At 30.2% G+C, this 71399-nt stretch overlaps 1 protein-coding gene across 2 annotated transcripts; it reads right to left on the bottom strand.

Moving 5' to 3' along the window:
- Window positions 1-34322: 34322 nt before the first annotated feature.
- On the bottom strand, window positions 34323-39327 carry LOC132714026 (uncharacterized). 2 transcript variants are annotated; one of them, XM_060696757.1, is made up of 4 exons: window positions 39189-39327; window positions 36622-36678; window positions 35954-36130; window positions 34323-35405 (listed from the first exon to the last, which is right to left on the bottom strand). In XM_060696757.1, exons 1-4 carry the CDS (start codon window positions 39241-39243, stop codon window positions 35236-35238), a joined length of 459 nt encoding a protein of 152 aa, XP_060552740.1. In that variant the 5' UTR covers window positions 39244-39327; the 3' UTR covers window positions 34323-35235. The 2 variants fall into 2 exon arrangements, with proteins under 2 accessions (XP_060552740.1, XP_060552741.1); XM_060696758.1 differs by lacking the exon at window positions 36622-36678.
- Between the last annotated feature and the right edge of the window lie 32072 nt (window positions 39328-71399).

Here is a 71399-nt window from a genome sequence, read left to right as displayed (position 1 = left end):
CTTAATAAAATTACTTTTGCATCGATATTTACTTTTTTATAATTGTATACGTTTATCTATTTAGCATGTAAACATGTATTGTTAACACATCCTATATTTCGCTCGTGCCTGAAATAATGCACGGAAGGTAGCCAAAGTTCTTCATTGTAAACCACATGGCCTATACAGTGTTGGTGCGACCCAACAAAACATGTGAAAAGTATATTGCAACATAGTTCAGTAACTAGATTCATAAGATTTTTATAAAAAAATTACTGCAATGCATACACACTCATGTTCCTAGAAAATATCTTTTGTCATCATACGTATAATGGTTATATTTATTCAAATTGAGAATTACGATCCACTTTAATAGTGAAGTGTGTGCCAACTATTTAGTAATACTACAATTTTTGTTTAAGTGGTATGAAGTTAATCAATGTCACAATATCCCAAATGTCCCATTCAGTAATTTATCCGTTACTGTAATGTATTGTTCAGTACATAAGTATTTTAACCTTCAACCTAACACGTGAAAATTATTACAATTATGTGCTCGGAAACATCTCTGAGTTTCCTTTATTATCTTTAATTGTTTAAGTATACAGTTGTATAAGTATTCTGACCTCGAACTTAATACATGTAATAAGCAAAATCATGATTATATGCTCGTGAACATTTCTTAGTTTCTTTTGCTTTCTTTAATTCTTTAAGTATAATACATTCATATAAATACATATATTGACCTCGAATTTAACAAAAGATAATTATCATGGAATCATGATTCTGTACACGTGCACATATCTTAATTTTTTTTGTTCTCTTAAGTTATAGTATACAGCTGTATGTTTAGTTTGTTAATTACATGACATTATAAATTTCATCGTTATTTAAAAAAAAAACGGATCTTTAAAGAAAACCATGTGTTCAAATTGACAAAGAAAGTCGGAATGATGTAATGAAGTCCAATACTACAGATACAGCTACGAATTGAGCAATTATTCCTGACAGATCAACAACAAAAACAGGAAATGATTTAATCAAGAACTGTTGAATTATAACATTAAACATGTTATCTCCTGCTATGTAGTTTCTTTATGCACAAACAAAACTGATTTGTAATAAATGTTGCGGTAAACCGGCAATTAACAAGTAATTATGTTCAAAGAAGTGGTACACTTATCTTGTTTTTTATCACTGTTTAGTTACAAACGTTATACGTTTGTAGATTACATGTGCAATTTGCAATTTTGACATGTTGATAAGATTTCTTACGTAAGTCATGTCCTTTGTTCAGGTATTTCTTGATAAACTGAAGGCAACCGACAAGCTACAAATTTGATATAGACGTAATTATATAGAGATAATGTAACAACATCTAGAGCTTTGAATGATCTTAGAACAAGGAAACAAATTAATTTTATTAAAAAACTTAACAGATTTAGAGTTGTTGATCCCGATTCATAATTATCTGCCCTTGGAATCTATAAAAATATATAACATCTATACATATTGTCATTATGCATAAAAAGTGTAGGAAAAGTTTTTAAAAAGGACTGTTATCTACATTTTTTACCGAAAAAGAGGTAGGAATATTTTCTTGTTGAACAGTTCCAATTCAAATTTTAATATATTTTCTATCTTACTTAACCACCCAACGTCAAATAAACCATACCTAATTTATTTTCTAGGAAAATATTTAATAAAAAGTAAAAATTCAAATTAGATTACATTAAGCACTTTATCAATCTGGAATCACAGATACATCAGCATCAGATCCGGTTTAATTAATTGGCTGCACAATATATGTTCGTTTAATTAAATATTTCAAACACGCGATGCTGCAGCCATCTTTCATTATTGATTGGTAAAGCTTTACAATTAAGAACTATCGGAATAGAAATGTGAAAGGATTTATGAATAGATTAAATAATCTATTTTTACAAAGAGATAGGTTTTGTTGTTGAGGTTTATATAATATCATGGTAACATGTATGATATTTTGCTCGCCAATATTGTCTCTTTCCGATAAATAGTAGTTGTTTGCATTGAAATATATAAAGATTACCATTTTGTATTCGGAAAGTTGCAGAACTGCAAGAAACTAAGAACATTAAAAAATATGGTAGTCATAAATAATATGTCAGTTAATTAAAAAAAAAATTGGAAACGTTTACGCGTTAACCTAGAAGCATGTTGAATTTATTTGACTATTAATGGAGAAAAAGTATTTTAAAACTAAAATTCCTTTTTCAAAAATTGCATTAATGTATTATTTTTTGAAAATACGTTTTGTTTCATTTCAATTTAAGTTGATATTATACCAATACAATCTGAATCATTTCTAAAACCAACATTCTTAGAGCCGAAAAAAGGCTATCACAATAAAATGCTTCCGTTATTGTCTAGAATAGTCGAACTTTTGGGAAATAATTCATCAACTGAACACATTTGTAGCCTTTGTAATCAATGTATTTCCTTGGTAAATTGTGCAAATAAAGTTTTATTGTTATAAGTGATGTCATAAACATATATGACGTATACCATATAAATATATGATGTACGGTCGCTATATATATTTAACATAAGAATTTTATTTTATTACTCACGATTATAGATATTTCGCCTTACATTCTGACATTTATTTATTATCATTAAAATTATGTATTAAGTAAGGTCTTAATCAAACATAAACATGTCGATTTACAAATTAAAATGAATTACAACGTCAAACATGCAAACAAACGAACAAAATTCTATCAGAATTTGCATTATAAATTCTGTGTTCTTGTGGTTACTGTAGCTACAAACACAAACACTTTAAATTTGTAAAACACTTCACAATATTTGTATTACAGAAAAACCGTTCAATTTTCTTTCTATGGGAATAATTCGCTATACAAATAAGCTTATAATGTGAATCAATTTAGATCCATCCCCGTCGCATTTACACAATGTATATTGAAAGTCTTTGAAAAAGGAAGACTGTTTCATGTTCGTTAGCATTGTCGAAAAGCAGCGAAAACGAACGTTAAAGTGACATTTTGCTCATTATTTGTTTCATGTTTAGCTGAGTTAGTAATAAATTTCGAAAAGATGGACTTTTAACATAATTTATGAAGTAAACATTTCTAGGATAAAGTATTAAAAATAATTAAATTATAAAAAGACTGTTCCACTCTTTTAAAATAAATGAACACTACAGATACATTACGACTGGTTTCTTTTAAGAAATGTACTGTGGTCACGTGTATAATTGATTATTGTTTCATAGTAAATTATGAAATTGAACACCATTACGGCAAACTGTAAAGTTATTTTGAGTTTTACCAGTGTACTCACCGGTTACTCTTTGATGGACATAATGCCACTAATGTGATTTTATAGCCTTTTATGGCATTTCTTTAAAGCACTTACCCTTTACAAAATACACATCTCATAGTACATCTGTTAGCCAGAATATGTTATATTTCATACAGTCACTAAAATAGTAGATTGTCCAAATGTTTTTATAAATGTCCAGTGAGTCAGGTGTCCGATTACTGAAAAGAAGAAAGCTTAAGGTTCATTACACCAATGAGCCTGTCAGTGGATTCTCTTGACATCTTGTTGGTTTACCGTCATAATTATGTGATAATTCAGAGAAGGTAGTTCTACAATGGAGCATTTCATGAACTGTTATTATTAGATATCATCAATAGGGCTTGCGCTTAGATATCTCTAATTAAAGCATGCAAACTTGTTATTTAATATATTTTAGTCAGCATAGGTGATATTCAATAACAAAAACGCTGCGGCAGTTACAATTGAAATATGTCTGACTTTCTTTTTCAAAATATAATTATAGTGCATGTTTACTTACAACAAACGGATTGTAACAGTATCATGGATTTATAATTATAGTATTATAATTTAAATATTTAAGAAGGATTGAGAAATATTATAAATAACAAGGGTATATGAGGGTTAATTCGGATATGTTAGAATCTAAATGCTCTATAACGAATCAAAAACTTTAATGCTGAAAAACTTGGCAATGACATTGAAACAATTACATAAAGCATCCGCACAAACTGTGTCATTATTCTTTTATTATTACCAAACTAAGGAAATGATAACTATTTATTTTTAGTTTTTGGTTTCTACGAAAACATTTTCATGGTATATTAAACAAGATTAGGTTTTTACTTGTACATTCAAATTTCATGTTAATATCTATGTTCAAAATTTGACCACAAACGCTAAAATGTATTTTGTTTATACCGGTATGCCGATGATGGGGATACTGTCCAGTTTAGGAAAGTATTTGAAATGAGTTTTTATTATACTGAGACAGAAACTATGCGTAGACTTTTGTTCTGAAGTTTGCGTTTGTTTTTATATTTTGTACCTCTGTTTGGTCGATAATTATTATATTGTTGCTTATGAATTTGTAAAAACTTAAATATTGTTTTGAAATTTTAGTGGTGCATTTAAGAAAAAAGGAGATCACATTATTATTAACTGCACTGCACTTTTGCTAAGAGACATGCTTGGAAACAATCTCATTAGAAGCAAATGTTGATGACAGTAAATTTAACAACTTTGAAAATGCTTAAATGTTACATGACTTTAAAACGTAAGATTAATATTTCTTAATTATTGATGGAGTTGTATTTTCCGTTTCTTTTACTGACTCAGTTAAAACAACATCGTTCTAAAAATATACTTGAATTATCCCCTCCTTTTGCAGTTATTTCAAATTGTGTTCATATAATATTATGATGAAAGTCTGATGGTTCTACTCGGTGTCCGCCTGTCTCTGCAATAATGCACAAAATGGCACTTGAGGTCTTCCTCCACCTTAAAACTGAAACAACGACGTATGACTGTCACAGTGTCATCGATACTTAATTCCAGCAGAACTAAATTCACTTAATTCCCAATAAAAGAAATCTGCATATATACCGCTTATCACAAAATAATTAAATACATGTACTATGTATTTTCACTGCTTAATATTTCTACAGGTACAGCTTTAAATTTTACTCAAAAACAGATAAAGAATGTAACAGGAACTCACGTGCGATGAATTGAAAAGTAATAATATAAACATTCAACGTTTGCTAAGGATCATATGTTTGAGTATTAACATAATTAATATTTTTGGGGATAATTTTATTAACGCCGTGTGAAAGGTTTTAAATGTTGACTTACTTTTTATCAATTCAGTTGAAGGACGAATTTAAACCTATCACTGAGTTTGACACTGATTTTGTGTTAGAAAAGAGGATGACCCCCTCTTTTAAGATTTCAAAACATGCAGCGTGTTAAAGTTCAAAATTGTTTAAATTGGATATTTTGTTTACAGTCGTGTTTGTGACCCATGATTATCAATGACAGCTTGGCCGCGCCTTCTCATACTCCATATTATGTTATCGTTCTAACGGGTATGGCTGATCATTCTTAAACCAACATGGCTCCAAGCTCCTTGATGGTTCTGGGTTGCAGCTGACGAGCTAAAATTCTTCCTGCAGCTCATTCCTCGTGTGTTCTATTGGGTTTATTCAGGTGAGCGAGCTGGTCAGTCTATAGCTAAATAGACTCCCTCTCGAATTAGCCCTGGACCACCCTGCCTCTATTTAGCACAACCAGGCGGCCTGGGAGAGATACCGGCTACAAAGGGACAGATGTAAGAAATTTAAGCCACTGCATGACAATATGTCGGTAATGTCGCCGTATAACAAAAGTCACAAGATCTCATCAACAGTAGCTCACGCATTTGTTCATGTATCTTCAATAAGAAATTATTCGTGTTTAACATTTTGAGTAGACTCTGCATTTTCATAAATATTGTAGCAAAATGACTCATAGGAAACTTAGCATTTAACAAACTAACCATTTTCGATCATAATAACAACTTTAAGCACAGAAGAAAAAATCAGTTTCTACGATTAAAAAAAGGAAATGTTCTTGCTTTATAATGCTATTATTCTTTGGCATTTTGGCCTTCACAATTACATTTGTTTAAGGTGACAACGGAGTCAATTATCACTGAAAATAAGATGAGATTTTTTGCTAAGTTGATTTATCAACCTTTTCTGAACACATTCGTGATTTAATTTTGGAAGCAGTTAGTCCAAAAATGTGTTTTTAAACGATTTAAAACGGTACCTATACTATTTGTATCTGCTATTCGCGTAACCTGTCGATTATCGATAACGCTCCGCCCCCTGTTGAGGCATCAATGAGGGAAATCGGTAGTTCCATATATCCGTGAATTATAGGTCCATACTGGTCCATACTTCTCGTAATACATGTATCGTTCATCTACCGTACATCTTTTATGAATATCTCAACATTTAGCATTTTTATAAATTAAGAAATTGTCGGCCAATGTACGTAACATAATGTATGAAACATAAATAATTAAGCATAGCGGCAAATCGCACGACCACGGGGTTGATTAAAAATGTAGTTGCTAAAATATCCATAATGTGTGAAAATAATTTGTCTGTCCCGTTAATCTGATATATATTACATTGAGTTGATAGACTTTTGTACGGATTCAATGGCTTACTTTACATTCAACCTCGTTTTCTAACAATGTCAAGTAAAACAACAACAGACGATATTTTTTATGTGAACGCTTATATGACTTGTGGTAAAGTGTCCCTGACAAATTTCTAAACCATTTTAGATTGTCTAAGGATGATTATTTCTCTATGAATAAAAAAAAGATATTAAAATATCTTCTCAGTGAAAATAAATTGTTCGCCAGTAAATCCGACACAGTACTAATAAATCTGGGACAAAGTATGGAATTTATTGTCTTATCCCGGTAGAAACTGGATCTCTATGCCGTGCATAGATGATATTCATGATAATAGAAGTCAAGAAGGCCAGATCATAATGATCGAGTAATACCTTTTATTTCTATTAAAATATGTGAAGCATTATCAATTTGGTGGAAAAAATATATACTATCCCGTTCTTATTTGTACATCTATCATTGACTTTAAAAGACTGTCAGAAGCTCAGTTTTTTGTTATTTTATTTTATATTTTAACGGAATTTCATACACGAATACACAGCCAGAGTGACACTGGTATAATACAATAATAATGCTGATGATAATAATAATAAACTTCAAAAAGGAAACAATTAAATACCCCGCTAGCGGTGCGCAAATGCGTTCCATTTGCCCCCACTGAGTGCCTCAAATTTTACCGATAGTCACGTGACATGTGCGACAGATACGAGACGGACAGTAGATCACGTTAAGAATTGAAGAAATTTCGGCTATAAACTGATATTAATCAGCAGCTTTTTAATTGGTCAGATGTCACTGGGTCATAAAATGTTGTTAGAGTATGTTACCGCAACTTGTGACCCTCTCTGGTGCGATATTTGTGTATTATGCAATTATTTAGCGTGAAACGTAGGGGTCCGAGAGAGAATAGCCGATTTATGACACTTCGTTTGATGCGGGTCGGACTAACTTTGAATCGGCATAACTTTTTTAATAATCAAGCAATTAACATGCGGTTTAAAGCACATGAACTGAAATTCATTTACGGAGGGAACCGTGTCAGGGATTTTTGTTTGCTCAATCAGCGACTTAATTATCTTAAATTACGTAATATGTATGGTGAAAAAAGTCGCATAAAATGTTTGACGTTACGTAATATTTTTTTGAGAAAAGATATAAAAAATTTGAGACACAGTTCCCCAGATAATATAAGTATGGTTATTTTCCAAAAGTTTGATGACAAAAAAAAATGACTTTGATATGACGATTTAAAATTTTAGGATCTTTATTCAAAATTATCATTTACAAAGGCATTTTTTTCAAATATGTTATTTTTTATGATGATCAACGACATTTAATGCACAAAGATTAAATGAATAACAATTATTACTAAAATAACTTTGTTTAAATGACATTTATGTGAGTACCACGGAAAGTGTCTGTTGTCACCTTAAGTTATCGCCATGCAAAAAAGGTCTCATATAACACATCATATGAAATTAGAAACAGCATTCTGCAATATGCATGTGAAATAAATATCAATCTTGAATGTCAGTAAAGGATAATTCACTTAATCACAGGGAAGTAATTTCAAAAGGTTACCTGTTTATTATAAGTAAAAGACGTATAAGTTAAATTTGTCTCACTTATCAGATTGGATAGAGAAGAGAATCCCTAATTTGTTCAAGAATCAAAACATGTATTATTTTAGAATTTAAATAAAATGAAGCAGAGGTTTTGGAGTTGTTATTTATGCGCTCTAATTTGTAAACACATTTTTGTGAAACTCATAATCACAAAATAACGTTTTCCTTCTGTATTACCTTAATGTTACTTTCAAACAAAACCCTTGGATTTCTAAGAATATTTAAACATACAAATAAAAGAGTTAAATACTATATTAGAGAGGAAGTGAAAGAATGCAACATCTAAATTCCAATTCAGAATTTAACAACAGTTTGATCAAGAAAATAATGAACTATTATTGTTTGATAGAATTCTAGAGAACATAGACAATTATCTATTGGTTTGGTCCAGCATTATTCTTTATTACAAAATACATTTGAAAAGGTTTTTTCAAACAAAAATATAAATAAACAAAACTAATTCTGCAAAATAATAAATTTGTATTGTAAGTTTGGATTATACTAATGACGTTGTAAATGTATGATCTATAAACACTCTTATTGACAATCTTCTGTGTAATTATATTGACAAGGAAATCGCTGATTTCATTTCCATTCGGTTTAACGGCTTGTTAAATTAAAAGAAACTTAATTAAAATCTGTCTTAATTTGCTATTTTAGTTGTGCTTAAAAGCAAGTTCGAGACACAGTCTTGCCCTAAAGCACACAAACTTTACCAACTATTTTTAATGAAAACAGACACGTTTATAAAACAACCAAAATACTTTGATTGTGTGTAGTTTACAATGTGTTTACATTTTTTTTGAATTTTTGTTTTATAAATACCTATTATTAATAATAATAATAATAATAATAATAATAATAATCATAATAGTAATAAAACATCAACATATAAAATTTTCGAGTAGGTAATGATAACAAATGGCACATTGCTGTCAGATTTAAAAACTGAATAGATAGTTTTTATCTTCTTTTTGTAACATACTTGAAACAAATAATAATTAAAAGATATTATAAGAAAGATAAACTTATCGTCCTATTTCTTTAACACTTAGTTAAGGAGAAAAATTAAATTACATTTTAATCGTTCAAACAAATTATAACAGCAGAACTTCAATGAATAAAAGGTAAATTAATCACACGTAATGTCTGAAGGCATCAAAGCTTCATTTCAGTAATGAAATGTTATATGATATTTGAGAATAATACTTTCTCTTCAGGGCCGTTTATATTGTGATTTTAATGTTTAGTCGGTAAGCAATTAACTCTCAATTAACTCTCAAACACATAATAAGAAAGCAAAGTTTTAACGATTTTTAAACTTTTAATACCACAATAACATTTCTCGGATGGATATTGCAATATCTTACACACTGCGTTCATGCAAATGAACTCAATTATTCCTGTTTATTTATTACAAAGATAAACTTTAAAATGTTTACACATATGTTTTTTATTGCTAACATATCAATCTTATCTATTAAATAATTATATCATTGTCAATTTGTTCAAATACTCCTATATTCGTTATAGTGTATATAAACGATCCCATTGTGCGTGCAATTGTCACTGGAATGGGTTGAATATTTCTTTGCATGGCTATGCTCAGAAAGGAAATAATTCTTATCCTATACATAGTATTAATAAATAATCTTACTATCTTCAAAATCTCTATTTCGATTTTATATATCCTCGTGCAGATAGCTTTTAACACCCAGGGTAGCCAAAATCATATTTCCTGTTTATGCGCCATATGACCTTAATTGTGTTGGTGCACCATAAAAACAAACAAAACAAAGAAATTTAGACAGTCCAGCTATGAGTTTACTGGTTTTGTAATGTGACACTATAGTTTCAAACAAAATGATGATTTGATCACACAGGGGTGTACAAATGACATTGTTAATATAAAATTACAAGAAGTTCTTTCCTAATTTCTGGGAAATTATTTTCTTTGAATTATTTTCTTCTACTTTTACAGGAACTCGTTCATTGATCCTGTCTGTGAAATAACAATACTGGTATAGAAACAAGCAAATTAAGAAAAGGTATAGGAAAGAGCAAGTTAAGAAAAAAGCCACAGAGTGTGCCTCATTTCTGATGTTGTTTACTCTCTGTATAATCTCTGTTTAAAAGTCTCCATATCTTGCCTTTTGTTATTCCGTCAAACATTTTAATAAACTCATTTTATGTAAAAGCACATAGTGTAATAAAATTAAGTCAAAATATAGAGTTTGCTTGTCTTGTCAAACTATGAATATATGTTATCAAGATCTAAGTGTAGATATATATATGGCTTTATTTCAGTATTATGCATTAACATCTGTTATACATGATAAAACAATAACTCAGTAAAACATATATTTTAATCAGAAATGAAACACATCAATAATATCAAACTAAGGATAACAAATAAAAGACACAATGGCACTAAAAAGTATCGGCCTTAAGTACTGCTGGTATTAACATGAAATAGAATATCACTGTCCGAAAACAAGAAAGACAACATAAGTGATATATATCAATTTAAATAAAATTGTACTGAAATTATGAGGGCATGAATCAAAGAAATAGTTATATTTTTAGAAAATGACGTTTAATTTACACAACTTAAATGATATAGTATTGTGAAACAATGTTCCTGTTTTATTTTTATTTTCCTGTTTTATTTTTATCTTCCTGTTTTATTTGTACTTTTTTGTGTCTTGGATTCTTTCTGTTTGTTCGTGTTTTTTTCTCTAATTTTTTTGGCGTCATTAGGAAATCTTCTTGTCATGTTGAATTGACACTTTATTTATTTATTATTGTATTCACAGACAGCCTGTAATATTGTCATGTCATCTTCAATGGCGCACTATAGCTAGTCAATAATGGTATAATATGTTCTCTTGTTGATATTTAAAAGAAATATAATTTCCAATGGCTTATTATTTGGCTTCAATAACAGTAATATCACTAATATCGAGAAGATAGTATTTAATGTAATCATAAAAAAATAATATATTCACACAGTTACACTTATATTACTATATCAAAGTTGAAAGCAACGTATACAAGCCAATAAAATTCTCATATTATTTATCAACTCATCATGTATTTTTAAAATGTAAAAACATTTGAACAAAGTTATGCATACAAATCTGAGAAATTGCAAACATGAATAATGTATAAATATAATATCAATCCGACTAGCTTGAATGAAGTCATTTATAACATTCCCCCAAATGCATCTAGATCATGATATGCATTGGAACGAACAATTTAATCCTGTTGATACCACACATATAGATTAAATCAGACCTGAAGCTGCTTGAACAAGATAGCATGAAAACAAATTCATCTCCCTAAATACAATGTTTTATCCAAATCTTATTGATTTGCAATACCAGTTGTAATCAAACCGGAAATTAACATGCAATTTTTACGAAACAAATCCACAGCTTGTCCGTTTTGATCATTTTATCTTGTTTCAAAACAAATGTCAAAGTTTGAGTGTTTCCTGCGTTGATAATTGTGTTGTTATGCTGCTACGGTTTTGCTGATGAATCATCAAGCTTTGATACTAATTGCAGTGGAAATTTATAAAAAATATATTATTTTAGGTTTTTCTAAATTAGAATATCACCACTATAATGATCAATTATCCTTAAAGCGGCGCTAGAGGTGGTGGAGGGTATCACCATTTTGATGTTTAAATGTATGAGCTCTGCTCAAGTCTGCGCTAGGGTACGTGGACGGCAGCTTGTAATTTCCAGTGGCTTAATCCAATCGAGCTTGCAACATTTACATTTTGGCGGTTTGACCTTTAATACGAATTTTATTGTTTATTTTTCATTTATTTATTTCTTTTATTTATTTATTATTTTAGTATTTCAAAAACCTTGATTATAAATTTAATAGATAGTGTGTTCAGTCTTTGTGTTGGACTAAAATGTAAATGTTTTGAAACAGAAATAGAATGTGTTTTTTGTCATTTCATACTCAATTTTAAAGAATCTTCTTGTGTGTTATTTATAAACATCCCATGATTTATTTTTGAAAAACAGTTTGCATTTGATACTGAATCGATTTTGCAAACTTTCTGCCGCATATCAACATGGTAATGAAATATGTCTAATCTATGTTTGTAGTTAAGGTTTAAATTTGCATCAATCAATCAATTCATCATTGGATTTCATTTTCATTTTGGAATATATTTGAATTAAATCGTTGTAAGCATGTGAGAAAACAATTAAATGGTGCTAACATGTCACCCTGAATTGTTACATTTATTTATAACAAGTTCTTGTAAAGATTAATTATCTTAATATCTAGACGAATTGACGGACATATAAATGTCAAAAATGATATGCGTTGATTATACATAAAAGAGATTCGTTTTTGATTTATAGACATAATAATAAATTATGGCAAGATTTGTGTCAGCTTGGCCTAAACCTATTCAAGAAACTAAATTCATATTATCATGTTGGAGTACATTGGATATACGATTCAAATATTGTACGGAATCTATTTATTATTGAATTTTTTGTGTGCAAATGGATGAGCTAATTATCTTGCTTACAGATAATTCGAACGCCTTTGCTAAGATCAATTACAGTGTAGTTAAAAGAAGTTTAAATCAAAAAGATATTCGCGCATACACTTTTCTTTATGAGTGATCAAAGAAAGAGCAAATGTGATATAAAAGAGATATATTGTTTTCGAATTGGAAATTAAGAGAGGGATTTGTATTTAATAGGTTTAAGCCCATTACTACTGCAGGCTTTTCTCGTCAGATGATATTTTGTGCCAAAGCAATTGTTTAGAACAAAGGAATTTCACAGTTTGCTGAAATCTATGAACGTTAAAAAAAGATCGTGTTCAATTTTTTACACAAGCCAGAAGAGTGGAGGTGATAAAATAAATACACGATACTATTACAAGCTTCACTTGATTATTTGCATAATGACGTATCAATGTGTATTTTAAGATTTGAACAACACACTAGGTATCATTCGGTATTTACTAAATATGCAACGGTGGCAACAAAACCTGAGTAAAACATTACAATAAATGATGGTTTTATTAGTTAGAAAGAAACTCGTCGCAATATGTTTTAAACCATCAAGTGGAAATAAATAATTTTAATCAAAATTGAAAATACTGCAACCTCTTTTTCAAAGATGTTAAGTTTCGTTCAATGTTCCTTTTTACTATAAAATTGTAATGTATTTATACAAAATATAAAATATGATCAAGTCACAATCAAGTCAATATGATACTTTCACTGATAATATTAGTATTATTTCAAATTTATACATTATGCTCGTTCACATATACTGGTATTTTATTGTGTATTGTTAATTTTTTGGCATCTTACAACATTGAGAATATATATAGCAGATTATATATAAAAACTAATTTAAGTGTATTTTGTGAACAGTTAAAAAATACTATTAATATATGTACTATAATTAAGTTTTGTAAATTACCTTTTTTAAATTTCGTGTTAACGTGATCAATCCTTAACCTTCTCGAAAAAAGTGATAAGAATTTGTCCCTGCAGTTGTACAAGGTGAAATTCTGTGCGTAGCCTTTTTTATTCTTGTATTTTGAAAATAAAATATAAAAAAACAAGATCAACAAGGAAGGGCTATATTCAATGAACGCAACTCTCAAAACAGGACCATCAGCAGGGAGCCCAGCAGGACACCAAACAAAACAGGGCACAGGGGCATAACCTAAAATATTAAAATTGATTGTTCCAAATGTATTGATCAGCAAGTTCATTTCACATATCAGCAGGTTAAGGTGCCATTTTCTGTCTAAATACATGTTATAGGTACATTATATGTACAAGCGTACGAATGTTCGCAAGGTTTGACTGACATTGAAATAGATAGTTCTGTCAGTCAAAAGGTAATGAAATCATAAAAATACAAGTCATGTTAAAGTAAAGATAATTGTTTCCTCGATAATGTACATAAGGTAATCGCATCAACATTCCAACATGTCTCAGCTGATACAAGATAAGAGAATATTTTGACAACATACATGTAAAAACAATGATTAAAAACTGTACATACGGCTTACTAAAATGATTTTAATATAATATCCTAATATGAAATATGATAACTATTCAATTTTATAAAATGTTGAATGTGATAAGAATGTTGTTAATTTGTAGTATATTTGTAGTATATTTCTTAATAAAAGTTTTAGTGCAAAATCAGAACATATTTTCTTTTTTGCAAAATTTATTTAGATGAATGGATAGTTTGTTACTTCGTGTCTAAAAAGATTTATTAATAAAAAAGTATTTTCCCCTCATCTGAATTCGAGTAGAAGACAATAAAATTTGAAAAAGTATTATACAATTTTATTGATAAGTGAAACTACTTTGAATTTGTGTTTGATGATAAAATGGTGAAACAGTTAACTAAAAATTATTTACATTAAAAACTCGACACTGTTTAAAATTTGAATCTGATAATCTTTTAAAAGATCTTTAGGAGAAACAGAAAATCAGACAACGCATTCAAATATGATTTTAATTTCCAGCCGGCTTATTTATTATCATTTCTTTGCCTTTTAAGGAAATCTTGAAAAAGGAAAACGACTTATATATTAAGAAGGAAACAAAAAAAAAAAAAACCCTAAAAATTGTAATCTCGGTTTGATTAAGTCTGTTTATGACAAATAAAACAAACAAACAAACAAAAAAAACAAAACATTTCAAGACCTTTAGCCAAGACTTCTGCACGAACATTTCCTAACACAAGATGAAAAGTTCATCATTTTTTCCCTCCCTCTAACATCGGCTTACGTAGTATTTATACGTATCTTTCGCACTACTTGCATTGTAATCAATGATCTAAGGACTTACAAAACAGAAGATTGCTTAGTCGTTGGCCTATATAAATTGTATTGCTGTAAACATTATGGTTGGTATTTGTCACAGTGGATTATCATTTCAGTTGCCGGACCCTTGACCTTTAATGGAATGGGCTCATTATTATATTTTTTTAATTGGTAAAACATTATGCATATTTATTTTTCCGAAACTATTTTGCAATAAACAAAACTTTATTGGGGACATGCAGGACCTGGACATTTTTTAATTGTGCATCAACACAATTTGCATCGTATGCAGCCGAAACAGGAAAGATGATTTTGGCTTACCTTGCAATTTACAGATTATTCAAACAATTAAAAATGTAAAGAAAAAAGTCTGTTTTGTGTTTTTATTCATAGTCGACGGTTTTTTTTTCATTTTTTTTTTGTCGTAATTACTACGTATTCTAAAAAAGACTTAAAGTGTTTTTTTAAATCAATTAATATATCAGCACTTAAAAATTCCTCTAATTTGATTGTTTTACTATAAACCCAAATATGTTAGATATTGGTTTTTACCTGCATAGAATAGTGCTGGATATTTCGTTTGCATGTATGATGAAGGGAAAAACATTTCATGATTTATAATTGGTAGGTTCTTCCTGAAAATTATTACCATTCTAGTAAGTGTAGCCAGATGCTTCACATTAAGAACAGCCTTCCTCATTTCGGTTTTATATTATTGCGGAATAAATCGTCTTTTAAGAGGTACTAGATAAATAATATTATAAATAATTCACGAGTGGGCAAAGAAAAACCGTATTTCACAGTCAATTAAATTGTGAACGCTTAAACAAACCACGAGCAAAGTTTAAATTGTAAATAAAACTGCATGTACATAAAAAGAAAGGCATTATGTACACATTCAAGGAAACTTACTATTGACAATTAACATGATATAGTTGTCATTATTGAAGTCTTGTGTTTTCTCCAAATTTTCAAATAAGGATATACGAGCTGTATTGCGTTTTCCAAATGGAAATTTTAATGAACTGAAAGCATGCAACGGAATATATAAAAACTTCAGTGACGTCTGTCAATACGTACTGTAAAATATTGATTGTATTACATGAACGACGGGGTTTAATGTAAACAGACAAAGTTAATAGCAAAAAAATAAATCAAATATATAAAGTTTCACAAAAGGTCAATGTCACCAGTCTCCATCAGTTTTTTTTTCAAAATCTCATTTACTTGAATCCACAATTTCGCATATTTCTCATAAATCAAGTTATATCTACAAATGTCTGCGTTTTATGCAAATTTTAATACTTATTTTGATAATACTGCAAAATTTCAATGATGATTTTAAATAAATGACTTGTCTGAATAACAAAGATACATTCGTACTGTTTAGAATATACATAATGTCAAAAACTAATGTAAAAAATAGCTAATGCTTGTTTGTTTTTGTCTAAAACCGACTTAAGATAAGTTAAGTACTACATGGTATATGACACTTATCATTTACATGTAAAATTACCTACGGTCGTTCTTGGCCGGGTGGAACATGCCGTCATCGTTGTGGGTTCGAATGCCGACAGATACTTTGGATTCTTTTATGTGAGGAAGTTTTTTAGTGTGATTATACTCTGGTGCCCGTGCGTGTCAAACAAAATGCACGAAAGGGCATCTACGGTCTAACCGCACCAGTAAAGCTGTAAAGTTTCCATATGACATACACTGTGCTGGTTTAACGTAAACCCCAACCGAAAAATGCATAATTACCCTTTTAAATGTGAATGACTGACTGGAGAACAAATGTTTGTATTTATTGCATATAAAGAATATCTTTAGCAAATTTTATGGCGCTTAAGGAATAACAAATGCTAGTTATACATATATATGTTTATTATTAACGGTTACATATATGATATCCTTAGTGAATGTAACTGCTGTTTTATGACACGCTTTTATGATGTTAACAAACGATCGCGCCGGTGGTAAAATTATTCAAATGAAAAACTGTTGATAGAACTTAGAACAATGCTAATGCACAATTCAACGTAATTATATTTTACATAGAAACCATGAAGAGAATATACTGAAAATAATTAGCTTCTGCGTGAACAAATAAATTCGGGCGACCCCTAATGTTGTAAAACTTGCCCAACCGTTACTTTTGCTTTTTAAAATACATATGAAATTTGTATCTGTATTGTATATACATGTATATAGCAATAAAATATGATTAAACTAACAAATTAAATCAAACAATGTGTAAAGTTTGCTAGATTATTACACAAAATACAAATTAATGTGTCTTTTATAATTATACATTATTTTAACTTAATTCTTAACTGGGTAAGAAAATATTGTATTGAACTGTATATGTTACAAATACCTGTGTTATGTGATGCAATAACTCGGCTACGTGAAGTATACCTACTTGAAATGCTAAACGAAATAATGAGCGCGATATGACATATTTTCGAATAAATTCACAGATTTTAGCACTAATTAACTTAAAAGATGATTATTTTTCATGCAACATAAACATCCTTAACGGTCATATGAGAAGGCGTGATGCAATCAGAATGAGCATCACGCTTATATCAGTATATCCAAACAGGTACACGTAATTAGTGTTTAGTCAACTGTAGTATTCTAATTTTTGAAACTGTTATTGGTATGAGTTATTTATCACGTGAGTTGATCAAAGTTGTATTATTAAGAATAGAAGACAGACTAATTTTATTAGAAAACGGAAAGAACTGGTATGCAAGATACAAAATGATAATGCAAATCTTTTTTTTCTCAGAATCAATAAGGACCTGGTTTGTTGAAACGGGTATTGTACATGTATGATTCTATGCCATTTCTTATTATATGACCGAAAGAATTTAGGGCATATTATGTGTTACCCCGTGGCGTACGTCCGTCTGTCCGGGCGAACATCCAATGGTCTATAAGCTTCATTCTGTCCATAATTTTTGTTAAAAAAAGAAGGAAATCCAAAAAACCGACTGGTTTATGTGGTAATTTTACTGGTTAATGGGGGAAAATGCCACACAAAGATTACAGAAAAAGCACATTAACCCCAATTGTTGGCACGTCCGTCCGTCCGTTAGCAATTTGGTTTCCGGAGCATAACTTAAGTTCCATTTGGTTCGCAATATTCAAACTTCATAGGATAATTGTCCTTATTGGATAGAAGACCCCTATTGATTTTGGGGTCACAAGGTCAAAGGTCAATGTCACTATAACCTTAAAACTGAAAACAGTTTCCGGAGCATAACTTAAGTTACATTTGGCCCACAATATTCAAACCTCATAGGATGATTGTCCATATTTGGTAAAATACCCCTATTGATTTTGGGGTCACACGGTCAAGGTAACTATTACTTTAAAACTGAAAACAGTTTACGGAGCATAACTTAAGGTCTATTAGGCCAACAATAATCAAACTTCACAGGATGATTGTCCATATTGGGTAGAAGACCCAAGGTCAAGATCACTATTACTTTAAAACTGAAAACAGTTTCCAGAACATAACTTAAGTTCCATTTGGCCCACAGTGTTCAAACTTCATAGGATAATTTTCCATTTTAAGTAGAACACCCCTATTGATTTTGGGGTCACAAGGTCAAAGTTCAAGGTCGCTATTACCTCAAAACTGAAAACAGTTTCCAGAGCATAACTTAAGTTCCATTTGGCCCACAATATTCAAACTTCATAGGAGGATTGCTATTTGAAGGAGGTAATAATTATTATATTCCCATGTCTTACAAATGCTTCATCCTTACAAAAAAACACGGGCATATAATGCTCCGCCTAGCGGTCCTCTTGTTTGTACGGTTGTTGACAAAACCGATAGTTGCAATACTTTGTTGTCGTAATAAATGTATACATATTTATTAAATTGTTCAATTCTTATGTTGATTAACCCTTCTTCTATTTTTTATTCTTTTGGATGTATTCAATTTGTTGTATTTTATTGTTTTCTTTTGTTTTGTTTCTTTTTCTTTATAATTATTTTTTTTCCAACTGGAAATGTCCAGTCTATTTAAAGCATATTTTGATAATTTGAAGTTAACACTTTGTTAATGACATGTTGCATCTGTAATCTTAAATGTTCTTGTCAGATTTCAACTGATTGAATTCTACCCAAAAACATTATGCAATTAGCGACATACATTGTGACCTAGCAGGAAATCGGAAGCTGTAAATATTTCCTTATTTGAAATTAAAAGAGTAAGGAAGTCACAAGACAATAAAGAATCCTAGCTTTGTTACGTAGAAATTTAATTTGTCACCTGATTCCGTCACCAGCATGTGAATGTTAACTTCTGCGACAACGAAGCTATATATTTGTAACATGTCTAGAGCTAATTGGCCAACTGTCAGAATAATTTTCCCTGAGATCAATTTATAATGCCCGGATACAAAAATAACACAGAAAATAATTGCAATGAGGGGTAATCTAAATATATTCCAACAACTGATTATTGTACATTATAAAATATGGACATTTCAGTAGCACGTGGTGTTTAAATCTACTGCATGAGTGAAATACTGCTATACATATATAGATTCTAAATAATTTTATTGATATTGTTAATATATTATTTTTTTATATTTTAGTACCATTGTTGTCATAACACATACAAACAAGTTACGCATCACCGTTTCGTATAATTTTCAATCGTTAAACAAAATTATTGCTAAAGTGAGTGTTTGAACAAGTAACTGATTGTGGAAATGCGATAGAAATAGTGTTATGGCTAGTGACATTTCGGCGTAATGTGATAATAGCTTGCATTTGATAGAGTAGTACAATCCTTTTCAGCACAAACAGCTTAGCAGTACGCTGATTCAATTGACAAATAACTACTTAACTTGCGAATCCATTTAGATCCCTGAGGAATTTGCATGGACACCAATTATGTATATTGAATGTCTTTACAGAACGACACTGGTCAATTGTACTATATTGATTTACTGTTTTAGTGATCCTACAGCGATTACATGGGATGTCTGCCAAAACAATTACTTATTGTAATCAATACTTATCGAATGATAATTATGCACTTATTTATTGTGAAGGAGAAGTTACGTGAAAATAAAGAAAAAATAAGAAATGTATCAAATTTCATATTTCAAAGCCAGAGTATTAAATGGTTTTAGCTTTATTAATTATAAAACAAAAATCCGATAAACCAACATACCCGACACACACCACACACACAAACACGCATTCGCACACACAAACTAAATATGTTTGTAGGATTTCTTAGTAATGAACAATGTGATATACTGATGTGTCATAGGCTAACAATGAATGAAATAATTTTAAAAAAATAAGATAAGAAGAAAACCTATGAAAAATGTAATAATTGAACCCTTGATTGAAAATGTCAATTCACAATAATTTTCTTTGATATTTTTTCAACGAAGTCCGAGTTAATTTCTGTGTAAGGAAAATAGATATTTCCCAAGACGATAGAAATATATCTCAGTAATTCATTTATGTTATTATGTGACGGTAAAATTTCTCTGCGGAACTTTTATGGTGTTGAAAATTGTTGCAAATGACAACACCTTATCTATAATCATTTAAATCGGGCTGTACTGGAAAATCTTTTTTTTTCATTTTCTGTAAAGTTTAATGGATTGAATATTTAAAAAATACCAGGACAAATATGAAAGAGCTGTTATCACAAAATACTTACCTTTGGGCTTGGTAAAATGATGTCATGTTTCTTTTCCATTTTTACCTAAACATAAAATAATTCAGTATTCTAAATTTGATACGTTGTTCATCTGTTTCTATCAAATGATGGTTAAAACACTTCTAGACCTACACAATTTTAAGTTTCATGACTTGTTAAGTTCAAACAGTGTTTGCAGTTATTCTTTTTCAAATTTGTTTGTAGTCGTTTAAAATCTCACAATTGTCAGAGGTTTTAGTAATAGGGTCATTACCAAAACACCTATTGTAGTATAAATATAATATATTCTTGACGGTTACTTTATGTGCACTTAGATGAACCACCTGTCATTAAAGTTTGTTTATTTCTTTCTTTTTTTTTGAAACATGAAATATGTATAAAGCATTATATTGGTACCTGTCTGAACTTATTGTGTTAAATCAAGAATAAAAGTATTCATTTTTACGCATGTTCTTGTTCCATATCTCAATTGTGATGTTGTTGTGTTTTTAAACCAGTCCAACAAATACCAACAAGCGCCGTCCACGTAACGCCGAGTCACTTAAGACCGTGAATAGACAAAAGGGACAAAGGGGCGGCGAATGGAATCCTTAATCACATAATGCTTTTGGCCTAGTACGGATTTTGTAGCATTATGGTTTTGCACAATTTCCCTCTTTATAAATGTAAGTGGTTCACTATAACAACAGACGAAAAATAATTTATTCCGGTTTTCCTGCAAATGAAATGACATATGCAATTTAAATTTTATCGTAAATATATAATACCTTACAGTGATTAAAACATATATACTAGCTTGTCTGAATTGTAAAACATTACGAATGATATAGTAGTTTGCACCGTCTCTGTACAACTTAATGGAATGAATGCTTAGAAAATGTCAGAGCAGATAAGATATGAAGTTCTGTAAATCATCACCGCCTTCTTGTAAACCGTTATTCACATAAAATAAATTGTTAACCTTGTCAAACTTTTATCATTTTTTATCAAATATATGAATATATGACAGATGTAAAATTTTACTATTGAAAATGGTAAATTTAATGTTCGGAAAAAATAAGCATCAATATCATGGCAGTTCGTAGTATAATGATTTGCCAATGTTTACCAATAAGAAAATAAACATATTAAGAACAATTATTGAAAGCAATGAGAACTCGTGAATATCAATTAGATACATAGCCAAACAGTTTGTTTTAACACATCACTGTAGTTTTCAAAACGAGTGTGTAATGAGTTATTGACAATTGTTTATTTCCAAAGATCAAAAGAAGCTAAAGATACTTAATCTATATTGCAAACGAGCATCTTTTTTAAACTGTAACAATAAACAAAAAATAAAAATGTTTTGAGAAATAAAAATTATAGCATTTCGGGGTCTTAATGGGCCTTTATCTGTCAAAATACGAGCATATAATATTGACAGAATGAAAACTGATACACACTTGTAATTTCGTGTCCCTATAGCTTTTGTCATATCTTCAAGTATTATAATAATGCAAACATTTTAAGAGTATGATTAATATGGGAATATGGCATTATATGAGAGTTGTCTTATTCTCCTGTATATATAATGGCAACCGTGTATGTAATTTATTTTATTTTTCTCTAATATAGTGTAACCAATAAACTTTCTGAGTTTAAATCACGTGATGCTCGATTAAAAACAAAAGATAATTGACAATAATAATCTTACTCCAGTTCAAAAATCATATCAAAACCTGTTTGTTCTTGAAGTACACTATACTTGAAGTAAAATCGGTCAAATTATCAAAACAAATGGTGGTGTGAAATGAAAGGGCATTATATTTTGTTGAGAACATTACTTATAGGATGTGCTACATGCACAATTGCAAAACCTATATCAGATTAAGCTAGCGCGTCGTCCATTATAGGTTTGACAGCTGTATATTGTGCAATATAATTCAGTATTGAACCTCGAACACTTTATAATAACCTCATAATATCGAAAATAAACAATACTGTACATTTTTTTCAACTAATATTGTTTCGTGTCAAGAATTTAATTCACACAACTATTCAACAAGAAATTGTATTGGTCTGAATGCTTAGAAAATGTAAGACAAGTAAGGGAACAATCAATTGTTTCCGTGAGCAAAAAAACAACTTACAATCATTGCTTAGTACTTGTTGGTTTCCAGAAACTGATTCGCGAGTGTTTAAAAAAGATAATAGCTTCCAACACAACTGAATTAAAATAAATAAGTATATAAAGACAATCTGTAATTTAACTGCGTAGTCTTATATAGGGAACGTAAACCTTGTCATATATTTTAAATGAAATCAGTTCTAATCATCTGAAATAAAATCTTTACCAGGTAGTGAAGGGTTAAGTTTTGTAGTATTTAAGAAACAATGCAATTCAATATGGCTTAAGGCGGGGGAATTTGTGAGAACTCGGGGGCGTCAGAGATCTGTCAACTTTTGTTTTATTTCAAGAACAGATTTAATCAAATCGTTTTTTTAATTTTCTTTTTTTTACGTTCTATGTTTCATTTGTCTCCGGGGATCTCCCCTTTGCAGATTTGTCGTATTACAAGTAGTGTGGGCATCATTGATTTCAATATTTAAACAGTTTATCGCTTATTTAATCGAAACAAGTTGAAGAGTCTCCCCAGCTTCCTTTTTATACATTTAATTCAACATAAATTTGAATCAGTCGATGGTAAACTAATACAACACACATATTGATATAGGTTTACTCGATTTATGTGAAAATTTAAATTCGCCAAAGGCTTTTCTTCCAAGTATATTCAGGGAAAAACTTATAGTTATTGCCAATTAAAAACGTAAGTATTTCTATTAAGTAGAAAAGCAGTTATCGTGAATATAAAAGATAAGGTTGTCGGAAAAGGAAGCACATAATTTAAAATTGATTGAGTAAGGCGACTGTTGCTTTTGTTGACTGTCAACGTTTATCCGAAACCGCGTTATAATATGTGCCGTTGCTTTTCATGCAGTTCAGACTATTTTTGTAATATTTAACAAACAATTTGTCAGCGTTAAGTAGGTGATTTTAGTAAAACAGCAGACACTTTTCTTTTTTTTAAATAATTATTTATCATTAGCTCGTAAGCAAAATGATTATTTACATGAACCGGTTCTCTCTCAAATGATCAATCAAATACATTACATGCATTATACTGCTACATTCAATTCCTTTAAGTTAACAATACTCGTGTTGCATAAATAGGAAAGCACTGCTTGCATATCGATTTTTAAAATTGTGTTTATTATAATACTATAAATAAAAAGCTTGTATTACTAAGTAAATGATTCACATTTTGCCACATTTATGCTCTTTTGAAAGTGAAATATATTTCGGTAATGAGCAGATATCATACAAAATAAGTAAATGCTAGTCACGTGATATACATACCAAAATAAATGTACAAATCAAAATACTTCAGAAATGTTTCTATAAACAACCACTTTTTTGTGAGGTATAGTTATATAAATATTTTTAAAGTGAACATGATATACAATTATATCTTATAGTACATTATTATGATTCGACATAATAGAAGCATATTATATTATTCATTTAATATATGATTCGATACGCTAATGGACCTTTTTATAGTATTTTTATATGATTCGACATAATGGAAGCATATTTTATAGTACATTTAATAATTGATTTTACATAATGGACGCATATCTTTTTATAGTATATTTATATAATGGACGCATATCTTGTTATAGTATATTTATATGATTCGACAAAATAGAGTATATTATATTGTTCATTTATATGATTCGATATGCTAATGAACTTTTTTATAGTACATTTATATCATTCAACACAATGAAAGCATATTTTATAGTACATTTAATATATGATTTGACATAATGGACGAATATCTTTCTATAGTATATTTATATGATTCGACATAATAGAAGCATTACAACTGCATGCATGCAATACGTGTTAAACTATAGAGCCTGTATTATCAAATAAATGAACACAATTTGATAAATTACAAAGAAATTGATTTCACATGAGCGCTCAAGTTATTCAATTTTAATGCAAGAGATGTTAAATTTCACCCAGATAATTGACGAAATTAATTAGATAAATTTAGATATAAATTACTTAAAATTCAAGATCGTATGGTAATTTTATTCACATTTGTGAATTAATTATTGTTTGAACACCGCTTTGTGGTCATAATAAGAAATTTCATAATGATAAATTGCGAAATAATTATGAATTATTAATAGTATAAGAATAATTGCAATTTGTCTTTGGATATGTATCATTATATTGCACGAAACTTCAATACTTTGCTCCAGAAGCGTTGCTAACATAACGTGACATTTCTTACTGACACTTATGCAGACGTTAGTTTATCGTTGCAGGCGTTCTTTTCACGTGTGAAAGTAAATCGACAGTTTCATTAATACTATTGTTGATAAAATGACGTCAATTTGATAAATTTAATTTAAATTTATTTATCAAGAATGATATAACATTACAATTCTTATAATTTACTATAAACGGCAAATCCACACGGCAATTGTACCAATCTATGAATCGCAAATATTTTATTAGATAAAATGTTTAATAGAAAACAAAAGAGAAACAAACAAAAATGATGACATAGCAGTATGAACATAATAAACATTTTTAATTATGTTACATTTGTTGTGTTTTGGCTGATCAACGTTTTGCAACGGTGAAATCAGTTGCACTGAGGCAGAAATAAACATGCTCCATTCAAATGCAAACCATGCTGTGATTTGGATTTTAAACAAGATTGCGTTTATAACGATTCCTACAAAGAAATGTCCAAAGACATACAAAATCACAATTATCCATAACATTCCATATTAATACGAACAAAAATGCATGTGATCATACATTGTGAACGTCACGAAAACTACACCATTTTATTGAAATATTGATTTTCTTGTACAAAAACTAAGACAATTGTTTTTCTTTGGCAGCTGTATTTGTATTTGTGTTAAATAACAGTTGTAGCATTGCCAATAACCCCCGGCAATGTTATATATGAAACAATAATTGATTGATTATAAATATTATACGTTGTTTTATTAAAGGCTTAAGTTAGTGATATAGCTGTTAATTTGTTCATGTTCTGTGAAGGTCCATGAAAAAGCTATTTATTAACATGAAATAAGATATACCCCGGTATGTGTGTAGTACGAACAGTTATAAAATATACAACCTTGTTATGTAGTATTTATTACTTATCAAGTATTTGTTAGTTTTCTTTATAAAACAAATACATAATCAAAAACCAGAATCATATTAACTATAAGATTCTACATGTATGTTAAATGTACCAAAGCATTCTGTATCAGGTAACATATCTATTGTTCAAGCAGACACGTGACAAATATGTTATATAACATAAAAACAACTTATGATCAAATGACTTCACTTGCTGTCAATAAATCATGGTGCAGTTGAATTGTGAATCAAATATTAATTTTTCCAAATTATTGCTAAAGTGTTTGCTTGGCTAGCACCATTCCTTTCATCGTAAATGTTCAATTTCAAGAATTCTTTACGAGTCATACAATATGAAAAAAATATCAACAAGGAAGTGCGGCATTTGGTGAACGCATCCAATAACACAAGACCACCCGTAAGGATAAATCTAAGATTATTGAGACTATGTTCTTTATGCCTATATACAACGGATATAAAATCAGTTTTCTTTTAACATGGCTGTAATATAACTAAATGTAGTACTTAACATTTATTTTGCATTAATAAATGATAACGTTTAACACTTCCGAAGCATATCATCTCATATCTGGTCTTTAAAACTTAAAACTTAAAAGTCATTTAACATATAAAAAGCACTTAAATAATGTAGCATTGTATGATTTAACGGATTAAAAATGCCAAGATAGGGCTATAAATCACAAGCGTGTTCTCATCTTTTACTTATAATTCTGTTGTCATTTTCCTTTTTAATGTTACTTAAAAACATTCAATATTTTATCAAATAATGGTGTACTCGTTTCTGAATGAATAGCATGTTACGTTTCTAAAATCAATACACTTTTGTTGCAGTTGCTCCTCCATTGAAATCAACTGAAATTTAACGCCTTTAAAAAAGTTGAAGGGACACGTAAAAGTAGCATTATGCCCATTCAAGGGTATTTAGTCAATGAAAAAGTGAAAGTCAGAATAAGTTAACATTTTGCTATGATTCCTTTCAATTTTATAAATTACTTCGCATCAACAATAATTAACTCATGTAGCCAAAGGCAATTTCTGTAAATATCCATCAGAATGTACCTGTAGCATTCAGTTTATAAGAGTGGGACAGTATTTTTATATTTCAGGCAGATATATGTTGTATTCTTAACATTATAGCAATTTCAACTTTTGGTCAATCACCATTATTACAGTCAATATTTTGAAATACATTGTATACATATTATGCTCAACATGACAATGAAAAAAATGAACATAATGTCACTTGATTTGCCGACGATTAATGTGCATGTACAGAGATTAATCGGAAATAATAAATTACGTAAAAAGATAATAAACAATAAAGGTATTATATTAAAACAGATTGCAAATGACAATCGTGATGTCGTTGGATTTTTAAAAAGCCTGTCCTGCAAATACTAACAGATCAAATGAATAATAATTTCAAAAAGCGGTAAAAGTGCAAACAGAATCACACAAATTAGAACAGTTAGAAAATATAAGGTTTGTGGGAAAGACTGAATCATTGAATATATATATATATTTTGCGAGCTTAGTGTTGTCATATTAATAAAGCACAAAAACTGTAATGTAAGTACGGCGAGTATTGATCTGCCATCTATCTATAGGGCAGATTTTCGCCTTTGCCAATTTGTCATAAATAACGCGTTGGCGGTATTTTATGGCCAAATATTTGCGGTTACCATTCATGCACTAAGAATGTCATTTAAAATCTAAACATTGAACACTAAGGTTGGAACTTAACGCCCGAAAGAAAATTTATTTCAGAAATCAAAAATAATCTTTCATTTAGGGAAGAGACCCATTAACAAATTTCGAACGAAAAAAGTTGTCTAAATTGTCCTAAAGATACCAGGATTGGCGAAAACTTCTCTCTCTCTTATACGATTCATGAAACATTTGTAGTTGTTTACTAGGCAATGCCACATGTCTAATATATACACTCTTGGCATTGTATATTTTCAAAAATAAATATGTTTTTTCTATACACAAGTCTACATAGACTGCTATGGGGAATGGCTAAATTTTACCTCAGTGGCATGGTTAATATAACTGTTATAGAAAACTACAAATTGATGCGACATGCCAAATATCTAAGCTATGACTTTCTTACACAATTCAAGATATGTTTATAATATAAATCTATATAAACTTAATGACTCAACGGTGGGCTTATTATTACCCAATGGTCATGATTTATGTAACTTTTGAAAAGACCAGCTAAGTAATGCTTCATGCCAAAAAAGTTAAGCACTGGACATTGTAGTTTCACTCATTACGACTTAGATTTATGCTTCCTTTCAAAGTCAATATTAACCAAGTGACTCAAGGGGTTGGGCCAATATTGTTAGGGCATTTTTGGAGGTGCATAGGGCAATGATACATACCAACTATCTTACATCTTTGCAGTGTCGTCTCACACAATAAGTGTTAAATGTATTTTTCCTACATAAGTATATATAAATCAAGTGACCCCGTGTGTCGAGGGGAGTTTTGGAATCATGCTAATTATCTTAGTTCTCGACATTTTATTACTTTCAATTTTCCAAAAATATTGTGTCTTAAGATTTTGTTGCTCAACAACATCAAATGGTTAAAATAATCACGGCAATTACAGTAAAACCTGCTATATTTTAATAAAGGATTAACTCTTTTTAAATAAAACATTTCCATTTTTATGAAAGGAAATTTAATGTACATGTATCTCTTAACTATTTTTTTGTTTGTTTAGGTTTTCTTAAGGATGTCTGGTTGAATAGCATATATTTGATGAAAATTGTCCAACCTATATCCAAACAGTTCTGTATAAGTTAATGTATCTCAACTCGTATTGTTGTCTGGACATATTCCAAACGTTGCACAGACAACTTGGAATTACTTTGTTTCTTTTTCGCTCTTTCTAGACGAAGTGAAAACAATATATGTCTGAAGTTTATTTGACATTGATACGGTAGAAGAATACCGGCGTGAAATTAAACAAGTCTTATCCAAAAAGAACAGCAACAATAATATTTTGCATTCAAGTATTACAAAATACTTGGCATGTGAGGAAAGGGGTGAATATGTTGGCGACACAATTATGTTAAAGGAATTTCTTAAAAAAAAAAGAAATTACAGTTTCAAAAATAAAACCAGCTTAAACAGATTTTTAAGGTATCCAGTACAGGACAATCGTACGTCAGAATCATTGCACTTTCATCATCTTTCACCAGTAATGTATAGCAATTGAATCTTTTTCCCTTTCAAAATTCCATGCCGAATTATTTTCTCGTTTAGGGCTTATGCCATCCTTTACTTGAGAACCATACGCAACTTTTAATGGAATAAAACGAAAGTGTCATATTGACGGTTCTATGACAGCTGCGGTATAAACACATCTGAAGATTTTTCTAAATTCAAAATTGCACCAGTTTTTTGTTGAAGTGTTGAATTCTGCTGAAAGGGGTGCTAGAGAGTGTAATTTGCACTTTCCGGTACCGTCCTTGAACAGGTCCAATTAAATCGAGCTTGCACATTTTCATTTATGTCGTTTTTGGTGTCTTTAAAGGAGTCTGTTTTTCTCTTTTCTATATGTTTTATTTTACTGATATAAGGCCCTAAAAGGGTGAGATCTTGAACTATGAAGTAAAAGCATTTTAATTCCAAAGCTCAAAAACGTTTCATGTTCAGAGTTGTTGCTGTTGTTGCTATACTGAATGCATTTTGAAAGAGTTTTTCAAGTTAAAGATTACTCTCGTAGGAATATTACTTTTTGTAAGTTAATATGCTTTTCTTTATAAAAAAACACCAACCCTCGAGTTCATTGTTACTTTCCAATATGAAACACAATTATTGGTTATAATTATGCTCATCAATTATTTACAATGCAGCGACATACAATGTTTTCAATAGAGTTGCCTTAGAGCGCAAATATGGGCAAACACTTTTACTTTCAAATATTTTGCAAGGAACATAAATACATTTGCGTTATATTGATATATAAAAGGTGTTGACATTGCTGGCTTATCGCTTTGCTAAAATAAAGAGATAAGTTTATTGTGTAAATACATGTTTTTCTAATGGTCGAATGATATCATTTTGTCCATATTGTTGAAGAAATGTATTTGGTTTGATTGTTTACTCATATGAAATTAACCCTATATGACATGTCAATTCAATTATCATTTTGACGTAGTAAATTATTGCAATAAGAGTTTTAAATTATAAAAGTATTTTGTAGGAAACAATATTTTTCATATTAAAAAAATGATTAATCTTGAGATATTGGTAAGTAACAATGCTTTACTTAATTGAATGTTGATTTTTATTTTTATTTTTACGCAACAGAGGACCCGCGGCAAGGAGGCCAGCATGACATCAAACTAAAATAGGACACAAAGCAAAGCACGGACCGGATATTACTTAAATAATACATAATAGGAAATAACAGAAACCGACAAAAACTAGAGAAGCTGTAGTGATTAAATTAGAGACCTGAATTATTAAATTCGAAAATTATCGGTTTAAAGTAAGCTTTAACAATCAATATGTAAACAAGTTCTAGAAACAATTATTTTTTACACTGATCACTTTATCACATCAAATTATTTTCTTTACTACAACTTCTATGTATTCATTTTAATAATTATTTTAATTGTTTGATTGGTGCTAGATATTTTTTTGGTTTAAGTATAACTGCAGTGATATTGAAACACTAGCCCGGACAAATCGAGTCTGCAATTTTTATGTTATTCTGTTATTATTGATGCTAACCCTTTCCCCTGATTTTCATTTTCAAATGTAAAATGATGGCGTCTAATCGTTACAATATAATATTACTTTGGACAGTAAGAACCCATCGGTTTTAAGCAAGATTGTAAAATGCACATGGAAATAAGTTAAGAACAACCCAATAATTTAAAGTGGTTGTGAATGAAACACTGTCATGAGATGACGACTTAATTGAGCTAAGATATAGTAAGTTGATAAGTAGCGATACAGATTCAGTAATCATAAGCCAGTAAATATATGAGTTAAGTTTATTCATAACAAAATTATTAAAGCATAAGCAAATGTGTTGTTGTTTTTTATAAAAAATGTAAGTGTTTGTAAGAATGGTGTTGGAGCGTTTACAAAATATTGACTGGTGGATTTTTTGGAAAATATTGATGATAAATTAAACTAAAATGACATTATGTAGCCACATTTTTAATAACGTGTGTAACTATCACATGCACGGATGATAGCCTCAACCCTACTCCTCTTATCCGGCATTTTGCCTCAATTAGGACATTACCACAACTGAAATTTTAAATTGGAACGAACCAACTGTAGTTAACCTGCAACAACTGGAACAAGCTCTGCACTTAAGAGAGAAATCGCATTGGACGCCTTACTAGGGGTATGAGGAGAATGTGTGATTCATTATTGAGCTTGTTATGAATAATTCCTTAATTAAACAAGGTTAAGTCACTAAATATACCGTTCACAAAATGTTAAAACTGATCTTCGAAACATTTAACTACCTAAATCTTGCATTGTTCCCTTTCATTACGAATTTCATCTTCTGAATGCACAAATATACTGTGGGTCAAAGGAATCTTAAGTTATTGGGCGGATAAGCTTTTTTAGTAAAGGCCCCTGTGACCTTGACCTTTGACCCAATTACCTCAAAATTGATAGGGGTCATCTACTAGTCATGACTAACCTCCATACCAAATATTAAGACTATGGGTCAAAGAAATCTTTAGATATTGGGCGGACAAGCTTTTTGTAGTCAAGGTCCCTGTGACCTTGACCTTTGACACAGTAACCTCAAAATCAATAGGGGTCATCTACTAGTCATGACTAACTTCCATGCCAAATATAAAGACTGTGGGTCAAAGGAATCTTAAGTTATTGCGCGGACAAGGAAAAACCGACGGACGACCGGACGGATTTTCTAACAGGAGAGTAATAATGTGGCTACTCTATTGTTCTCTCTATTGTTCTTTTTAGCCACACAAAATAAAATAGCCACATAAAAGCATTACGGAATGAATGACATCAAAGAGAAAGAACAGTTTTTAGCCACATAATTACTGTCCTGTGAGTGCGGGGAAACGTCCGGACGGACTGCCGGACGGACAAGCTGATTCCAGTATACGCCCCTTACAACTTCGTTGTGCGGGGGTATAAATATTTGATAAAATGTGACATGGCTCATTATTGTGGGCGTTTTCTAAAATTCTAGAGCAGTTAACATAAATTGAAACTTTATATTTTCGCATCAAAAGGTCATTATTAATTCAACAATGACGTATAAGCAGTAAACAATTCGAATTTACTAGTGCTATTTATCACAAACCCGTGGTGCCTTTGCGACACCGTAAAATCATATTGCAAGGCTGTGCAGTATTCTGACGTGTCGCCATTTGCGTTATTCAGTGTAACGAGCGGTAAATGTAGCATAACACTTAATGCACCTCAATGAAACATGATTCTTCTTCACTTTAAACGTTCTTTATTTTTGGTAAAGGAAAAATAGGCTTAGTTCATTTCTGAATTTATTGAACTCATTCAACAATATAACATCATGCTCACGAGAGGATCGCATAATATAATTTTATTCAAGTCGTTCAATAAAGTCAGTATTAAAATTACACTCATTTAATATCCTCTGTATATAAATTTAAAAAAAGGTCATTGTCTTGTTGGTGGATCTTTAATCTGCTGAGCATAAGCAGTTCTTCTGATTCGTTTTTGGTATGAAAGGGTTACATAGAATTTTACCTAGGCCAAACAGGCGATTAAGTCAGAAACAGAAGAATTATTCATGCTCAGCAGACCCGAGACCCATCAACAAGGCAATTACCTGTAAGTGAACATTAAGATAAATGTTTAAAAAAGAGACTCATTTTATATCTATTTATTTAATGAATTTCATAATTATACGTTTCAGCTAGGTTAGCTTTTTTATTAGGCTCTTGTTTGAATTTTGCTTAGTGTCGGCTATATTATGACCACAAATAAAACCATATTATTTTGTCGGAAGTTTATTTGACAAGTGTTAGTTATAATATCTGTTTGGATACAGTGTACGATAAAGGATTACCAGCATGAAATTAAAGGAGGCCTCTTGAATTTGTATTTATTCATTGTGACGGATATTTGTGAGATTTTATCTTGGGCTGTAAGCAATCGTTTATGTTCTTAATAATATGTTATTTATACTTATTCAACGAACCTAAATGCAGAAAGTTGATAACAAACACATATATTTGAAAGGGACACATGTTTCTTAAAAAAAATTCACACTACAAAACGATAGCTGCAGTAATGGTCAGATTGTTTTTGAAATTTGAATCAGGGGCGATACTAGGGACAGGACCAAGTTCATACATTGCCCTTTCTTCACTCAAATATAACACAGTAACTGTAGTATTATGCAATATGATAGGTTGGGTTGATTTTTAAATTTTGTTCGCATTATAATTTTCCTCAAACTGCCGTTTAATCAGTAAATTAGATGAAAAAAGAATTAATCTGGATTATAAATGTGCGTCACGTGTCATTAAAAGAACACATCAAACTGAAGTATGTAATTTGCTTCTTTCTCAATGTTGGCAAAAAATTTAAGGAGTATGTGCCAGGAAGAAATGTTTTCATCCATAAAATAATCGCACATATGGGAATTAAAGAATACAACATGTGCGTAATGTAAATAATGACGTGTGATAATTTGCTATAATTGATATTTTCAAGTAAAAATATTTCAGAATGAACAATGATAAATATCACAGTATGGTTAAGTAAATCTATATCAGCATACAAAAACTACTTATTAAGAAATTTTCAAAAAGGATACCTTAGCATTTCCGTAGAAATACTGGTTACTTAGCAACAATCTTGTACACGTCAGATAAGACAACAACAAGCAGACAGCTTTCCTTCCCTATTAAAACATCAACAATCAGTTTCTTTCCTAACTAACAACACTTTATTGGCCACAAGCTTATTAATTATTCACAGAATGGAACACTATTTTCCTGAAAATTCGTGGTAAACAGCAAACACAAATATATATAATTATTAATCGGTAGACATATTTCGGAGTGTATCACTCTCTTAAAGTATGTTATGACTGCACCTCCAGGTTCCACGTAAACACAATATCAATATAACAATGATAACTTTTCTTACTACTTTTCCTGTTGATAATAATATATTGCCTATATGCTTAAACTAAATATGGCATTTTATATTAACAGTTTATGAACAGTTCTACATGTAATAGAGTAAGGCTATTGTTATTGTATAGTTGAGTAGAACTGTGAACCTTTTCAATTAAATACATCATTTCAATAAGCATGTAAACAGTTTCTGTTTTTTTTTTGGTTTTTGTATTTATTTTGATTGTTTGTTTTTTACTTTTTTCAGAATGTTGCCTGCATTATATTCTAATGATTTCGCATTGCATGAAAAATGAAATTTTTATCATCTTCGGCGCACCAATCGATAACAATTCGTACCTGTAGCAAAAATATGGTAATCTTTGTAACATAACTTCAAAAACAGGATTTTACTATATCATCTATGTTTGAATAAAAGACCTAATTATGTAATTCAAATTTCATATAATTCCCCTTTACTCATTGGTAATATTGACGATAACTTTTCACGTATGATTATACAAATCTGGAAAAAGAGTGATCCCTCTGAAACATTAATCACAATAAAATTTCATGAACATTGCAGAGTCGGTTTGATTGAGTGCAATATCCCTTACATTCCCTAGCACCGGCTTGAGAGGAACTCAATTTTCAACACTTAAAAATGCTAAAATCAACGATCCCGAAGCACCGGAAAATATAGATACAGACATAAAAGTAGATACAATGTAGTACATTGCTAATTTAGTTTTTTATCTACATTTAAGGCATAACACATTTGTAATCATAATGATTTCATTGCAGCTAAGATTAGCTATCTGTAGATAAACATTATAACATTCTTATATTCAACATATTTAAAAATTAAATTAATTAAAATTTATGTACATGTAGGTCGTTCGTGTTCATGTTATCTTAAAAGTGATTACATGCGCAACTCTTAAACTCTACGGACATATGGATATATATATCAGACACTGTGAATAACACTCATTTTGTTAGAAGATATGTTTATTTAAATGTTTGATGAAAAGATTGGTGCAGAGAAAAATGGTGAAAATATTTAGTTACAGTGTATTAATAAGAGCGTTTATTACTATTATTTTTGTCTATATTCAAATAAAATAATATGTTGTTTTACATCAAACGACATAAATGAAACCATCTGAGAAATAGCACAATTCTAACCAAATATACAGAAGCAAATAAAGACAACAATAGGTAGTAACAGCAGTAGCCACTCAATTATAGAAACACTGAGTGCAAATTTGATAAAATTCTCATCACAACAATCCTTGGCACCATTACATCCGCCAGCCAGATAAGAATAATCTGAGAAGACCAAAATGCTCCCTAAAAGTAAAGAAAATCCAAATAAAAAATGAAATTATAATTAAGAAAGTTAATCTACCTTTGCAGATATTAAACATGAAACATGAAATTAAGATTATTTTGTTATGTATTTATACCTTAATATTAAATAAGTTTGTATCAAATGTAACGTTTAAAGGTCCATTGTGCCCCAGAAATACTATTTATTTTAAAATGTGTTCAATATTTGTGTCACAGTTTCAACATAGATACTTATTGGCCAATTATCTGAACCATTCTTTTCGATATTTTTGCTTTTTTCACAATTAGTGCAATGATAGTGATTTAGTATTTTGTATGGAAGTCAAATCAATACTTTGTTTACATTTTGCTACATTTATAACAAAGAATTTCTTATTCAGCACTACTTTCTTCAGGCAATGATAAGCATGTAGCAAGCTTCAAAATATTTATTTCTGCGCTTTCCGTAGAAGCAAAAAAATAATTGTTTTGAGGGCATAATGTGGATTTAACCTGACGTGTTTGTTATCGTATTTGAAAAACAAACAACAACAAACAACACGACAAACCGACGATTATTCCAATGAGATGTTCAGCTGCTGCACCGGCTATGCCCTTCTCCTGTATCTCAGTACAACATGATATGCATCCGATAATGATATCAGAGAAAGTTTCGACACCAGCAGATCCACTCATATATCTTGGAATAGCAGGATTTGCTGGACAATCATTCCAGTAAACTATACCTGATAAAATAAAACATAAAGTAAGATTTCTCATTACAAACATATTTTTACGCAGTGTCAATGTTTTTTGAAATAGAAATGAAAGAAAACCGTGATTAGTATCTTGAACTATCAGGCACAGTACTTTATTATCTCATTACTCTTAATTCAGGTGATTTAAATGGCAGAAATACATGAAGACACATGAGATACATGAGAAGATAATCTGCCAACATATATTCCAAAAAGCGACTATGCATTAAAATTCTGAAGCCTTCTTTGTATATATTACTCAAACCCCGGAAATTACCAATCCAATTTTTTATAATTATGCAAGATTTTTGCAAGCTTAATAATAATAATAAATCAAATCATTTTTATGATACTTTTTGTGAGGTACACCACATTCATTGAAATAAAAAGTATGGTGACATCTTACTATTCGTTAAAGCTTCCATTCTTATGAATAAAGGACATACTGATACTTACTGAAAATGTCATTGAATACATACCAACAACAAACTTTGCAATACCTAAAAGTAAAATGGTAACAATACCGCCACACACAGCTGAAATATGAAAATCAAAGCACAACAAATCATGACCTAATTAAAAACAAGAACCGGCTGAACCGGGTGATGCTCCCCGAGAAGGTTTTGTACACAGGAAAGTATAAAAAATGAACAAAGGGCAAAAACTTCAAAATTAGGCAAAGCGGAGTTATGTTTTTTGCACTGCACTTCTATTTAATGAGATCTATCTATCTATAAAGTTTCCTGATGATATCTCTTATAGTTTCAGAGTTGTGTCCCGGGTAAAATTCAAAGTGTAAAAATGAACAAAGGGTAATAACTCCAAAATTAGACAAGGCTTTGTTTAGGTTCTTTAAGCATTGCAGTTCTATCCAATGATATCTAGCTACCTACACAGTTTCATGTTGATATATCTAATAGTTTTAAAGTTATGTCCCGGACAAAAGTCAAAAAGTAAAAATAAACCAAGGGCAATAACTTCCAAATAAGACAGAGCAGAGTACATGGAGTAATGATTCTTTAGCACTGCACTTCAACCCAAGGAGACCTATCTATCTATAAAGTTTCATGTTGATATCTCTTATAATTTTAGAGTAATGTCCCGGACAAATTTCAAAGTGTCAAAATGAGCAAAGGACAATAACTCCAAAAGTAGGCACGACAATGTTACAGTCTTATATTCCGCAAACCTACTTAATGAGATCTATCTACCTACAAAGTTTCATGTTGATACCTCTTATAGTTTAAGAGTTCTGTCCTGTACAAAGTTCAAAGTGTGAAAATAAACAAAGGGAAATAGTGAAAAACATAGACAGGACAGAGTTACGGTTCTTGTGCACTGCACACCTACTCAATGATGAGATCTATCTACCTACAAAGTTTCATGTTTATACCTCTTATAATTTTAGAGTTATGACCCGGACAATGTTCAAAGTGTAAAATAATCAAAGGAGGATAATTCAAAAATAAGGCAAGGCAGAGTTACGGTTCTTGTGCATTGCACACTTACTCAATGTGATCTATCTACCTACAAAGTTTCATGTTCATAACTCTTATACTTTTAGAATTATGCCCTGGATAAAGTTCAAAGTGTAAAATAAACAAAGGAGGATAATTAAAAAATTAGGCAATGCAGAGTTAGGGTTCTTGTGCACTGCATACCTACTCAATGAGATCTATCTAACTACAAAGTTTCATGTTCATAACTCTTATACTTTCAGAGTTATGTCCCGGACAAAGTTCAAAGTGTAAAATAAGCAAAGGGGGATAATTTAAAAATTAGGCAAGGCAGAGTTACGATTCTTGTGCACTGCACACCTACTCAATGATGAGATCTATCTACCTAAAAAGTTTCATGTTGATACCTCTTATACTTTATGAGTTATGTCCCGGACAAAGTTCAAAGTGTAAAAAATGAACAGAGGGGGATAATTCAAAAATTAGGCAAGGCAGAGTTACAGTTTTTGTGCACTGCACACCTACTCAATGAGATCTATCTACCTACACAGTTTCATGTTGATACCTCTTATACTTTTAGAGTTATGACCCGGACAATGTTCAAAGTGTAAAAAAAAACAAAGGGGGATAATTCAAAAATTAGGCAAGACAGAGTTTCGGTTCTTGTGCACTGCACACCTACTCAATGAGATCTATCTACCTACAAAGTTTCATGTTGATACTTCTTGTTGTTTCAAAGTTATGTCCCAAACAAGAAAAGCAGACGGACGGACGGAAAGACGGGCGGACGGACGAACGGACAAGGCGGCGACTATATATTCCCCGATTTTTTCGGGGAGCATAACAAGAAATAATCGTTCAAAAAAAGAAAAAAAAACAAAAAAAAACAACAAAAAAAATACAAAATTCAAACAAACAACAACAACAACAAAAAACATGCAAATTATGTTATTTCAATTTAAAATTATTTTCAATACAAATAGAAAGTTAGCGATGCTTGCATAAAAATGACACGATCATTTCTTGTACCTTTTAACAAAATAACCATTTATTAAATTATAGCATATTGTGATATTGATGATTTTTTAAAGACGACCAACTTCTATAAAATTCGTAACTTCGTCATTTACACATTACATGTAACCTAAAAAAATAAAGAACTATCCTGATTCCTATACATTTTATTTTAGACCTATCCTTTACATTTTATTTTATAGTGGCAAATTATTTTTAAATTTTAGACACCATAGTAATTGCCATAACTTAATGTAAAGAAATCATTGTCTTGTATATAAATCATATATTGTTATAAGAAATCAAGCATGGCTGATCCCTGTTTAAAATAATAAAAAATATGTTCAGCTATGCCCCCCTCCCCCCAAAAAAAGAAAAGAAAAAAGAAGAACAACAACAAAACATAATGAGGAAAACAATCTGAAACTCTACATATAAATATAATATATATATATATTGTCCGATAGACACCGTTTTAATTTCAACAAATTATTTTCAGTTGATCAGCGTTAGGATAATAACTCATAACGCATTGTCTAAGATACCTTATAAAACAAATGCGAAAAACTGCTTACCAATTGCCACAAGAGCTTCCCCAGCATTTTTACCACTACCTTTGCCGCTTCCCATTCCGTTATTGCTTATAACAACTGCTCAAAAAAAGTTTCAACACTTGAATATGCTAGTGTATGTATAAAAACTAGAATATAAGGCGCACAGGCGCACAGAACCAACAGTCAATAAACACGTGTATAAAGTGATGTTTGTCCATTGACTTTATGGTTTTCATTTATTGAGATTATATACCTGCAAAAAGTACATTGTTAATAACAATGTAAACACATAAAACAATCCAGGTAATCTAAAATGTTAAAGCAAAAGATAAGTACGAATATAAAACGTTTTATAAGTCAAAACCATTCCTTTCTTTTATAATTTTTGGAAGGCGTAAATCTCACTCAATCAGCTCTTATCTTTGACTTCAATATTGTGCACAAAGAATTCTGCCTTATCTAGCCTAAACGAAATAATTAATCGACAATGTTTAATTTTGGTATGTCGCACCCGTGTATCATTTATCACAACTGATTACATCATTTGTATTTGACTGACCTTTTCAGCAATTTATTTTTCTCAAATTAGACATTATTCTTAAAAAGTAAAGATGAATGCAAAGAACGATTTTTTAGGAATTAGAATTTTATTACTATATAGTATAATTTTGCTTTTGAAGGATTTTTGCCCGATAATCTATAATTCTTTTTCACGGAAAGAAATTACATTGAATACATATTCTGAAGAATAAATGACAAGTAGAAATGCCAGTATTTATGATTGATATTAAAAGTTTGTTTCATACATTTACTTAACAGAACACAATGTAACTATGTCTGAAGTCTATTTCACGTATGAATAAATAAGAAACTTTGAAATTTAATTTGCGGCACATGATTTTGTAAGATAAGAGAGCACATGCTAAATCAACGTTCGTCTTTTTTTATTAAAGAAAACCTTTTTTGAATTTTACATCGCAAACATGTGTTAAGGAGCAAATCCATGTTTAAAATGACAATGATTAGGAATCCACATCTTATTATTTTGTTTGTTGTTTGGAAAATGAAGACTGACAAATATAACAATACGAATTTAGTCGATGTTAGGAAAAAAACGAAAATCTGTCATTTGTACAAGACAAATGCCATGAGGCAGACACAATTAACGGGTTGGTGAAATTTAGTTTACCATTATTGCACATCTGCACTCCGTTTTATTTATAATTAAAGCTGACAACAGCGTGACGTTTTAGAAAATATCTCGTCTGGTGCAAGTAATTGGGATTTACGATACCATCAAAAAGAAAAAAGGATAAAGGAACCATAATCATATTCAAGATTTTACAGATGTTTATTGGTAAACAAATTTTCAAGAAGATTTTTTTTTGTATTTCTCAAGGTGCATGTTTTATTTCTGGTGATCACAACATGAATATATGTATTTTTAGATAATAAACTTAGCATATTATACATTTAAATCTATCTTCGGTGGCCTAGTGGTGGAGTAGTCTGCCTATCATGGGATCGATCCCTAATCGAGTCACGTCCACGTTTCTTCAAAAAACACAAGTACTGGTTGGTTCCAGGATGCGGACTTGAAAGTGATTTATTTAAGTTGCAAAAACATGTTTCGCAATCGAACTTCAATAAATATGTGTAAACCAAATTGACCTGCCGTGTGTTTCGTTGTTATATTTGTCGTATAAACTTCATGTTATGTTGAACGGATTTGTAAGAAATGTAATTGTTTATAAAAAGTATGAATGTGTTTTCTTGTTGTTGTTTTTTTTTCAAGGCAAGTTGATATATCTCTAACAAATGAGACGCGTCACGACAAAACCAACATCCGCGCAGTCTGATCTGGATACAAGCTGTTCACTTTCTACATGTTCTATACTTGTTAAAGGGTTTGTAAGCGAACAGCATGGATCCTGATCAGACTGCGCGGATGCGCAGGCTGGTCTGGATTCATGCTGGTCGCAAATGCACTATGTTGGTTTTGTCATGGCGCGGCTAAAATGTCAATTAAGTTTACATTATAGGATATAAATATAGCTGAAATTCTACTTGTCCAAACAGTAGTCAACAGAACTACTTTTTAAATCATATTCAGTTATTCACTGTGTGTAGTATCATATTCACTGGCTCAATTGGATCTTAGTGTCTAACACATTTGTTACAAATTTGGCAAATTTGAATTTATAATTTTAAACAATCGATTACTAATTTAATTTGTTTTTGTTAACTCAAAAATGAATAAAGTTCTTTATTAAAATGATTCCATATCGTTTTACGTGGATATATTAATGCGAAATGATACTTGGAAATATTAGAACTTTTTTTTAATGAGTTATCTAAGTCGAGCGGGAGAATGATCCAATACCTTCAGATACCAGATCAGATATAGTACAAATATAGGTACATAAATACCATTTAACTTATTTTTAAAGATGGTAAGCGAGTTATTTGTAAAATGTTTCTTACATTTAAGTCTTAACTTAAAAAGTCATTGTTAAAATGGTGTCAATAGAGCCAAAAATAACTGTGTAAAAATTACTTCGCTAATTTTTGAATGTAGGAATCGCTGAACTTATTACATGTTCAAATATTTAATGAGAATTGCAAATTAGTTTTATCTTTCCTTAGCTAAACACACATGACGAACGACAAAGGGATGAGAATCTTTTCAAATAACACAGTGATAGGGAATTTGACCGCTGCTTTTTAGCTGTAATTAATTTCAAGTATGATGCTCACCCTAATGAGCTAACAATCTATTTTGAAACAAGTTGTTAAATGTCATAACACAATGGTATCTTTCTTGAGGTAAACCTTAATAAACATTCTTGAAAACACATTTTCCTGGAATCTTAATTATATTTTAATACGATACTGCTCTGTAAATAGATAACAATTATGTTACATTTAATGTTTTATGAAATATTAACAAGAATATTACAGATACGCAAAGCAGGTGCATTAGTAAGCAGTCAACACTGCCTTAACTATTAAATTTTATATATGGATAGCTATAGAATGGCAAAAATTTAAAAACACATTAAATGACTTTAAGAAATATCAATACTGGCTTTTACTTAATGAAGTTAATTATTTAATTTGAAATCTAAAATACACATGTTCTGTGTATACTAAATGTTTCTAATGATAAGGCATAACCAGAACAATCTATTAATATATGTTATATTTGATAGCATTTTCATCTCTTTATATGTCTAACGAAAAATGATAAAATTAAGTCTGCAATAATTTACGAAGATGAATTTCCAGATAGATCAACTAAATCGCTATATTGGATTATCCCTGAAATCCTAAAATACAATAAGAGAGAGTTGTGGTAAGATAGCGAGAGTATATATCTGGAGGTGTCCTGTTGTGAGACAACGAGATTTTGATATACATTATATGGGAGTAGTAGAGTAAACATGGGTCAGAGGTATATAGACACATACTAAATTATATGGAGGAGACATCGGAGGAGAGAACTTCCTGGCTCTACAAGGTAATCTGAAGAAAACTGTTGAATCAACTTAGTCCTAATAATCTTAGAATCACATTCCTAGTACCACGCGCGATTCAGTTCAACATATGAGCGAGAATACAGAGGAGAGATTCTTCAAGAAAAGAGAATGTTCGAAAATGTCAGACAATCGGACAGAAACAACCAGAATTTCGCTTTCATATATAAGTGGTTGAATCGATGCTAAACACTAACTTGTAATAAATTGATATAAAATGATATAACATAAAGTATCAAAATACGACAATTGCTCGTTTTGATAAATTTGATATCATATGGATAATGCATAGAAATCTACAGAACGAACAAGTGATGATCTTCATATTTACAAATTATCATGGTGATTTTCGGCTTTACAATTTGAAGAATTTAATATCTTAAAGTGAAATTATTTTCGTAGAACAAACGAACGAACAAACGAACAAACGAACGATAATGCGTTAGAACAGAAACAATATCTGATCTTGAATGGAGATATAAGCCAATGAAGTTTGTTTTTCACGGACAATTATCGGCAACAAACTAATGATAACATTTACCCCTCACAGAAATGACATAACATAGTATATAAACAGAAAAAATATGTATTATGACATGGTAACCATCTTCGACAAGATATTTTAAAAACAAATTAATCTCATAATCGCACATACTAAATTAATATAAACCGCTTGGTTCAAATGAATAATAATTATTATGAAATGCAAGTTAATGTAACAGAAAGGGATTATTTTTAAAGGTACGAGGCATCCACGGCCAAGTGGTCAACATGCCTCTTACTGCTGTGGGTCCGAATTATGCGAATGACATAATATTAATACTTCGTGTAAGTTATCCATCTAGCCAATGGAACTTCAGTGGTTCTACTCTGATGTCATACATAATGCACAGAGGAGAACAGGATGTCTTCCTTCACCAGTTTAGCTGCCAAGCCTTTTATTGTGTTAGTGTGACGTAAAACCCAACCAGAAACCATCAAGAGGTAAATGTTCTAAAAAACTAAAGATTCCATATTAACTAGATCAGCTACAGTCTTGTAATTATCACGTTTTCTTATTAGTAAAGTCTCATCTTTACAATTAAGTATTTCTTGAGGCGAGTATTGACCTGGATAAGCTGACAATCATATATTTTGATATTTCCTTAACGATGTTTTTGGTATTGGTATGTAAGAAGCATTTTATATGTTTGCCATGCTGACAGAGACAATACAATGACAAGTGCATTCTTAAGGGAACAATTGTGTTCTTAGACTGTCATTATTGTGAAAGATACGCACACAAAATAACAGTAAATATTTTGCAAACGAGTAGTTTTCTATTTTTTTTTTTTTTTTTTGATAGTTGCATCAGATTCGATTGACAGGCAAAATTCAGATTTAATGATTTTCATATAAACTGCAATCTAATGTTTCAAAGGCACATACTATAGCAGTTATTAACGTACATGTTCGGTACAAGTTTGAGCTAACGATTTTAAAACAAGCTATAAAATGACAATACACAATAATTACGTTATGTGAAATGTATTGTGGCAAACGTTATCATATATTCTTGAAGACACTCTTTCCGGGGAATTTAATAAGATTTTATATGATACTGCACCGTAAATAGATTATTATCATGTAACATGTGTTATGAAATATTAATAGGAATATTGCAGAAACGGATGTAGATGCATTAGTAAGCTGTAAATACTCATTTACCTATTAAGTTTTATGTATTGATAGCCTTAAGGTGACAAATATCTTTATAGCATATTAAATGACTTCAAAAGATTTTACCAAAATCGTTCAGATAATGGAGTTGATATTTTTATACTGTATAATAAATATTTCGAATGTTTAAGCATAACGCAGGTTATGATGTAGAACAACAACAACAACAACAACAACAAAAATATATAAATAAATATCAAGCATCAGGTCACGTTAATCTTCTTCGGACAACTTTTAAATTATATATTCTTTACCCGTACACTTAATTCTATCACCATACTCAAACTGCCGCTATTTCCACGGTGGAAATCACTATTTTCACTAATATAAGTTCAATATGTGTCCGTTATATAAATGATAAATCCCTTGAAGGATTTTTTTATTCAAACAAAGATTCAATGATCGAATTGTAAAAATGATAATTAGACCTTGTACATATTAAATATTTGTAAAAAAAAGTATCAATCACAGCACAATAACATGGAAGTTAATGGTTTGATTGAGTCACGGAATCCTGATCCCATACGTGCATTATTGTGATATAGCACTTTATGCAATTTGAAGCAATTATAAAATTGTTTAAAGTTTAAAGTTTTTAACATTAATGTAGTATATGATTATGTTTTTGTTGCGATAACAGTTCAGTCAATAAAGAGAAAAGTATTATGAATGTCCTATATAAATTTCGTTTGAAGTTGCATATCTTTTATTTACAGTATTGACTTTTATGTAATTCGTATGTTGCCTGCCAGTAACAAACATTGCCGAAACATAATTTGTAAATAATTGATAACGTTCCTATGATATGTATTTCCTTTAAGAAAACATGTGACAGTTTGTGCATTTTCTTACAAAGTATCAAAACAGGTACTGCAACAAGAGTTACCTTTTCATCGATAAACTTTTTCAAAAATGATTTGATTATAATAATGCATTTCCAATTCAGAGTTTAAACATCATGATTGTTTTGTTATTTTCCATTTTTTACTTATGACAAATGATACATAGCACCAGTACTGGGAGTATTAACAATAGCCATTCTATTATAGAAACGCCGAGTGCAAATTTGATAAAATTCTCGTCACAGCATTCCTTGGCACCATCACATCCGCCAGCTAGGTATGAATAATCCGAGAAGACATATATACTCCCTGCAACAGTTTAAAGCGAAAAATATAAAAAAAATTGTTGAAATAAATTTTAGTTTATAAAATATAAAAATAATGTATCTATTGATAGCAATGTAAATATAATCAAAAACGTGTATGTATATGAAATAATTAAGTAGAAACCAGAAAACGTTTCTAGACATTTTCTCCTTTATAACTATAATCTAATCTATGAAGGAACTACATGAAAGGGGGTTGTCACAAACAACGCCGAAAAAACCGACCAGGGTGATATATATAACACCAATAAATCTATGTAAAGAAACATCTATGGCCACCACACGACAAAAATAACACGATAGTTAGCCTTAAAATGGGGAACTAGTTTAAATGGGAATTTGAAATGGGAACATATCCTATTGGAAGGTAATTATGCAGTATTCAAGACGTATTACTGGACCGACCCAGTTAGATAAAGGTTCAATCGAAGGCACCAAAAATACAACCAAACCAGCAATAATGTCATGCGTAACATCTTCAAGGATTTGGTAACTTTAACAGTGATTGAATGCAAGGGGCAACTTTTCACGGATTCGCTTTGAAGCATGATAATGTTTAGAAATCATTTTCCTAGATTCGGCATATATGTCGTCCCAGGACACATATTTATATAGGGAACATTTTAATCATTGCCTTTGACACCACATGTTCTACAGCACTATATATTTAGTCCCTTCTATCCAGATTTATTAAAACAACGCTTGTACAGGAAAACACAATCAACGACTAAGTTAGACGCTAATTAATACTTGAAACTTTTTTTTTTTACAATAACAGCCTAAGCAAAGGTAATTACAGGTGTCCATTTGTCGATTATTTTTAACATTTTCAATCCGTTACATAATTGCGTATTTGTTTACATATTACATTATCAAAACGTTTTATTCAATTTGCAGCTTATCTGATCTAACATGTAGAAACTAATTCATAAAACAGAACATGAAAACAATTTACGATTTAAACAGCTCAAACGGAGCGGCATAGGAAAGCCAGTAGCTCTTTGGCGTTTCTTTATTAGCATCTGACCAACTAAGTCATTTACCTGCTTTTGACAGGCACGCGTGGCGTTAAGTCAGATAGACGCGGAGTTTAAATGAATGGTTAGGTTCACACTAATTTTAAAATGTAGACCTAGTCATTATAGGACAAAGACAAATGAAATTTAAGACATACCAATGATAAACTGTGTAAATCCTAAAAGGATAAATACAACGATACAACCCAATGCCACTGAAACATAAAGCAGATTAAAACAAATAATTTTTTTCATGAGATAATCTGATGAACTCATTTTCATCCAACTTCCAATTATTCAGAGTGAAATTAATAATAATAATGTGAAATAGCTTTTTAAAATTAGTAAACAAATATTTTCAAGCAACTAAAATGCAAAGAAACAATCATCCGTCACATGCTTATTCTAATGAAGGTCTTCTGTATGTAGGCAAGGAATAGTAATGCATATGATATTAAAATAAAGCAAACAAACAAAAATAAACATTTTTATGCTCACATCCTATGACAAGCCTGTCCCCATCAGAATGATCACATCCTTCTCGACATTTTACGCATACCATCTAACATAAAGAATTTATTCAACTGCTGACAAAATAACATGCGTGTTGAACATTTTATTAAAGTAAAAATATATTTATATTCTAAATGAGAAACAAATTAGTTTTGTATGTTAAAAAGATTATTAATTGAAGTATTAGCTGATTGTTGCAAATATTATATAAGTTTGAAATTTGGATAAGACCCTTAATGAAACAAACATTCACATAAAATCATTATTATTGTTTAAGAACCTACTTTAAATGCAACTTCAAGCGGGAAACCCACATAAGCTTGTTATATATCAGATTTTATAAAATGATCTAAATCTATGTTAAGTTATCAAAAGAAAACCATTTATTTACTTCGGCGACAGTGACTATGAACCTATGACCGTATGTAGCAATCCCAGTAATGAATCCACACAAGCCTGGTATATAAACAAAGTTTGATATAACAACATCTCATTTTAACTCTAGATATTGAGCAAAAACATGCTTTGTAACAATAAATTTACATTTTTTTATCGAAAATTACTTATAATAAAGGTTACGCAAAATATTATTTTGCGGATGGCATGTACATTTTGCTAGGTAAGATCAATAAATTGGTATCCTGTGTAATATTTTGTATTTAATAGAACAATCATTTATTCATTTATCTATTTTTAATGTTTTGATTAGTCAAATAAACACAAATCTGGAGACTTAGACTTGCGAATTAGAAACAGTGTAACATTTAGCAAAATACAAATTACTATAACACATTGTAAACCATATCATACTCACTAAAACAAGATATACTATCCTACACTATCACAGGTTTAATCACAAAAATGATTGATACCCCCAAAGTCTTAAATGTTTGATTTTCAAATGTCATCTTAATTCATATCTTCGATGATTCATGTATGATAGATACTTAAGACAGTAAAATGGTATTCGGTATTGATTACAAACACACACGTATATACATGTATAAGTCTTTCCCTCTCGACTTTCAAGATAAATGTCTGACCTATAGAAAAATATGACCACCTGTATGCGCGTTCGTTTACACGATTTATATACTCAGTAAAACAACTTGTGATCTTATAAATATAGATGCACGTCAAACACGATATGATAGGTCAGATTTGCAAACAAACATTAGATAATAATATATAAAAATGTGATTAATTGAAGACAGCGCAGTTGACAGGAACAAACCTGTTATAAAACTAGCATGATATATTTGGTCCAATAACTGATAATGCTTATCAATATGTTGATTATCAATATTGTTTTAATCCTAATTCGATTTCTTGTGAAAGACGTATACGTTTATATGTAATGTCTTTAAATTTCAAAAACGTTATTTTTATTTTTCATTTTTATTTATTTATTTATTTATTTATTTAAAATCGTTCTATTCTTGCCATTGAGAGTACATAACGAAAAACTTAATTCTCTCAACACAAAATGGGAGAAATAAACAAGATGTAGTGAATAAAAACAAATCCGTGATGTTATATGTACAACACTTTCATGCTTGTCCATTTGCTTAGTTTAACAGTTAACCCGAAGATATAATGGAAAGCCTAAGTCAAATGAAATTGTCGGACAAATTACGGTGTCCTTATCGTGCCATTTAGAATGTCGTCCGTCGCGTCTAAGGGTAGACACACGACAATGCGAAGTGACATCGCGACAATGCGAAGCGACGCTCGACAACGCGAAGCGATATGCGACAATGCGAAGCGACGCTCGACAGTGTCAAACGATATGTCGCACTGTCGCCTAGAAATGTCGCGGTAAAAAAGGGCGACATTTAAGAAATGTCGCTTCGCGTTGTCGAGTGTCGCTTCGCATTGTCGAGCGTCGCTTCGCGTTGTCGCGATGTCACTTCGCGTTGTCGCGATGTCACTTCGCGTTGTCGCATTGTCACTTCGCATTGTCGAGTGTCGAGGTAGGTAGAAGTGCATACCACGACACACGACAATGCCAAACGACAACGCGACAATGCGATACGACGCTCGACAATGCGAAGTGACACTCGACATCGCGAAGCGACATTTTTAAAATGTCGAGTAAATGTCGCGTTATTTTTATGATTTTTACACCGCGACGCTCAACATTGCGAAGCGACACTCGACAATGCGAAGCGACACTCGACAACGCGAAGCGATACTCGACAACGCGAAGCGACACTCGACAATGCGAAGCGACATTTGGAATAATATCGTATCGCATTGTCGTGCGTCTACCGGTGCTTGGTCAGAATTTACTAACTCACCGACAAACGGTGCGATCATGGAAGGGGTCGCACTAAACTGCTGACGAATTAGCTGACGATATAGAATATATAGGAAACTGCTGACCAGTTAAACAAAGAAGGATTATCGAAAACTGCTGACCAGTTAGATAAAGAAGGGAAAACAATGAAGGTGTCAAATTGCCGTTGGTGATATTACAGGCGAGGTCGAGAAATACTTGATAAAATGTTTTTTCAAGATGTCAATATTACAAATGATACATATTAATTATAAAAAATTCAATTGATATATACTGTATATTTCTCAATTTATTTTGATATAATATTTTATTTAAGTACCTTAATGAATTTTCTTCTATGTGTTATATATTGGTTAAAATTTTAAAAATGTAGTCAAAATATGATGTACGAAAAATCATAATTTGTTTCAAGTATGTATAAAACTATGCATCATAGGTTAAAATATATACATGTACATATACGTAATGTATATTTTAACAAAATATAATTATTATGTCGTATTTAGTGCAAATATGAAATAAAGTGATTTCTGTTTCCTTATTTGTTGTTCGTATAATTGTATAAGTAATATTGAACAAAAATTAATAATGTGCTAATTGTTATAGTTAATAAGCTTTTATTACATTATAAACAACATGTTTCCACAGATATCCATTAAACTGATAATTTATCGAGATCGATATGCCCCAAGGTCATATTAAAATCGATTTCACACGCGACGTGTCATTCTTGATTTATCTATGACAAAATACAATAAACAGTCAAAAATATGTTATTAAAATGCTGACCATATTGTAGAATCTGCTGAAAGTTAGATATATAGAGAAAAATATATTTAAATGCTACGAAATTGTTACTCATTATGCAAATTTAATATATTTTATAAAATAATGTCGACATTTAATTAAGTAAAAACACTGCTGACCAATTTAATGTTAATTCAAATTGATTTAAGCCGTAAAACTCTCTTATTCTATATGGTCAGCAAATTTAACGCTCTTTACATTCAGGCGAGAAAATGCTGACCAGTTAAACATATAGTAGAATCTGCTGACCAGTTAGATATATAGGGAAACTGCTGACCAGTTAGATATATAGAGAAAAATATATTTTGCCGTGAAATTGTAATTCATTTTTATTATGTATGCAAATTCAATTTATTTTATAAAATTATGTCGACATTTAATTAAGTAAAAACACTGCTGACCAATTTAATGTTATTTCAAATTGACTTAAGCCGTAAAACTCTTCTTATTCTATATGGTTAGCAAATTTAACGCTCTTTACATTCAGGCGAGAAAATGCTGACCAGTTAAACATATACACATGTAGTAGAATCTGCTGACCAGTTAGATATATAGGGAAACTGCTGACCAGTTAGAAATATAGAAAAAAATATATTTTGTCGTGAAATTTTAATTCATTTTATAATGTACGAAATTCAATATATTGTATAAAATTTTGTCGACATTTAATTAAGTTAAAACACTGCTGACTTATTTAATATTAATTCAAATTGCAATTATTGCTTTTGAAAATACATTTTTTTTCCGTTACAAGATTTTTCTATTGAAATATCACTAACAAGAGATTTTGATAAAACTCATAACATCATAATTCTTTATAAAACATTAATTCAAATTTTTGCATATCTTTAGAGGTATAAAAAGCTGTTTAATATATCCTTTTAAAATCACGGATTTATATTACATGTAGTAATGTAAATCCGTGTTAAAATGTATGATATTATGGTACTTTAAATGTATATATTAATTTAGTTTATAAACATAGTCATATAAATGCAAAAATTAAAAATATAATTAAAAGAATAAAAGTAATTTCCCATCTTTTTATTACCCCCTACGGCGTGTTTATATAACTTCACACCTTCAATGTTTCCCTTCTTTGTGTAACTGGTCAGCATTTTCCGATAATCCTTCTTTATTTAACTGGTCAGCAGTTTCCTATATATCTATATCGTCAGCTAATTCGTCAGCAGTTTAGTGCGACCCCTTCCATGATCGCACCGTTTGTCGGTGAGTTAGTAAATTCTGACCAAGCACCGGTAGACGCACGACAATGCGATACGATATTATTCCAAATGTCGCTTCGCATTGTCGAGTGTCGCTTCGCGTTGTCGAGTATCGCTTCGCGTTGTCGAGTGTCGCTTCGCATTGTCGAGTGTCGCTTCGCAATGTTGAGCGTCGCGGTGTAAAAATCATAAAAATAACGCGACATTTACTCGACATTTTAAAAATGTCGCTTCGCGATGTCGAGTGTCACTTCGCATTGTCGAGCGTCGTATCGCATTGTCGCGTTGTCGTTTCGCATTGTCGAGTGTCGTGGTATGCACTTCTACCAACCTCGACACTCGACAATGCGAAGTGACAATGCGACAACGCGAAGTGACATCGCGACAACGCGAAGTGACATCGCGACAACGCGAAGCGACGCTCGACAATGCGAAGCGACACTCGACAACGCGAAGCGACATTTCTTAAATGTCGCCCTTTTTTACCGCGACATTTCTAGGCGACAGTGCGACATATCGTTTGACACTGTCGAGCGTCGCTTCGCATTGTCGCATATCGCTTCGCGTTGTCGAGCGTCGCTTCGCATTGTCGCGATGTCACTTCGCATTGTCGTGTGTCTACCCTTAGACGCGACGGACGACATTCTAAATGGCACGATAAGGACACCGTATCAAATAATGTGCAGACAGACATGTCGAATTGTATAAATTGAAAATATCAATTGATTTAAAGATAGTATAGTGTCCAGGAAGTAAAATGTAACATTTGTTAAATAATCAGCACGCTAAAATCAAGTTCTAAATTAAACGTTTGGTTAATCAAGCTGATAATTCTATTCAATATCTAAAGATTCATATATTTTTAAATGAAAAAATATTTAACATGAAAAAAGGAGAAAAACAACAACAACGAAAACAAGTTACGGGTCTGTACTACATATAGATAACCAATGTGATTTTGACAAAACATATGGCATGAATACATTTTTATTTACACATGAATGCATTCAAATACATTTGGAGATCTTTAAACGAGGCAAAGGTTAAACGGGACAAAAAAGGAGTAATAATCATAGTTAACTAGAGGATATACTTTGAAAATTGTTTGCCCTTTCCTATGATATGGCATTACAATTCGATTATTAACCAGTATATCATGTTTGGTGTGGACCGCTTTGGTAAATGAACAATTTCCTTATACCTACCCCAACGTTTTAAGGTCAATGACCAGTAAAGAATTTTCTATGATATTGTTTCGCGTTGCTTTATACATATATGCCAATCAAATATAGCTCCAAGAAGATGTCTAATTAGTGAAGAATCATTAAGAAAGTCAACATCATTTGTGTTGTAAACAGTATAAAGGGAGTTTAAGGCTCACCTATAAACACTTTAAAAAAGTATAAACAAAATGTGAAGCAGCATATTCACCAGGCGAAAACACACATTTTTTGCGAGTATTTACAAAACTTGTACTTTCAATTGATGATGAAATATGTCTTAAACCTATATATTCATATCCTTTTTGGAACTTCTTAATGGCTAAACATTATATAGATGATATTGAATAAGTGTAGTTTAATACTGAATTTATTTCATTCAACGAGTTCAATTAGTTCAGTAAAGAACCTACACGGATATAATATTCTTCTTATCACATAAGGATCATACAGACAGTTGAAGTGAAAAAGGAGTTTTTCTTCTATTGACGCGCCTATAGTGTAACGCTAAAATTAAGCGTGTTTCTTTACACTATGTTTGTTTAAAGCAAATATCATTTTTACCATGTCGCAAAAGCTTCACGTGTATATGATAAACATATATTCTAGCATTTGCATAAATATTATAAATATATGAATATATTTTTTTTGAGAAACGAGTCTATCCGAAAGTCAATAGTTAAGTTATTACTAGAGCATGAAATGTCCAAGTGTTTGTTGATGGCAATACTATGATTTTTGTAGAGTTTGTAGAATTTCTATATTTTGCAGGCAGATATACATTAACAGACTGTGTCAACCGCAAATAGGTTTAACATAATTGTTTTTAAAAATACATTCATATGGTATCTTATTCATTTGCTTAAGTCTTTAAAATAACAATTTGGTTTTAAATGCAGAATTGGTTTACACATAACTATTTTAAGGTTGATTGTAGTTAGCTATAAGCTTATAGACACAGTTTCGAATCCGTTCCTGTAACAAGCCAGTACTGAGCAATAAATATGTTTCTTGCTAAAGGAAACAAAGACTTGTCTCTGATGGAGTTTGAACCCTTGCGGATAGCACTTATTAGAATACTTGTCCGGCGTGTTAACAGTCGACACTAAATGCAGTCTCAGGGACATTTGAGCATATCAACCGTTTGAATTTCAGTTCGCATTGTTTTATTAATGGTCTATCGCCATTCGTCTTATTGTAAAAGCTTTTTCTTATATAATTAATCATTACTGAGTTTAACCTTCACTTGAAGCTTTGCATATCTTTCTAGCAAAAGCGACAAGAGTATTTCCTTGAAAGAACAAATAGTTATAAGGTTACAATGAAAGATACAATTTCATTTTCCGAAAAACATTCATCGCACTCATCACGTTCTGTGATAGAACTATAAGCATAAAACATTTATGTAATAAATGATTGGTAATAGAACATAAATACCATTTTTATGTTTAAGAACGTTTAACATGACGCATATTGTGAATATGCAGTTTTCATTAAATAGCATTTCTCATCATTTATTTTGAAAATAGTAAATAACATACAGATCCAGTGTAAAAATGTGTTCATAAAAGCCTAGTGAGACAATGATTCCCAATATTACAATATTCATGCCTTTGGTATTTCAATTTCATTTTCAAAGTTGATTATATTTAAACATACGGACCTATTAAGTACACATTATATGTTCAATATAGAATGGCATTTATAGACGTAAGCTTTTAACATAAAACGAACTATTGCACTAACATTCTCATAATACTATAAAATTGATATCATACAAATTCAGTATTCACTTTCAAGCAAACGAACTTTAAAGGTTAATGAATAATTTTGAAGCAGATATGTTAACACGGGCGTATACAAAACATTCAAATACTGCTTTCAGTTAATACAAGAAAGGTAGAAATAGAGAAATGCAATTTTAATACATCAAGATTTAGTCGTTACATTTAATCATACTAAACTATTTAAGAATGATGTTTTGCTTCAATTTCTCAAATCACACCCAGACGTAAATCGAAGTATATTCAGATAATATAGCCAGGAAATTAATAACTCCAACTTGAATGAGAATTTGATAATAAGATAATCATCTTCATAATGAAGACAACCAAAGTCGTGTTAAATCTTATATACCTTTAGTCTTGTTCTAATGATCTTCTTTGTATTATGCTATTATAGAAATTTGAACATACCAGATAAGATTCACTTTTGATTTTACTTTTTAGCTCAGAACAACTTATGATCTTTATCCGCTATATCAGCTTGTGTTAATAAGGGAAAATAAAACTGTTGTCGAACTTCCGAATGTGTCAAATGAATAATATGTTAACCGCATTTCTTTCTTTAAACATTATGTTAAATAAAATGCGCTGGGTACTTTCACGGCTACTAATGTTTATAGATTCGAGCACATATCTGTGCACCAATAAAGGATTAAATAAAACGGTGTTAATATGTTAAAAAATTAAGTATACGTTTAATTCATAGAACTGCAAACAAGTTATAAAAGCAACATAATAATTTATAAGGATAAATAAGGATTTACACGAATGTACTAGTATTTGAAAACAGAGATAGGATGCTTAGTTATTGTTTGCAACTGATATTTGTGAAAAGTTAAAATACGAACGAACAAAACACATGACATACATGATGCACAACGGGTTACTCAACTTTCAAATTGATAATTTATAGTGCAAAAAGTACAACTATCGGGTAACATGCATGATGTTATTGTCAGCTCACAGATAAATACTTCTTTGTGTAGCGGTATTCAGCATTGTATGCTGATTCTTGTTTCTTATAAAAATGCAATATAAGTTTACACAAAATATTAACTAAGCATATTTAAATTAGTCCGCATATTTAAATTAGTCCGAAGGCCAATGATTCTTTTTCTATGATTATGCATCCATAAAATCTGAAATATATCTGTACGCACAAAATATGTTCATGTTGTTTTTTAGTAAATGCTTAACCTTGTTACTTCTCTTGGCAAAACGACCAGTTACTATAAAAACAAAAGCAAGTAAGGTGTGTTCAGCTCTGGAAATGTTGTTAACTTTCATTCAAGTGTCAATACATGTATCTTCCGTCACCGCGTTTAACTTCAAACAACACTTCACTGCTCTTTTGACATCTTCTTGGCCTCGGGTCATTTCTGTGGATTTTGAGTGACAGTTCATGTTAATTCGTAGAAGGAGAACAGCCATAACACCATTTAGTTTATATTAAATGAAAGAAAGAGACGAGTCTACTGTATCTATATTTTGCAATACAACTGACAATATTTAAATAAGTTGTGTATATACGTAACACAAGGCAATGTTTACTAAAAGGCATATCGTGTGACAATAAATACGTGTGACACATTCAATACCTATAAATGATCAGCTGCATTGTAAATGTCACGTTCTCTTCAATAGAAAAAGTAGTTTATAAAATATATTTTGACGAATAGCTATTTCCTTAGGCAAAACGTGGCATGATGGAATTTTCAGACAATTTAGAAATGTCACATTCCCTATACGATCTTTCTTAAATAAAGAACGACATTTTCATTTACTTGAAATGAGACTTGCCGAAATGATTGTGACAGTGACAACCACATTTTAAGGAGTTAAAGAGAATATTGATTTCTATGTAATCTGACATTATTGTAACATAGAGATATACATTAACATTGAACTTTTTTCAGGAATTGCAGTGGTTGTAATTCATATTACCGGTCATGCCCCGTATCACCGGCTGTGTCGATAAAACTAGTTACCGTATTGCCCTACCTGATGCATTTTTTATTCAACATTAAATATGGTATGGTAAGACGAAAATTTAAACATTGAGATTTGTGTCCTCCACACAATTATGCTAGAATGACTTTACACTTTGTTTGAATGCATACGCCAGTGCAAGATTTATATTTTAATATAGTATAAAGAGCTAAAAGTCTAAAAGGATATTAGGTGTTCTTCTTTTAATCTAAAGTTCATGTGCATGATGTCTAATACACTTTTAGAAGCACAACATTATTATGTTTCAAGAGGAAAAATATCATTCAAGAAATGTCTTGTAAAATAAACTTGGGTACAAATGTAGTTGATTTTGAGCGTTTAGTTCTAGTTTTACAAGAGTTATTGAGGTTTTCGAAAAAATGTTGGAGACTGCTTTGAAATCACGTTAAATGGAAACAAAAAATTGAAATCAAACTTCGCCCATAATCGTTAATTCGTGAAAACCATTTTAGAAGTAGAAACAATTGTAATATATTTACATATTTTTTACCAGTAAATCTTAAATTTTACTAGCCACTAAACCAGCTTGAAATGAAAAGCTTGAATACATACTTACCGCAAAGCTTATAGTATTTTATGTTTGCTTTGAGGTTTTTAGAAAAGTATGTCTTCTTTTAGATAGGCGGGAAAAATTCAATACAAAACATAAATTCAATATAATGTATTTTTTCATCATTTTGCCTGTTATACAGAAACAATAGGACAATAAAAGATATAGGCTCTACTATCGTAATGGTATGCGAGCTTATAAACATATTAATGCGTTACCTACATTCAAGTTAATAATTCTAAGCGTGATTAACCAGGAATTTAAGGGGAAAATTATGCGAGAACAAATCAGTAAATCATTGTTTCTGCATATTACAAGAAATGTTTGTAATGCTAAGTACTCTATTGTGCCAAAAACAATAAACTAAAAATAGATACAAGAAAAATATCATTAACATTAAGGGGAAATTGTATTCATTTTAAAAGATATATTTAAAACGTTTTGGTAAGAAAGATCAACAACCTATCAATAACAGAATGGTGGATAGCATCTTTTCATATAATTGCGTATACAAATCTCACTATAAATTTTAGGTGTTTTGAATCTTCAGAGATTTTAAACTAATAAGTTGGGATTATTGACATTGTTTTCTGTAAAGATCTGTTAACGCGTTACATAGGCATATGGATAAATAATCTCATTTCATTATATACCTGATGTCTGAAAAGCCAATTTCATATTTTGCAAATGATAGTTTATGCTTAAGCATGATATTGTTTACTCTGAAGGTAATCAGCTGCTGAGTTGACAATAGATATTATGATAATGACTTGTGTCGTATTTTTGTTGATACGTTAATGTTTGATAAAGTGCCCTCCAGCTGACAAATTGTATGATTTCTAGTTATATTTGATCGCTCAGCCTGGTACAATTTTGTTCAATACAATTGTAGAATACAACCAAGTAATGTATTTTGAAAAAAAAGGAATTGGTTTACTGTACCTTTAAAATTAGTTCATTCTTTCTTTCTGATTTTATCTTGCTTTTTGAAGTGCTGTATAAAATAGATGCTACTATCATTTTTAGTAGAGTAATTGAGACATGTTGATCTATTGACTGCCAACCCTTTTGAAAATATCATTTACCTTCATTGACTTTGATAACATGAAAGCCATGTTGAATGTTTGGTTACATACTTTAGTAGGATACGTTGCCTCCATTTCAAATAGAAACGTTTTATATAGATCGCAATATCTTTCGCAATCAATCATACTATTGTGAAAAACACACTCCCACATTCCTGAAGAAAAATATAATTCTCTCTCAAGTGAAAAGGTCGTGTTTTTTTTACAAGACAAAGATAATGTATGAGGCCCTCGGGTACAAACTAAGTATCATGCTTTTGCGGAAACTCGAATGTGTCTGCAATTGAGGTTGTTTTGAAATTGTTTATTTATAATATTTAAGAGAGAAAAACTTTGCTCTTACATTAATCATGGTATTACACTGGAATTTCGGAGTTTATATTTCCTATATGTATGTAGTATATGTGTTTTACTGACTGACTTAAATTTTTTATTTTAAAACAATATATCTTAATTGTTAAATGACATCTCTGGATATTTGAAAAGCCCTTTTTAAGAGATTCCATATGTACATTTCTATGTAGAACTCCACTTTGCATATAAAAATATCAATTTTAACGTCATGTGTAAATTGTTGCTGTTTTTGTACTTTCCGTTTTGTTAATACTATAAAGGCATTGAATTTACATGTAAGAAGCAGTCAATTGTTTTCAGAAAATATAAGTTTAGGACGTAAAGTTTACAGCTACCATGTATGTTACATAGATGTTTGTGCCCTCACAAAGAATTTGGTGATTTTAATGCTAACACGGTTTATATGTTATTTTTAAAATAAATCAGTTTTCGATGTTCCTATATTAAATCTTATTGGCAAAGATATTTGTTACTTAAGTTCAAATTTTGCATTGGAATTGAAATAAAAAAGAATGTATGTGTTGAAAATGTTCATTTGCTGCAGTGCTTATCCATTATGTTTTTAATAATCTTAGGTAATTTTTATATTCGGAAGAAAAGAATAACCAAAAGTATGTGACCTAGTTCATGCGTTTCATTTTATTATTCAATTCACCTATTACAAAGGATTTACAGAATTGTATAGAAACAATTACGCGAAAACAAATATGTTATCATTGTTTTTACATACTATATCAATTAATATAATTTTTAAAGTCTTTGTTCACAATTATGCCAAAAACAATAAACTTTACATATATTAGGTAATTGTCTTTTGAACAAATGTTAAAGAGAATTTCCTTCAAGTCAACTAGGTACTTAGTAGAAATATACATTTTTCATCTACTATGTTATATAATTAAATTTATTATATACTTATAAATGAAACATTGAGAAATATTGGTAAAATAAAATGCGTATTTTCCTTTTTCCGTACTTTCACTGTGAAAATTTATTTTTCACAGTAGTGAAACATTTTATCCGTATTTTCACTAGTGTTTTGTGGTACTTCTTTCTTTTAAATTCTGACAGAACACAATTTAAGGGAAATTCTTTCAAGTTGCAATGTCCAAAAAAAAAGAAAAATGTATATAATAAACTGAAAATTCATGTGTTTTCTTCTATAAATGCATGATTTATTTTCATCTTGAGGCATGAAAATTATCATATTTCACTCGTGGCTACCGTCACTCAAGAAATATTTATTTTCATACCACTCGATGAAAATAAATCATGTATTTATAGAAAAACTTAAATATACTCTATATATTAGAGATATCTTCAGATATGCTTTAAATCATATAATTGTAGCAGTACAGATATGCGTACATTACAGATGGACATTTAAGCTTCGCATTTTAAATGAAAGGACTGATATTACTGGAACAGAATTTCTCATGACTGTGCTACTTCGTAAATCGTAATTTTCTATCGTCAAATAACAATCTGTTAAGTTTAACAGAACACCATATTGACTGAAGTCATTTATAGATGGGTGAAAGGTGAAGGAACTAACATAAGAATTAAAAGAAACTATTTTGTAGTATATATAATTGTGTTTCAAGAGTTAGAATGATAAATAACTAATAAACGTGATGAAACAAAAAAAAATGTAATATGCACTAAAGCGAAAAATAAAGATGTTTTGCAAGAGGTATTTTACATTTAAAAGTTAAATTAAATGAAATTCTGAAACAGAGAAATGTAAAATTATAATGAAGAACATAATTGAATAATTTTTTAACACGAGAAATTATAAATATTATACATTTTTCGTACCAAACATGTGTATCAAGATTTAATTATATGATTATTTTTCATTTGTCTTAATTGAACTTCAACGCTTATCGCCTGACTGATGGAATACCAGGGTACAATTGTTTTGATATGATAAGTATGAGATGGTGTTACAATGATTTATATTTAATGAATATTTCTGAATGATTATGTAACTTGCGTTTTTTTCTTAAAAATGTTTTATGCAAAAAATCATTATGAGACAGAGTATTTTCCCGTTTTAAAAATTAGATGTGCAATCGCTCGTACAAAATTAAGTTTTTTTTGTAAACTAGTAGAAATATATCTTTTTTTCTTCTGACAAAATATATAAAGTATAAATTTAAAAAATCAGGTATAATTATAAATTTTAATTCAACGTTAAGTATTTGTTAATTATTATAGTTTTGACATTCAGGCATAGATTTATATGAAATAAATATTTGCCATTAATGCACATATCGATTTTATATACATTCAACATATCAAGAAAAACATTGACACAAATGTGATCAAATATGTGTCAGTATAATTGAACATTAATTTATACAAAAAAAATTAAATAATGAACTTCAGTTTGAAACTGAATTGTACCGGGTTACATAAAACACGAAACACACACCATCTCAGAAATAACCCAAGATTATCATTTGCTAACGCTTATAATTCTGTACTCACAAATGATACTTCAATCACTGCATCTTTCTTTATTCATTCTACAGACTGATATACATTATAAAGCATATATTAAAGTACATATTCCGCTGGTAGGCATATTGTCAAGTAAGTATAATACCACCAAGAACGTTTTGCAGGTCAAAGATATGATTTGTTAACACAGTGTTTACCTGAAGAGAATACAAGACAGCGCAATTGTTTGAACCTATGTTGCGGATTGACTTTGTTCTCGTTTTTTGTTGTTGTGGCAAATATATTACATATTCCAGAAGTTCCGTCATAGATCATTGAAAATGATATACATTAACATGATTTTCCATTGCTATGCTTAAACTTGCAATTTGTAAATTTACATTTCCGCTGTTAGGTAAGTTTCGTTTTACTAGCAGCTAAACCAGATTAAAGTTAGAGGGTTTGATTATTTGATTATCGAAATGTTTCAAGTTTTAAATTTTTGCTTAGAGATAGTAAGAAAAATATTGTTACTTAAATAGAACGACAAAACTGCAATTCCTTTAGAAGATCCTTTCTTTTCGCCTGATATTTGGTATAAAAAGGAAATTTAGGGATAACACTTTGACTAACGTAATATTAACCAAGTTTACATACATAATGAGTTTTTACATACATTCAAGTCAAGATAAATTTCTTGCGGCGTTAACCAAGAATTTAAAGGTAAAATTGATGCGAAAACAAAACGATATATTAGTGTTCCTGCAATTTATATATTTTACAAGAAATGTTTGTAATGCTTATTTCTGCACCGTGCCAATACATGGATACATACAGTCTATAAATACTTAAAATCTGAAAAGGAAAATGATTTCATTTACTTCCGTAGAGTTATATTGATATGCAGATACGTATTTGATACCAGGATAAAATAAACTATACTCACTTTAACAAAGTTAATGTTACAACAGAGCTACAGATAATCTTTTGAGTAAATTGGGTATTTACCCCTGGACTTGACACGCAATTGGGTCACACAGAAACAAAATTTGGTATCATTGATTTTTTTTTTTTGATTTGCATAGAGTAACCTTAACCAGATAATGTTGTATGTTTGTTTAAGCTAAAAAATCTCACAACATCCTTAGGCTGTGGCTCGGTAAGATAACTAAATATTTTGTTAGACTGCACTGAATTATTAGATAGTTTTCGTCCACGTTTCGCCATTTTGTTGAAAGCGGTGTAAACGTGCAGATAAGAAATCGACCTCAGTCTGGGCCACGATTTAATCATCTCTTTAAAGTTTCAGCTTTTCAGTGAACAAAATCAATATTTATATAACCATCTACCCAGCGGCTCCCGAACAAAAGTACAGAAAGGGAAACGATCTGTTTGGCTATTTTCGCTAGGTGAATTACGGTCCGAGAGAATAGAAATACGCTACAAAATAATAAAAAATGGGTACTGAGCTTTTGATTTGCTTTTTTTATAACTCAAAGATTTTATTTTAATGGGTAAATTTGTCAAAATTATTGAGTAATTACGCAGATATACTGATTATCTGTAGCTCTGAATAGTATTATATAAATGACCACCGCTGCTATGTGATACTTTTTAAGATACTGTCTTCTCTACGTTAACTTTTCGTTAATTTTTCTGATTTCGCTGAATTTCAGTTGAATCATTTGTGTATTATTTTTACCTCGGAGATAAATAAAACTATACAATATTCGAAATTTTACAGCATTATTAAATAAAACAAATATTTATATGAAAGACATATTCAATACGTTTTTTTCTGAAAAATGGTCAATAACATATAAAATTGAATAGAAAAAAACATTAACGTTTGAAGCAATGTGTACGTATTTATAAATTTGTGTTGTTCTTGTAAATTTAAAAAAAAACAATGGGACTGACAGTGTATTATTGTTACAATAATGATCTGTTATGTGAATGAACTCATTTCGTTATTCTGAAATCTGAAGAAAGCCAATTATTATAATAATATTGCATTTGTTATGATACTGTAATCGGCTGCTGAGATAACCATATCGTGGAAATGACTTTTATTGTATTTTTGTTAGTTTTCTTAACAGATAAGTTACTTATATAAAGTGTTAAATAAATTGTATGATCTTCCGTTATCTTTAGTATCTTGTTCAATGTGAACATTTTTTTGGAAAACAAAAACTATTTGTTATAGATACACACAATCTAAACAAATCAGATCACAGCAGAGATACGTGTTTCTGTAAAAGTTTGATGCTCCACTAAATTACATGCATACTGATTATTTATATATAACGGAAAAACAATACATTAAAGTTGGATCAATCCACTGAACTAGATTCAATGTTTTGTTTCTGATTTCCAATTATTAATTAAATTTACAAATTTACCGACAATATTTCATATTAATGAATATACACACTGACCATTTTATTCATGTTTAGTCTCTAAAGTTTGTATTGTAGTCCTCTCATTTAGTGCACTTAAGATTTTCTATTACTTGGGGACCACACACACTGAAACTCTTTTGTTCACCCATATGACTACAGCTGCAGATGTTTCAAAAATTCTTATTTATCATACATTATGTAAAATTGTTAAGGTTTGCCAAAGTGTGTGGTAGGGATTGTGGACGTTGCTTCACTTACCACTGCCGTTCATAAACAGAGTCAGTCAAACCGTGCGTGAATTTTCAACTTTGTCGTATTTGGTTTTTTAGAAATTGTCTCAATTTCATTTATTTAGAAGTTTGAATAACAACAAATTCATATGAAAAAAGTCTGCACCTAGAGTCTTTAAGAATTTATGTGCAAATAATGTACGTACAATCTTTCTTGTTCTAAGTGTCTAAAATATTATTTTGTACATTGCAGTTTCTTCAATTTATCAAACAATTGTCAAGAACACACTCCCACATTCCCAAAGAAAAAGCAAAGATAAATGTCAATCGCAAATGATAGGCCACTTTTTAGAGAAAAAAATTACATCATATTTAATTATCTATATATTTCAATCGCCTAATGTACAATCAGTTCTCCATATGTTCTAATGGAATCAGATACCTTTAGTAACCAGACCCAACCTGCATTCTGATCAAAATCTATACTGTTTGCTTTTTATCTTAACATTTTCATTTTGTATTATAAAAATTCATAATGGGCAGTTCTAGAAATGGAAGCCGCCGGAAAAGTCCATTTAAGAAGTTTTGAATATTAATTTTTAGGTAGAATTTTGAATTGTGTCAATACTTACATCCCGCCGATTTAATTATTCTGTAAAGTTATCCTTAAATTTTGATTTTTTTTCTGGTTTGTAAGAGTATATAGGCTTTGCAATTGCAGGTAGAAGAAAACTTATCCAGTAAAGAAAAAAGACATTTTAATTAAACCACCAAATTCTACTAAGGAGTTAGAGTTACTTTTAAAATTAACCCCCGCTTGATTGTCCATTCATGCCCCTAAACGTATTTCAAGTTATGTCCATATCGAATGTTGTCACTGAAAATCTAATGGAAAATAATTTTAATTAGTTTTTTTTTTTTTTTGCTTTTTTTTATAACTTGTAAATATTTGCTATGTCCATATCAAAAAATTGCTGTAAGAACGAAATAGATGTGTTAAAATGAGTATTTATTACATTTAAAAATCAAATTATATATACTTTTTTATGATTGTGGATTTGAGATTATAAATATGATTAAGATTTATGCAAGCTAGTTAATGTTTTTTTCAAACCTAAATGTCAATTAATTGATCAGTTATTCTATAAAAGAGGATTAACATAATTTTACAAGAACGTTTATGCGAGAACAGATATGTTATTATTGTTGTTACATAATTATAGGAACAAAACTTTTTAAATTCTTTGTTCAAAATTGTGCCAAAAACAATAAACATAACATAGGCAATGATCCTCTGAACAAATGCTTCAAGTCATCTAGGTACTTCTAGGAAGTATACATTACTCTTTTCTTTGTGTAATGGATATAAATAGATACTTATATTCAAGTAAGCTTGAAACAATATGATTTCAACAGCACAGAAAAGCGGACTTTAAACATGGGTATTTTAGCTTTACACTAAAGTGAATTGGTACACAAAAGAGGGAGGTCTGTTTTACATGAAGGATTACTAATCATACTGATAGTATTGAGTATCATATGTGTCAACATACAAGAAACGAATTATATATAGATGTTTTTCTTTGTTTTTATTTCCCCCCTTTTTTCTTTTTTTTTGTGTGTGTATTCTTTTTGTGTTTCTTTACACACTCAAATATGACATATTGATATGAAGCATATAAATTGTATTTGAACAAATATTATCTCTCATCATAAAATGGTCATCTAAATCACCTGGGGCCCTAACGTTTCTTTCAAGAAATATTTTCTATGTAAGTCTAAAGGATACAATTATATCATATATATATATATAATAGTGTGATCAATCTTTAAAATACTTTAATTTTAGAAAATATGCCCGTTGTACACTAATCCACTTACAATTTAATTAGACTAAGATTCTTTGAATTAAAGGTAATAAGAATAACTCCAGAACGTTATGATATGTATCTTGTACTCACTTCAGGTACATGAAATCCTTCGCTGAGTTTAACAAATTGTATTATTGACTGATGAATTATTTATGTATTGGTAAAAGGATAAATTACTTGCATCCGAATAAATCTGTCAGATTTTATTATGCAAAAATGAATGTTGAAGAGTTAGAATTATGATAATGAAAGAGCGTAAGAAGCATAAATAAAACCTGCAAGACTTTAAGCGATTGTTGTTTTATTCAAACAAGTAAATAGCCATGAGATGTAAAAAATACTAAGCAAACAAAAGTGTCATGCTACCTAAAAATGAAATAACAGTACAAAAAGAACTTTCACCATAATTTGTTATATGTATGTTCCATATGTCTTAGCTCTAGTATCATTTTTTCTTGATTTGGTTATCGCAATATCAAGGTAAAACTGTTTTTAATTTAAAAGATATACAAATACCAGAATAAAAAATACACATAAAAATGCAAACACATTCAATACGTATACATTTTTATAAAGTTCAATAATGATAACATAACTAAAATCGCTGCAATAATACTTGTATTATAATTATTCATAAATGACAGGTTCATAATAAGTATATGTCTTTCTTTTTCATTCAGGTTCGAGATAAATATTGCGCAAGTTTCATTAAACATTAAACGACCACCAGCTAAGAATCGAACCATTATTGCCGATACATGTAATACTTGAACTTTACACATAGTTAACAAATTAATTAATTGAGCTAACGGACACATTGGCACGTAAGTACATTAACTCGAAAAACACAACCCAAACCAGTAGTGTGGCCTGATAAACGCAAAGGCGATATACGTGAACGAAACACAAAACTATACACTGAAACCTTTGTGGCAGATTTGCTTTGTTCAAGAAAAACACATAACAAATTCCAGTAGTTTGGTCACAGATCATTGGAACTAATATATGTTTAACTCATTTTCCATTGTTATTTTTCAACTTGTAATGAGCTTTGGTACTAGGCACCTTTTCATTTTTGGAATTTTGGAATGCTATGTTTACTGTATACAAAACGACGTTTCAATACAAAATTAACCAAATGGAAATTATACAGTATAATTTCTATTCGGGACTCTCATCACATTATTTATCACGTTGAACTCCGTAAAGAAAGATAAAAGATAAAAAGATTTTTCAATTTGATTTATGGTCACCTATTTATTCCATTAATCTATTGCATAGCTAATTATTTTTAAGTTTCAAGAATAGTTTTGTATTGGAAAAAACAAGAATATGTTTGTATTGGAAAGAAAATTGTATCGTTCGTTCGATGAATAGGGTTCCTAAATGTACGAGTACTAAGAATTGGCAGTGCCTGTCAGTATTTGCAAAATGTATTACTTGTTTGTACCGCAGTGTATGTAAACACTGTAATCAGAACAGCTGTCAAAACTTTATATTGGCATCGACAATATGACTTTAAAGTTATAGTCTGCTGTATATATGGGTATTTGTGGTACATTTACAATTTTTTAATTTTTATTTTTAATGTCTATAAATGTGATCATGTAAATATTGGACCTAACAGTAAAATATTGTGATAAAACAAAAAAGTATGTTGTCAATTCAGGGTCAGCATAATTTTGAATTTGCATTCATATAATTTAGTGTTTTGTAAGTTTAATTATTTAAATGAAGACCCATTGAACAAGTACTCTGAGATTTATTTGATTTTTTGTAACAAGACAACAATTTAAACTGCCTGATCATTTAAGACGATACCACAAATATAAATGGAAAAGCAACACAGTCATGTATTTTGAAATGAATAATTACAAATTTTATAACGTCAAGGACAACGCATAAAGAAATTAATTTATAAATACTAATGATCATGAGAAATAAGGTATTATAATGGAGTCTGGAAATGCAAAATTCAAACAATAACATGCTGAAAAATATCTCAAATTTTGTATTGATTATACACGACTCACTATTTATTAAATGTGTTTCACTTATTTAATGATAATGCTATTTTATTTCATCTTTACAAATACCATTGGCCAGTTAAATGTTGTTAATAATTATTACACTTATAAAGCACAAATCTCTAAATAATTGTATGATTACGTAATTATACTTAAATGCACTGGTTAATAGGTAAAGAATGGTTCTTCAAAGTAAAACAAAATTAATCTACAAATAACTTTTATTAAACGCTTTCTTTAATAATAACAGTTAATTAAAAAAAGTTCGTAACAACATAAACAAGTATTACTTCATTATTAAAGAAAACATAAATATAATAATCAGGAGAGTTCCAGTAAATAAAATTTAATACACATAAAAAATGCAAACACATTCAATACGTATACATTTTTATAAAGTTCAATAATGATAACATAACTAAAATCGCTGCAAATTGTCTTTAAATTTTTTGCAACAAATATGTTTTACAACAACTTTAACATGTGATGATGTATACATCCAAATTCGATGAACGGTACGCTTGCGGCAAAAATATTAACTTTAAGGTTTGTAGTCATTTTACGATAAATAAATACAGATTTCAGCAGACTTTTAATTCATATTGAATCTTTATGTTAAAGACCCAATATAAAGGTGTCATATAACTGTGTTTTAGGATATTGATACAAAATATTTTTCACAATAATGTGTGGTCCAGATGATTTCACTGTCAACGTGCATTTTGTCAATGTCTACGTAAACAAATAAATATTGAGTACTACACAAACTATCTCTTTTGAAAGTTCAATGATTGATTTACTTTATCTAAAGTTCAGGTTTTGATGATACTGTTATTGTATTGCAATGGAAACCCAACCACTATGCGCTTCTGGACTTACAGAACTGTTATGAAGTGCTTTGATAAAACTAAGCATCTAAACAATTTAGTTTATAAAGAACAATGAATTATTGTTTTCTTTGCCATTATATTTCTCTTTCCTTCTTTTTTCACATGATAAACGCCACCAATTTAAAACCTCAATGGTAATGTTTCAGTGTGTTTCTTTCAATACAACACGAATTCATTTCTAAATATCCATACTTATATTAGCAGAATTTGTTTTATTTTTCGTCATGACAAAACGTATGCATAGCTATTAGACTGCCATTAAATGATTATGTTTTAATTACTCGTAATTGTGTTGACCTCACATATTTTGTTTATTTCAAGTGGTAAATAATCGGTGTATCATTTTTTCTGTTAATAAAAAGTTGATGTTTACTTGTTAAAGATGACTTTCCAAAAAAAAATGAATAGTAAAAAGTGAATCGGGAACTTTTCTTTCTTAACATATCTATTATTTATATGCGCCAAAAGGCCTGCATTGCCAATGTTTGAAGTAACATAAATATCCTCATTAAACCAAATTATCATTATAAACTTTGAACTTTAATTTTGTAATTTTAAGTGAAAGGAAAGGTAATTGCATCGTCATCGGTTGTCAATTAACTGATAATTTGTTTCAGAGTGCCAGTACCATCAGATTTAATTTTCATAATTTGATTTTCAACAATTATTAAATGTTTAATAGCTTAATATCAGTATCATTTCCTTATTTATGACTATTGTATAAGTTTTAATACAATTGGTTTTCTCTGCATAATCACAACATAAATGTTTTAGTTTAATAAGAACACCAAGCTTAAATGAACTTTCTTGATGAACGCAAGATATTTAATGCACGTATGCTAATTTATTTTCAGAATATGTTATAATATACTCAGACCTCTCTGTTTGCAGCTATAACTTCTCAAATAGATAACTTCTACTATACAAATTATAATTATAGTGCTTTCATTATGTAAAGACGTTTTCATAATCGTCTCAAGACTAAGACGTTTGAAACGAAGGGCTGTGCTTGATTTAATTAAACATTTAATTGCGTTCAGTGACTTTTATTATATTTATTTTATAACTAAACGAAACAGAGTAAAACAAAGTATGATGCAAATAATTTTTGATTATCTGTTTGTTAGCAAAATTGTTATCATGAATATTTTTGTTTTCCATTGTTTTCTTTTTGCATAAGAGTGTTTGTATGAGCTTGAGTAAGTACTAAAATCTGTAAGTGAATATTTATTCACGTAAAAATGAAGGATGTGAAAATATGATTAATAGAATAATAAATGATGAAAAGAAATTAAAATTAACTTAAATTAAAAGTCCAAGTGCCTTAATTGTAATGAGTCAATTACTTTAGAAAGTGACTTTGTTTTAAAAGACATTCGTGTGAAAATATTACCTCGCTAAACATTTCTGAAAGGTATATTCTGAATGAAAGCTGGTTCTAGCTCATAAAAATACTTAGACCAATAGAAAACAACAACAAATATATATGTTACAAATTTAATATATTAAGTGCGTTGAAAAAAAACACAGGTATGTAACATCCATTTATATATTGTTACGGGAGGGCTTTTGTCCGCCTTGTTAATTTCACGGGAGGGCTTTTGTCCGCCCTGTCATTTTCACGGGAGGGCTTTTGTTTGCCCTGTCAATTTCACGGGAGGGCTTTTGTCCGCCTTGTCATTTTCACGGGAGGGCCTTTGTCCGCCTTGTCATTTTTGGACGGGAGGGCTTTTGTCCGAGAGGGCTTTTGTCCGTTTCCCAACTATTGAAGGTAAGTAAACCTTCGTCAATATCTTAAATGCATCAGAAATTATTATACGGACAACTAATTTATATAATTATAAAAGAAAGGTACTTTAGCTTCACACGTGTTTATGTTATTCAATAACATTTAAAATATTGCTTTCATGCAGAATTATGCAATCACCATATTTGAATGTAATTTCCTAAATTTATGCATGCGTATTGTATTATTTTACGGTCACCTTGCACGAAATGTTTTATGTGTATAAGTTCAAAATCTAATCTAGCTTTATATGACTGTTTAAATAACTTAAAGGCAAATTATATTTCAATATTTCGATGAAGGTTACAAATTTGATGGTGCAATATTATGAGTACTGTATTAAATAAACGTTTATTGTTTTGGCCACTGTACAGTTGCACATAGCAATACAACAAAATATATAAATTGTATCTGTTGCGCACATGTATCTGTTCAAAGAGAACTTCTGAATGTTTTGACAAGCCCGTACTTTCATAGAATTAGAAAACTTATTATAAAAGCTTTAGTTAAGAAAAGGGTGTTTATCTTTACACTCACAATGTAAGATATTGAAATCATAATCTTTGTATGAAAAAAATGTGTTTTTGCCCCTTGATTTACATTGTCTTACTGAAGATGTATGATGAAGCAGGTGTTCTCTCTACTTGTGTCAAAGTTATGTTATGTGTATTTCTTTCTTGTTGCGTATTTCAATTTCATCAAGCTTTGATATTATATATAACATCACAAGTATTTTTTACGAAGTTACTATAAAAATGTTTAAAAGACATCCTTTATGATTTGTTTTGTTAAGATAGAAGACAAAAAACTGTAAATATATGTATACAAAGCTTTACGATGTTTTATTATTCTAATTTAAAAATCACATTGCAAGCTCTTTAGCATAACGTACATTTATTAAGGTGAATGCAACTTGATGTTTGATAATCAATTTCGTAAGCATGAGAATAACTTAACTATACATTAAATGCTTGCAACAAATTGCAAGTAATGGGAACATAATAAATGACATGCAATAAGAAATAGATTAAATGATTGCATAATTATAAACTAGGATCCTCAAGCACAGATCTCGTGCAGCCTCTTATGATATGATTGGCACAGTTTTTGGTGATAAATATAGAAACAATGCATAGAGTTTTGGATTTATGTATCTTTTTTAAAATAGCACAAGATGCATGCCTTGTATTTTAGAAAGCCATTGAAACTTTAAAATGACATGATTGCTACATCAAACGAAAAAAAACTAGTCGTTAATGCAACTTCATGTCTCGAGCAACAATTTTATTGCAGA

The sequence above is a fragment of the Ruditapes philippinarum genome, unplaced genomic scaffold, assembly GCF_026571515.1.
Source record: "Ruditapes philippinarum isolate M1 unplaced genomic scaffold, ASM2657151v2 ctg7896_1_1_1_1, whole genome shotgun sequence".
Classification (NCBI taxonomy): domain Eukaryota; kingdom Metazoa; phylum Mollusca; class Bivalvia; order Venerida; family Veneridae; genus Ruditapes; species Ruditapes philippinarum.
Note: the sequence above shows the minus strand (reverse complement) of the source record. Positions and strands in the feature narration are given on the sequence as shown.

Bases quoted from the DNA above. Each gene is read 5' to 3' on its own strand.
- LOC132714026 (XM_060696757.1), bottom strand. From the start codon at position 39,243: ATGGGAAGCGGCAAAGGTAGTGGTAAAAATGCTGGGGAAGCTCTTGTG. The intron at 36,131-36,621 runs GTATGTATTCAA...TTATTTTATCAG, and splicing joins TATTGCAAAGTTTGTTGTTG to GTATAGTTTACTGGAATGAT. The intron at 35,406-35,953 runs GTTTGTCGTGTT...CTTTACTTTTAG, and splicing joins TCTCATTGGAATAATCGTCG to GGAGCATTTTGGTCTTCTCA.